This window comes from Lycium barbarum, chromosome 12, assembly GCF_019175385.1.
Source record: "Lycium barbarum isolate Lr01 chromosome 12, ASM1917538v2, whole genome shotgun sequence".
NCBI classification, from domain to species: domain Eukaryota; kingdom Viridiplantae; phylum Streptophyta; class Magnoliopsida; order Solanales; family Solanaceae; genus Lycium; species Lycium barbarum.
In genome coordinates, this window is record NC_083348.1 from 94,059,697 (window position 1) to 94,120,644 (window position 60,948).

At 34.5% G+C, this 60,948-nt stretch overlaps 4 protein-coding genes and 1 non-coding gene across 12 annotated transcripts; 1 reads left to right on the forward strand and 4 right to left on the reverse strand.

Annotated features, from left to right (window-relative positions):
- The first annotated feature begins 2,847 nt into the window (after positions 1-2,847).
- On the forward strand, positions 2,848-6,695 carry LOC132623969 (cytokinin hydroxylase). Its single transcript, XM_060338782.1, has 5 exons — positions 2,848-3,223; positions 3,611-3,837; positions 3,921-4,162; positions 4,941-5,322; positions 6,035-6,695. The coding sequence occupies exons 1-5, from the start codon at positions 2,947-2,949 to the stop codon at positions 6,455-6,457; spliced, it is 1,551 nt and encodes a 516-aa protein (XP_060194765.1). The 5' UTR covers positions 2,848-2,946; the 3' UTR covers positions 6,458-6,695.
- Positions 6,696-19,496: 12,801 nt separating this feature from the next.
- TRNAM-CAU (transfer RNA methionine (anticodon CAU)) lies at positions 19,497-19,570 on the reverse strand. The gene has a single exon. It is a non-coding gene; the product is annotated as a tRNA-Met (tRNA).
- A 4,374-nt stretch (positions 19,571-23,944) lies between these two features.
- On the reverse strand, positions 23,945-29,384 carry LOC132623159 (uncharacterized). 7 transcript variants are annotated; one of them, XM_060337875.1, is made up of 5 exons: positions 28,977-29,384; positions 28,565-28,622; positions 26,175-26,544; positions 25,771-25,860; positions 23,945-24,594 (listed from the first exon to the last, which is right to left on the reverse strand). In XM_060337875.1, exons 3-5 carry the CDS (start codon positions 26,196-26,198, stop codon positions 24,256-24,258), a joined length of 453 nt encoding a protein of 150 aa, XP_060193858.1. In that variant the 5' UTR covers positions 26,199-26,544; positions 28,565-28,622; positions 28,977-29,384; the 3' UTR covers positions 23,945-24,255. The 7 variants fall into 7 exon arrangements, with proteins under 7 accessions (XP_060193858.1, XP_060193857.1, XP_060193851.1 ...); XM_060337874.1 differs by having other exon boundaries at positions 26,175-26,934; XM_060337868.1 differs by having other exon boundaries at positions 26,175-27,469.
- An 11,211-nt stretch (positions 29,385-40,595) lies between these two features.
- On the reverse strand, positions 40,596-42,106 carry LOC132623479 (LOB domain-containing protein 41-like). Its single transcript, XM_060338233.1, has 2 exons — positions 41,848-42,106; positions 40,596-41,415 (listed from the first exon to the last, which is right to left on the reverse strand). Exons 1-2 carry the CDS (start codon positions 42,035-42,037, stop codon positions 40,769-40,771), a joined length of 837 nt encoding a protein of 278 aa, XP_060194216.1. The 5' UTR covers positions 42,038-42,106; the 3' UTR covers positions 40,596-40,768.
- Positions 42,107-55,262: 13,156 nt separating this feature from the next.
- LOC132622394 (uncharacterized) lies at positions 55,263-60,545 on the reverse strand. 2 transcript variants are annotated; one of them, XM_060337003.1, is made up of 4 exons: positions 60,336-60,545; positions 59,248-59,377; positions 57,409-57,524; positions 55,263-55,758 (listed from the first exon to the last, which is right to left on the reverse strand). In XM_060337003.1, exons 2-4 carry the CDS (start codon positions 59,365-59,367, stop codon positions 55,413-55,415), a joined length of 582 nt encoding a protein of 193 aa, XP_060192986.1. In that variant the 5' UTR covers positions 59,368-59,377; positions 60,336-60,545; the 3' UTR covers positions 55,263-55,412. The 2 variants fall into 2 exon arrangements, with proteins under 2 accessions (XP_060192986.1, XP_060192987.1); XM_060337004.1 differs by lacking the exon at positions 60,336-60,545 and adding an exon at positions 60,199-60,239.
- Between the last annotated feature and the right edge of the window lie 403 nt (positions 60,546-60,948).

A 60,948-nucleotide genomic window follows, 5' to 3' on the forward strand; every position in this document is an offset into this window, starting at 1 on the left:
TAGTGGGCTGAACGTATAGTAGGCTTGACTGTTTGGGCCATTAATTGGCTGAAAGTATTGATCCTTCCTCCTTTATTTTAATTATTCTTGGGCTTCTAATTTAATAACTAGTACAATATATACTATGTGAAGACAATTAGTAATTAATATGTAGAAAGTAAAGGACTTACTAAAGTATTGACTTATAATTAATTTAGCGAATACAAATCCTAAAATGAAATGATGACGAACCATTAAAATTTGTGATAAAGTAATGCTAGTAAGGTTGATAGTAAAATAGTGAAGATGTAAGTAATAAGAAGGATAACGATATTAATAGTAGTAGCAATAAAAAAAAAATAGTGTTAATAAATTTAAAAACCCGAGGAAATAAATTGAAATAAAGGAGGGACAAAATTCGGTGTCAACACCATCATATAAGAAACTGACAATAAACTTGATGTTGTTGCATGACTGCATATAGAAGAAGCGGGAAAAGTTAACATAAAAAGGTTAAACTGCACCACCAAAAGCAACAATAAGGTAATTAACATAAAGTAACAGTAACTAAGAACATGAATAATAAGGAAAGAAAATTGTAACACGGTAGACAAAAAAGAATTCCAAATTATGCCACATGTAAAGAGAATATCACAAACAAACAAAAAAAATGATGAGAAGCATAACCAAATAGCTTCGTAAATACTGAAAACAATAAATAAATAAGAACTAAAATTCCCATTCTCATTTCAATGAATAACGTAGTGAGCTTTGTAAATGTCGGCTTCTACTTCAAATTTTAGGGGATTAAATAGGTGAAGGAAAGAGAGATATTATTATAGATACAGATAAAAATATAAATAAATTAACATGTAAATCAAAAGATTATCACAATACTATGATGCAAGCAAAATGGTGCGCAAAGTGCAACTTTATCTTCTTGTTTTTTCCTCCTTTCTCTTTCTTTCTCTTCTAACGAAAAAAAGAAGCAAAGCTTATCCATATTCAATTTTACTTTTCAAGCCCAATTGAGATTTATATCTTTTGTAAATTTAAATACTGGTATACTTCAAATCAAATCAAATATCTAAATTGATCTCAAAATAAAATTATTTAAAATATTAAATAAACATCTATCATTTATATGACAGTATCTAGTTTATTATTGTTATTACCTGTTTTAAAATAATTGTCTTCAAATTGAAAATTTTAAAAAATAATATCATAAATTAACTATTTCAAATTCAAAAATTTCAATTGTGCTAATTTGGATAACTACAATGTTAAAAAACAAAAGAAAAAGGAGATACAACCTTGTGATTTAATTGCTATAAAAAGGAGCCAAAAACGTGGGTTTTATTGGCTATAGTCTAAGTATTTCAATTTATATTTTCTAATTAAAATTGAAGTTTAATTTCATTCGTATAGAATTTTGTAAAATTGGAGAAGGTTTGAGGTGATTTATAATTTTTGAATTTGACTTTAATGTTGTTAGTGCTTATCTTTCAATTCAAATTTAATAACTTTATTTTTCAATTTTTGTTTAAAAAAAAATATCTTTTAAATTTACTTTGTCCTGATTCTCATTAACTTTGTCTTAAAATTGTCAAGTGGCTTGTTATTAGCTTGCCACTTGGCTTAACCATATTGCAAGCATATATATATATATATATATATATATATATATATATATATATATATATATATATAATGTGATTTTTATCAAATGTTTAAACAATCCTACTTGGTACTTTTTCACCCCTAGATGTCCTCTTATCATGTAGTTATATTTCTAAGTTTCTGTTTATCTCCCATTGTTTACATTTTTTTTTTTAATAATCTGGACTCTGTCCAGTCATGAATCTTGTTACACTGTTCATCTCTTTCTCTTAACCTTCGTTCTTAATAACCTTCTTCTTTAACCACATCCCGGCCATGGCCAACATCGTCCTTTATCATTTTGGACATTAAAACGGCCTCTTTATCACCTAGGAATTTACAGGTTAATCCAGCAAATTTATTAAGAAGTTAAGAGAATAATCATATACTAAGAGTAACAGATTCATAATAACAAGCGATTACTTATATATATATATATATATATATATATATATATATATATATATATATATATATATATATATATAGATGTTCACTGGCCACGTTTTAATCATGTAATTGAAAAATAGTTACTATCATGAAATTTCAAATTCTACATAAAATTACATGGCAATCCTAAAGTTTTACCAGTGAAATTTATAACTTCATAACGATAGTTATTTTTCAATTACAATGAGTTGTGAATTTTACCCCTTTACAACAACTCATGACTAGAAAAAGAGAAAAATAATTTACTCACATTAGATGAATGACCATATATATAACACTAGCTATATACATATTTATAACTTAATCAATTTTATTCTTAGCTCAATACATTACTTACCAAGATTAATAATGTGGTTTGGTGTGAACACCGAGTCTTAGATTACTCACATCCGATGTTTACATTAGATGAATGACCATATATATAACACTAGCAATATACATATTTATAACTTAATCAATTTTATTCTTAGCTCAATACATTACTTACCAAGATTAATAATGTGGTTTGGTGTGAACAGAGTCTTGATAAGCATTAGGCTTAGTGTGAATAAGCTTTTCACGTGAAAGAGTCACAGTTTTTACTTATAGTCCATAATAGTGCAGTCTAGTGTAATTAAGGGAGTAATTTGAGAGCTAGATTTCGTAGTAAAAGAAGTTTATCCCATCTACTTTCATTTCTTTCCAAAATAACCCGTAGGAAGTAATGATTGGCCCATCTTTTTTTCATTCTAATTCTATATATAGCCCTCAAAATCTCCCAAATACATCAAGCCCACAAATCTTTTTTTTTTCCCTCCCTCTCGTTAGAGTTTGAGCCTTTGGAGCAATACTAAAGTAATACTATACCTATAACCCACCATGGCTATGGTGGTATTGATACTTGTCATATGCATCATTTTGATGTCACTGAAAATTGCCTATGAAACTCTCTCATGTTACTGTTTAACTCCCAGACGGATCACGAAAATCATGGCAAAACAAGGTGTGCGTGGTCCGAAACCTCGGTTTCTTGTTGGAAACATCTTGGATATGGCTTCTCTTGTGTCCAAATCAACCAAAAATGACATGGATTTTATTCACCATGACATCGTTGGTCGCCTTTTGCCTCATTATGTCGCCTGGTCTAAGATTTATGGTAAGTAATATTAGCCTCATTTTATTACTCCTTTCGTCCCAATTCATGTGATGGTATTTGACAGAATACAGAATTTAAGAATGAAAGAAATTTTTTTGAAACTTATGATTTAGAGCAAATTAGTGATATTCCTACCCCTATAAATCATTAAGGGTAAAATGAAAGTTTGAAGTTAATTTTTTTTTTTCCAACTTTTAAAATTAAATTATTACTAAATATAGAAAAATATCATTCGTTTGGAAATGAATAAAAAGGAAGAAATGTATATAAATTGAAACAAGTGAAGTACATGTGTGTGCTAACTAGCTAGTAATGAATATTTTAGTACTACTTACTAGATATGGAGTATTAAATTCATGGTTTGTTGTTGAACTGATTAATTAACAGGAAAAAGATTCATTTACTGGAACGGGACAGAGCCAAGAATGTGCTTAACGGAAGCAGAATTAATCAAAGAGCTTTTCTCCAAATACAATACTGTTTCTGGGAAATCATGGATGCAACAACAAGGTTCCAAACATTTTATCGGCCGTGGCCTTTTGATGGCCAACGGCGATGCCTGGTACCACCAACGCCACATTGTTGCTCCCGCTTTCATGGGAGATAAACTGAAGGTACGACCTCTTTTTCTTAGACTATCAGTATTTAAAAGTTAGTATAAATTTATCAGATAGGGTAATTTATATTATATGGACAGAGTTATGCAGGGTACATGGTGGAATGCACTAATGGGATGCTCCAATCACTAGGGAATGCGGTTAAATCAGGCCAGACAGAGTTCGAAATTGGAGAGTACATGACTCGGCTCACAGCAGAAATAATTTCCAGAACAGAGTTTGACAGTAGCTATGAGAAGGGAAAACAGATATTTGATTTATTAACACTTCTGCAGCACCGGTGCGCGCAAGCTAGCCGGCACTTGTGTTTTCCTGGAAGCAGGTAAATTTATTCAGTGGTCAACAATCTTCTCTAGCAAGAGTAGATTTTAGATTCTTTATTTGATAGAAAATGCCTATTTCCTGTTTCTTTTTTCCCTTTTCAGACTCTATTGGAGTTATTTTTTTTTTCTAGTTCATAAATGTTTGGTTAAAGGTTAAAATTAATTCCAGAACATTTGAATATGTTGAAAAGATTAAGAAAAAGCAAAAAATTCAGTTTCGATTCTCGGAATTGACTGGTGTGACTCTACCTCCGAGTAATCGCATCAATGTGATATGCATTGGCTGATGGACTGTTTAATTCAGTTCCATCAACATTTTCGACACTCAACATAGATATACTCTCTCCGTTCCCTTTTACCTGTCTATTTTTGACTCTGCACAATCCTTAAGAAATAATAAATGAAGTGCATAATTTACCAATGTACCCATATTAATTAGTGCATATTTTTATTGGATTTGAAAAATCATTTAAACCGAGTATTTAATAGTATGGATAAAACAGGAAAAAAGAAATCATCTTGTCTTAACATACTAAAAGTGACAAGTAAAAATGAAACTCTATTTTTGAAATACTGGACAAGTGAAAGTGAACGGAGAGAGTATATATGTAAGATATCACTAAAGTTTCAAGGAAAAAAAAAAACAAGAATTTCAAAAGTGGAACGAGTTCAGACTCAAAGAATTTAAATTTTTAATTCACCTCTATCTATATGTTTAATAATTTATGAAGCGGGAAAGACGTTAATTAACTGATTTTTGTTATTGTCCTTGTACAGGTTTTTCCCAAGTAAATATAACAGAGACATAAAAGCATTAAAAATGGAAGTGGAGAGGCTACTGATGGAGATAATACAAAACAGAAAAGATTGTGTAGAAATTGGGCGAACCAGTTCATATGGGAATGATTTGTTAGGAATGTTACTAAATGAGATGCAAAAGAAAAGATCAAGCAATGGATTCAGCTTGAATTTGCAGCTGATTATGGATGAATGCAAGACTTTTTTCTTTGCAGGACATGAGACCACTGCCCTTTTGCTAACTTGGACTGTCATGTTGTTAGCAAGTAATCCTTCTTGGCAAGATAAAGTTCGTGAAGAGGTCAACCAAGTTTGCAAAGGAGATTCACCCACTGTTGAACACCTTCCAAAGCTTACTTTGGTAAGTGAAGTATATAGTACAAAATTTATTATGCATTTTCAAGACAAGAAACGAGAGTTTTTTTAGCAACCAAAAAGAATTATAGAAAGCTAAAAAGTCGTCACAGAATGATGAATGATGTAGTCGTTGAAACTTATTCGTGATGATCTCTAAAAGTCGACACGAAAAGTTACTTTCCCTGGTGATTTTAGATTTTTATAATAAAAAAAAAATGGTCATAAATCTACTCACAAAAATGTTCAAATAAGGCCGTCAAACACCACTTATTGCAAGCATTCCACATTTTGACAATTCTTTTTCTTTTTTTGGGTTTGTCATTTAGTTATAGAATTACGAAAAATAAAGCTTATCACTCTTGATGTCCATCTGTCAATAAAAATTTGATTTGTCAATAAATTCCACTCTTTAGATCCTACTGCCAGCTTTGCTGGCATTGGGGCAATATCTTGGCAATTTTTAAAGCACGAAATGCCAGTGAAACATTTAACTATTATTTTACATTCATCATGTAAGAAAATGGTGGGAGTAAAGTTCATTCACTGAAAATTAGAATGATTTTTAATAATACCTTAGGTCCATTTGGCTCCTCATGCTTCATTGGCTATTTATGTCACTACTTGTTATAGTCCTCACTAGCACATACATTACATTTTAGAAAATTCACCGTATATACACTAACAGTATAAATAATATTTTCTTTTACCGTATGCAGTTAAACATGGTAATCAACGAGTCGTTACGACTTTATCCACCAGCTTCTGTACTACCAAGAATGGCATTTGAGGATTTCAAGTTAGGTGACCTTAATATTCCTAAAGGTTTATCAATATGGATTCCAGTACTTGCCATACATCATAGTGAAGAAATATGGGGTATAGATGTCGATGAATTTAGGCCTGATCGTTTTGCATCAAAGTCATTTGCCGCAGGCCGGAATTTTCTGCCGTTCGCTGCCGGTCCCCGGAATTGTGTTGGCCAATCTTTTGCATTAATGGAAGCTAAGATCATATTAGCCATGTTAATATCAAAATTTCGTTTCACAATTTCGGATAATTATCGCCATGCACCTGTGATTGTCCTCACAATTAAGCCTAAATATGGGGTACAAGTCAAGTTGACACCTTTGAGTCCTTGAAGAAATTTTGGCCTTTAGAGGATTACTTTCCTCTTTTTCCAAAATATTGTTTTCGTTTCTGCTTAAGAAGAGATTTTGCGGAGGATGCAATCTTGGACAATAGTACTAATGATATGAGTAGCTTTATTTTATTTCTTATTTTGTAATAGCAGATTAAGATGAGTTTAAATGAAATGACAGACCGAGTCACTCTTTAATGATTCGTATATATAATCTATCTCGGATTACTTAAAATTGACGTGTAACTGTTACTGTATCTTTTATTTTGTTTTTTTGGAAATTTTAGGCTATTTGTTGTTATATAAAGAGATGGAGTGATCATGTTGCGCTTGTAAGATTTTTAACAAAAGATAAGTGAATAAAAAGAGGGGAAAAGATTGTGCTCTGGCTTTTGAGGTCGATCAATTATCAATTCATTCAGTGGGCTCAGAAAAAGATGGTTCGGAGATTCATGATTAGAATAAGTCAGACAAAAGAAGATATGATTAAGTTGATGATGGTCTTTTTTTGGATAAGCACCCACAAATATATTTAATTAAGTGATCACAGCACAAAAGTCGATTATTGTTAAAAAGGTTTTCCATAACATTTTGTTTGTTTTAATCTGATACGGTACGGAGTTTAAGATATTAAATGGAGTAAGATTTTTTTAATTTTATGAGCTTAAATTAAAAATATGTGTAATAGATCAAAATGTATATTGAATGATTTTAAATATGCCATATAGGATATCGAATAAAGAGTTACTGCTACTAAATATAAAAAGTTAAAAAGAAAAGTAAGACTAATAAATTAAAATAATGTAATAATATTTTGATTCTTCAATATGTAGCTTTTTCCCTAACTCAACTGGTTCAGCATAGTGCTCACTTTTCAAGTTGAAAAATTATAGATCAAATTGGATTAATTTTTAAGACACAAAGGGTAGGATCGAAAAAACAAAAAAACTTTGGAGGACACCCCATCATCCGCCTACACAATCGATTCTGCTCCTGCCGGCTATATAATGTACACTATACACTATAATCGAGATTATAATGATGAAATTATAATAACTAAATTATAGTACGAAAATTAAATAATAAATTATTTAATAGATATATTTTTATTAATATATTTCGTTTATTAAATTAAAAATAGGATATACCAAATATAATAATTATTATGCTTGATTTTATACTAGATCCGTGCAGCTAAACTTTTACTTCTAATATTAATAACATTATATTTTTAAAATTCTGGAATAAGAGCCATGGAAAAGGATAATTTTATCATTCATATTTTTTCGTGGGATAAGTAATCTTAGAATTATTATCCTGCATTAGAGATGATATAAAAATAATGTCATAATTGTGATACAACTAATTCTGAAATAAAAATCTAACCAAGTGCAAAATTAAATAATCTGACATTTTATTTAGAAATTATTATCTATCATCACACGAACCAAACAGAACCTTAACAATACTTTTTAAAATTGTTTTCTTCACTAATTTAGATTAGCCCAAAATGTTCTATAAACAAGAGGACACGCTATTTTTTATGCTGCTCAACTTATATATAGACACGTGTTGTTCATTTTAAAATCACGTTGACGTATATTTCCTCATCTCAAATATTGGTCATTTTAACAAAATAGATTTATTCCAGTTTTTATTTTTATTTTTTATATATATTTCACAAAATAAAGAAATTATTTACTACTCTTTTTCTGAAATTATTACTTCTTTTAATTAGTGAAGTGTTATTAAGTGATGTTTCAAGAGAAATACAAATTCGTCTAGAAGAATACCTCTTATGTCTAAATCAGTCTAATACCATTAAATATATTTTTTAAAGGGCGTAAAGATATTTTAAAAGCATAAAATATAAACAGGGTATTATTATTATTATTATTATTATTATTATTATTATTATTATAAATTTATAATATTCTTTAAGGATGTCGGCCTTCTTTATTCTACCATACAAAGAACTTCTTTGGATGTAAAAAATTACCGCCCTTGGCAAAAGATTTATAGCCTATTTGGCCAAGCTTATTTTCCCCACAAAACTACTTATTATTTTAATAAGTGTTTATTTGAAAAAAAAATGAGGTGTTTGGCCAAGCTTTTGGGAGAAAATAAGTGTTTTTGGGGAGTAGCAGAAGCAGTTTTTCAGAAGCTAAAAAAAACAGCTTTTGCCCGAAAGCACTTTTTTGAAAAGTACTTTTGAAAAAAATACAAATAGAAGCACTTTTTAAAAGCTTGGCCAAACACTAATGAATGCTCAAAAGTATTTTTTTAATTAATTGGCCAAACACAAACTTCTTTTCGCTAAAAGTGTTTTTTTGAAAAGTACTTTAAAAATAAATACTTTTTAAAATAAGCAAATTTTAAAAATTTGGCCAAACAGGCTATTATTCGACCAGTGAGCAATGACAAAGGATCGAGTAATTAATTCCCATAATCTTTTTCAGCTGCCGAATAATTAACTTTAAAAATGATTAATCTTTTCTCGAGATTATTCCAATGCCTTTAGTCATCCCTAGGTGCATATTTAGGACTTCTTTGGGTCCGTTGACCTACAGTAAATATTGAACACTGCTTTTTCATAAACATAAATATTTCTAAAGTTTTATGTAACAGCTTGGAGCTGACTTAATGCTTCGTGAGATTCACTAATTTGTAGAAATTTTATCTTCGTATTTGAACATTTTATATCCAATAAATTCAGAAGTTTCAAATTAAGACCGACATTATTTTTTTATAAGAGAAATGCAAGTTGAATTTTAAATCAATTAAGCAAAATGAAGTTAATTGCAGCAAATTAGATGAAGTTGTCTTTGTCTACGTCCGTTGTACTGACGGACAAGGAGAATCTCTATTAGACAATTACTAATGCTTCAGAGGATCCACTCTATTAAATTTAATTTTATGAGTTCTCGAATTTTAGAAAAGACAGTTTATTATATTATGAATTAATTTTTTTTTTATATATATATATATATATATATATTAAGTGGATTTCTTCACGCAACTATAAAAATTTGATCAAACTATTAAATTCTATCGAATTCTTAACTAAAACTTTAGCTCAGGCCCAACAACATTCAAGAAAAAAGAACTTAATTGGAGGAATACTAGCACTCTAGCAGTATTCTTCTTGTCCAATCACCAGCAAAGGGAAGGTTATAAATTTCTAGAGTTGCCCCATTATGGCATTTGGACTAAGATGTAAGATTTTTGGTAAGGAATGTCAATTTATTATCCTAATTCAATTGATACGTTTAATTCTGAGATTATGATCATTTACGGATTTATTTTTGGTACTAAATTAATACTTTGTATTATTTTTAGGCAATATCAAATTATCTTATGTTTGTCGGTGTCCGTACAAAAAATTAAACATATATATAAAGAATGTTCTTTGTGAAATGGTTTCTGATGAAACTTTGCCCCCGTTTGGCCATAAGAATTATTCACTTTATTCCGGAATTTTTTTTTCACTTTGTTCTGAAATCAGCGTTTGGCCATGGGAATTCCGTATACAACTTGAAGTTGTATTCCGGAATACCAAAAACTCAAAGAACTTGTTTTTCAAAAAAAATTAATTTTTTCACCTTTTTACAACTACATTTCACCAAAAACTACAATTTCAAAAACTATGGTCAAACACAACTCCAACTCCAAAATTCCAAAAAAAGTGAATTTTTTTGGTATCTATGGACAAACGGGGCCTTAGTATTACTAAAAAGTATCTCAGCCAGAGTCTCTGATCCCACCTTGCCTTCCAATTCTCCCCTTCTCCAAATTTTTTAAAACGGAAAAGGGCCAAAATTACCCCTGAACTTTGGAAAATAGTTTATCCATACCCTTACCGTTATACTATGAGGTCAAATATACCCTTTTGTTTAACAGCTGCCACGTGGCATCATCTCAGCCCTTCAAAATTATTTTCCCCTTAAATAATTTTTTACTCACTAAAATAACCCAACCCGACTCGATTTTTTTTCCAGCCAAACTGATACGGACCCAACCCATTACCCTTGGCTGGAAAAAAAAAAATCGGGTCGGGTTGGGTTATTTTAGTGAGTAAAAAATTATTTAAGGGGAAAATAATTTTGAAGGGCTGGGATGATGCCACGTGGCAGCTGTTAAACATAAGGGTATAATTGACCTCATAGTATAACGGTAAGGGTATAATTGGCCCGAAAGTATAACGAAAGGTATGTATGAACTATTTCCCAAAGTTCAGGGGTAATTTTGGCCCTTTTCCGTTTTTAAAAAATACTCCGCAAATATTTGAATTTTGAGATTAATAAAGAACACCATTTTGAATATTAGGAATTTCGTTTGAAGTAGTTTAAGCTAAAATAAGCAAAACAGAAATAAAAATTTGAGATGGCAAGTCAATATAATGCATCGGAAAGGATGTTTAGACCAGAAAAATACTATGGGTCTTGAGGTCGAGTGATAACACACTTCTAAATAGTCTATGAAATAAAATAAACAAAGCCGTCAGAAAATAAAAGACCCTTTTCATTTTATAATAATGAAATAACGCACTCATACTCATAAAAGAATTTTATCCTATGATAATGATTAGATGATAACACTTCACCACTTATTTTAAACATTTCCTTGCACGAGTGAATCAAAAGTGCCTTTAAGTTGATGGCTACAATAACCACTTCCTTTTTTTCTCTTTTTTTCTCTTTTTATTTTTTATTTTTTATTTTCTTTATTGTTTTCTTTTGATTTTGTGACAAATAGCTTGATGCAAAGCTCTCCTCTACTAAGAATTACAATGTTAAATACCATTCTTTTATCACATTTTCACTGCTTTTAACCATGACAAATGAAATGTTGTTTGTTAGATATATTCTCCTTTGAGTCTTAACAATTAATTGTGATATACAGTTGACAAAACTAACTACGAGGCACTAAACAACAAAGAGCTTATTATAGTTAGCTAGAGTAAAATTGCTTTTAAATTTTTTTACTTTCATCTTCATGTTATATGAGTAGATGAAAATTTAAGGATTTTTTTTATTATCTAACGAAATAAATATATCAGGATATACACATGTATTCAATAACGTGTGCGCTAAGAGATTCATGTGCTACAGTTATGCACACATTCAACCACATGAAGCAGGGCTACTTCACTAGTGTTAAATATGACGGAAATCATTTTCGCCGAAAGATATTTCTAGTAAATATAATATTTATCAACATTTAATTGTTTAGATGAAAAGATTTTAAAAAATATTAGCATATTAGATAATAAAAATAAATACTTATAATTTGTTTTAAAGTGTTAATTGAAGCAGTAAATATAAAGTTAAAAAATAAAATTTTTGTAAGGAACACTACTTTCGCGTATAGATGAGGAACGTCATTTCCCAAACCCCCCCCCCCCCCCCCCCGGGATGGAAAACGTTTTTCAGTGAAACATTTTCTGATAACTTAACATTAGAAAATGACTTTTTTATTAAAAAAATTAAAATATTTTTTGACTTCTAGTACTTGAAGATCACAAGGGACAATTATATACCTAATGAGCCACAAAGACTCAGTTGTTTTGACTCTTAAAATTAAATTAGTTGTTAAACTTAAATCTAATTCTGATCCCAAATCCCATGATTAGACAGCTTCTTTTGGAGTCAAACTAGGGCCCTTAATCATAATCCCCTTGATTAAATATGTTTTCAACTCATGCTTGATTTTTAAGATTTGTGATCCACTATCAACTTCACTTTAACCACCTTGATCCACCATCAACTTCACTTTAACCACCTTCCCCCGCCACCAAGCCTTGCTCCCATAACTTTACTTTTTTTTTCCTTTTTTTTATTAGCAAATTCCTCACCGGTATGAGAAGATAACTTATATTTTTATTTTTAAAAGTACTTAATTAAATCTTTTTTTTTTGGGGGGGGGGGGGGGTTAATAATGATGGTGATTTTTTCCATTATAATATGCTTCCTGCTAAAGACAATCTTTCCTTTTTAACAAGTAATCGTGGCTTGAAATTTTCCAACGCCATTTTCCAGTTTTCTGCATAATGCAAACTCAAGTGGCTGGATATACTACTTATTACGTGATTTATGGCATGTGTATTAGTGTAGATATGCATAGTTCGAACTGAAATAATGGATTTAATTGAACCCGTCCTAAATTGGCCTCTGACTGCATTTACATAAATTCGACCTCCTGATTCTTTTATTTGTCTTTCATCCTCTAAATAAGTGAAATGCCCTTTTGAAATGGCGAAGGCCTATGCTACGGCAAGAACAAAAGAAAGACACTAGACAAACTAGAAAATTATAAGGGAGAGTTTGAACCGAAGATGAACCCCTTATAAAGTTTAAGATTCTACAAATTTCTTTACCTTTATTTTAGACCCCAATTATCCCTCTAAACATAGTCAAATTTTAAACTTTTATACAATATGTTAATAGTTGCATCCAAATCTATATCTATATATAATAATAAAGCTAGGAATGGGCATGATGATGTGGCATGTCTCATTGGCCAGCTTTACTATTTATCTTTTTTCTCATAATTTTGAATTTTTACCCTCATTTTTTGTCATAAAAACCTCCAAAAATAATTAATATATCTCCTCTCATTATTTGACAGTTATAACATTTATTGAAATCCCTCTCTGTCTTTAATATTTCGTAAAAAAGTAACCGAAAGTGATTAATTTTTAACCTTCTGTTTGTACCAGCACCACGATAAAAAAGTCCATAAATGGGTACTTTAAAAGTTTCAGTTTTTTCAGCTTTGATTACATATAATTATTATATCTTAACAAAAAATCATTATCAACCATATGGTATAAATTTAATCACTGCTTCCTTAACCCAACCAATTTTGTCATTCTCTTTCACGGTGAGTTCTTTTGGCTCTCTTATTTTTACAAGTTTTTAGAACATTATATTATTTTATACTTTATACATGGCTGTGATTTTTTTTACAGATGGAAAATAGGTGCGTAATGTGTTTATATGTGGATGCGATACTCCCTCCTCTATACTTTATACATGGCTGTGATTTTTTATTTTTTTTATGATTTGATGATACTGTTATTTTTAGCAGCTTATTATGATTTCAATTTCTGGTTTCTTCTTCTTTCTCTTTTGATGTCCAATAAATATTAACTTTCTTGGACTGCAAGCGGGGTTTTCAGGTACTAAAGTTTTACCCAATTATTGTCTATTTATTTTTTTAAATGATTTATACTTTTCATTCTCTATCCTGTATTTTATAGATAGTGTAAAAATGCTTTTGTTGCTTAAATATTAACGGCTAAGGTTGAAAAATATATGAATGATAATAAGTAAAGATGTTATTTTACAATTAGATTTACTAAATAGTTTTACATCTTTTCAATGAAAAGAATTAGTAAACGATAAAGTTCTCAATTGTCAAAAGGATTCTCAATGAACTTGAAGCTTGAAAATTTTGTTTTATTTTGAATTCTCTCTCCTTTTTCGATGATGTCATGTGTTGAATTCGTAGAACATGCAATTTTTTAGATTTTATGACATTTTTGTATGGTTTCGATGATTTCGAGGATGGAAAATAGTAGTTTTAGAGTGAAGTTGCTGGTTATAAAGAATGTAATGTTCCGATGAAAGAAGAAAAGGAAAAAGGTAAATATTGATTGGGTGGGGAAGCAAGAAAGAAAGAAGATGAGAAAAGAAAATAAAAAGAAAAAAGGGCAAAAGGAGAGGAAAAAAGACAAGGAAAAAATTAATCCAAGAGATTTTATATGTATGCTTTTCTTTCCTTTCCTTATTATTTTTGTAGTAGACATTGTTGATGCATTTTCCTTTTTAAAGATTTTTGAAAAGAAGAAAGCGTTAAAATGTAACTCTTGAAAGGTAGAGATGAGAAGTTAGCTAGATACTTCATATATTAAATGAACAAGGAAAATTATAGTTAAAATTTATAAGCATAGCAACATAAAGAGATTAAAATACGTAAAATAAAAACAAAGTAAAATTACGTTTAAACGACGTCTCACCTATATAGATTATATTATTATATAAATTTCAAGTATTTCTGGAATAATGAAAATCCTAATTGTTAAAAAAAAATAAACAAAAAGAATAAAACTAAGTGACTAAAATCTAATCCATTTCAATTTGAAGACTTAAAAAGATCTAACTATATTAAATATTCGGATATTAAAAAATATATTTCATAAATTAAATAAGAGTTTTATAATCGCCCGAAGCGCGAACCAATTCACTAGTTAAAACATCATCTAGCATTACATTCCTGCCCTTGTTGGCTTTGTTCAACTATTCTGAAACTATAGTCCCTAAATTACCAAAACGAAAGCCCGTAAAGAAGTTCAATTTACCCGCTCCTATTCAGTTGTTTTCTTAAATTATTCTCGTTAGGTATTATATTGTGGTTTAACAGTTACGAAGAGCATTGACACTGACCAACATACTTAGAAAGTGTTGAGATAATGAGTGGAAAATCTTACCAAAATCCGCTCAATGCAGACTAATGTGTTGACTCTGCTGGGCTCACATGGCAGCAATAAGTGCGAGGAGAAATTTGATCTTATTATTAGTGGCAATGGCCATTGGTCAATGAAGATTTACCTTCTTTAATGTGCTCAGATTTAATTGTCCTGGATAATATATTTGAATACTACATCAAATCAGAGCCTGCAAATAGAGCTTGCCTACGTGTGATATGGTCTGTTTTGAGGTAAGTTGGCACGAGTATCACTACACCTCATATATTGTTGTTGAATTTCCTTAGAATTTGCTGGAGTTCTCTTCTCTTCAAAAGGATGATTACTAGGAGAGTCTGACTATCTAATTGAACCTTAATTTGAATGCTGGTTCCTTAATATTTTTGAATTAAACTTACACAATTAGAAAGTACACAAAAGAACTATAACTCTACAAGTCACAATATCATCGACCACTTGAAGAAATTTGAAACAAGATTCAAACTAGAAAAATAGTTGTACGTTGATAATTAATAATACTCCACTAGAAATTGCAGAGATGGCTACTGAATCAAGGCATTGGAACTTTATTTTATATATCGGAAAATCTGTTTTCTTATTAATAAATTAGAATAACTGAAAGAAAGTTAATCCTTGGTAACCGACGATAGGCGATCGCAGACCCAAATATCGGCAAATGAACGTTCCCCGGTGCTTCCAGACGATCACTAATTACTTAAAAAATGTCTAGAAAAGTTCTATTGCAATATTAAAAAATGAATGGAAAAGATACTTAAAAAAGACTCTTCGACTTCTGGTCACATATTAATGACATCATGTTAAATGATACAGAACGACCAGTACTATATCTTGAAATGGTATTGTCAAATTTTAAAACTATGTTATTACACAGTTTTAGTACTGTTGACTGGAAAATCTTTACAATGTCAATAGCAACAATTTTAAAAAATTACATGAAATTAGAAAACACTTTAAAATGGAAATCGTGGCAAGTATAGATAGTATGTACGACAACATGATGTCAACTACTAAGTTTCTGTAACTTCTAAATGCACTAATACAACTAGTTTTGGAGGCAGGTTTTCATTAACTTTCCATTTCATTGTGATGATAAGTCCCAAGACAAAACTAGACATAAATAAATCGCACTGAAAGTGGTTTAGCCCGACATAGAAGTCAATGATAAATTAGTGTGCGACATCCTTCCGTGGTTTAGTGATATAGTCTCCCCATTTTTGGCTTAATTCTAAAATTAAAAAATTGATAAAGTTAATTAACTAGGTGTACAATAATAATAATTTCACCTCACTCCTAAATAAATTGGAATCGACTATATCAATCAGCGCTTCATTTAAACTCAACTCCTATCATCGTGTATATAGCATGTTTGATGTTTAGGCGACGAACAAACCATGCCAATGACTACGAAGAAGTCAAACTGCTAATTGATTTATAAAAAATAAAAACAAAAAATCCCCATGCAATACGTGAGGAAAATCCTTTGAAAGGACTTGGCAGAGATTAAGGCACTCATAAACCAGTTGACTAACACAAATTGTATGATATTTCTCTATGGAATTCGTGTCATACCCTGGAAATATAAAGCCTCTAAGATAGGTACAACACTACAATCTAACCTATTAATTAGCATCTATCGATAAAAGACAGAAATTTAAAGAGTAAGATAAAACTCTAGAGAATAGATGCCTATCATCTAATTCCACTAAAGGAAGAAGTAAAAGCCAAATTGTGATTTACTTATCCCCCTTTTTTCCTTTTATTTTTCCTTTCTAGAGTCAATTACCACAAACGAAAATGGCAAAATATTCTGACACCAGGATTAACTGAAATTTAGTGGTTTTTTCATGGTGTCTGTCTAATTCACTTGAAACATTACCCCATATTTGAACCATTATTTCCCAGGTATCCTTTCAGATTGCCGGCCATAAAACCATTATCTAAACACAAGATGTTATAATGTGATTGTTCTATAATGTCATCTCTTTCTTGTGCCAAGACGTGATTTTCTGATGCAGATGTCAAGCACCAAATAGTGGATAGACTCTGATTGGAATAGTAAGTCATTCTGGCCTAACGAATATAAGTGACAAACTAAGAGGGTGTTTGGATTGACTTTTCAAAGATAGCTTATAAGTAGGGGTAGAAAATGGGCCGCAAAAGTTGGGCGGGTCAAGATAGGTTGAACCTATAGATGGGTCAAACCCCAATCCTACCCGAAAAGCTTGTTTGTGCTAAGATGAGTTGGGTCAAGATGGGGCTAAATGAAAGGTCATAACCCAACCCGCCCAACTTAACCCACCATTTAAACATTTTGAGGAATTAAAAATATCGATATTCTTTGATTGCAAATATTCTCTCGCTCATGCTTTTCTAAATAAACGATATTTTGATTTAAATACTTTTTGGATATAAAAAACTCAAACATATGCTTTTGCTCAAAATAATAAAGATATTCACTGTAAATATTTCCTCATAAGTTTCAGTACATAAATTATATTCGAAATTATTCCAAAAAGTAAATCCAAGAAAATTAAATGTTAATTAATGTAATGAGTAGTAATTTTGTCAGATTCCTCTGTTTTACCTCTTTGCCTTATTTGTATATTTTTATGATTGTCTTGTACATAACGAGGAGTGGCAAACGTGTGTCGGATATAGGTGGGTCAAAAATAGGTTAAACAAAAATGGAAAGCATAGACCCTCAGAAAAAAGAAAAAAAAAACTGAAAAATAAAAAAATTACTAGTAAAAATTTTAAAATAAGGAAATAAAAAAAATCTAAAAATAATTACAAAAATAAATTTAAATAATAATCAAAAAATACTTATGAATGGATGACAATTGATGGGTCAGTTTGGGCTAGCTTGGGCTAATGATTTGTGATGGGTCAACTTGGGCTAGTCCAAATCAGCCCATCTTCAAAATCACTTTAGCCCAAACCCATTAAAGCTTAGGCGGGTTTGGCGGGTAAAATGGGTTTGGGCAAGTTTTGCCACCCCTACTTACAAGTTAAAATCCAAAAGCCATAAGTTGGGAATACCCAACTTTTGGCTTATTTTTATACTTTTTTGGCCTAAAAGTAAGTACTTAAAAACACTTTTTATCTTTCTCAAGCACAACAAAAAGTAGAAAAGAGCTTAAAAGCCAATAAACACTTAAAATAAGGCAATCCAAACACCCTCTAAGAACTACTATTTTTTTGGATAAATGAATTGTAAGTATTATATGCATCCAAGATTAGTGATAGTATGTGCAGAGATACAAAGAAACTAATGCCATTAAATGACAAGAAGATCGTACATGCGGGATTTGCAATAATATAGACTAGTTTTTTTGGGGTTAGATGCTAATTCAACCTTTTCCTAAATAGAGCTACCCACCCAATTCCCTCTGGAGACTGGGTAGAGTGGACAAGCGGGTCAGAGCACTAATATATGGGTGGAGCCATATGACAAATTGAGAACAGCAAACATTTAATTATGGCCATATATCGTGAATTTTATCGAAATAATACAGGCATAATAATAGCGAGCCTATATAGGCCATTGTTTTGGTTTGGCCTATACTCTATGATACGACAAAACAGGAGACGAGGCGAAAGAAAGAAGCTCTTTTACGTACCATGAGAGCATTAGCGTCATGTGTAAAATGCAATAACAAGTCCTTGCTATGTCACTGTACTTATTCTGTAGTCTGTACAGTTTGGGAAAACCACTCAAAAAAGTATGTCAAACACCCAAGAATAGTCCATCATTTGCTTCACCAAAGTAAGTCATGACTCTCAAAAAGATGGCAGAAATCACGCACTGGTGGACAAAGCTAAGACAACTTGTGCACCCACTTCCGTTTTCAACGAGGTCCCAATCCATTTAGGTACGTCCGGAAACCTATGGGGAACCTAGAAAAACAAGGGTTGACTTATACACATAATAATACACTGGCAGTTTTGAAAAATATTTACACGCATCATGTCACCAGTTCACTATCTATAATAGGTGGGATTAGTGATCAGGAAAACAAAGCAGGTAACTGACTATCACAAGTTTAAAAAAACTGAATTTAACATTAAGTGTAAAGTTAAATCCGAAAAACAAGTGCATGCCCGAGCTCATAATTTTTTTTTTATATAATTTCAAAGGTGTTGAAAGTTACTGCTTAACATGGATACCACTAACTTGGACACAATTTATGGATGTAAAGTTTCTTCTCTAATAAATTCATCTGTAATACTCTCTTCAGGTCAAAAAGAGTGTCAACTTAGCATTTATTTTTGGTTAAAAAAGAGTGTTCACTTACCAAATCAAGAAAAAATTAACCTTATTTTTCCAAATTTATCCTTATTAAGTGTGTTAAGTGACCAAATCTCAATACTTATTTAATTAGAGTTAATTTAATCAAATTACTTATTTTTGCTTTGAAGATAGTATTTTCTTAAGGGCACTCTTTTTGAACCGGCGAAAGGCGGGAATTAATTACTAAATTAATTACTAGTTAACAGAGTCAACCCTAAAATAGTTTGGCAAAACAAGATGTTGCGGAGACAGGATTTGAACCCATGACCTCAAGGTTATGAGCCTTGCGAGCTACCAAACTGCTCTACCCCGCGCCGAGGGAGTATATATCATGTTAGCATCCATAATCCATTTCCAGTCTATAAGTCATTCGGTCAAAATTTAACTTTGCTAAAGGTACTATACTGCAGTGGAGAGTATTAGAATCCTCTATCATAGTAGCAAGATGACACAAAGAAATGAAAGAAAGGGAATGCAGGAACCTCTGGATAAACCCAGATATTCAAAACAAATAACAAGAGGACTCCGACATAATACATGCAGTCAGGAAACAATTTTATTGTACCACAAGATAATCGTTCCAAGTGACAGCCCCACTAAAGTTACACATTGGTTTGACCGTGTCCAACTGCCCAAGCGTTACAATCTTTTTAGCCCATGGGACCAACCAGTACACAGCCCATGGGCTGGGCCCAGCTGGTTAGAGACAATTGAGGGAGCAACTGCGATCGACAGTTAGTTCAATGTTTTAAATCATAAATGGGATTAGGACACAAATGGCCATTCGGGTGAAACAATTGACACCTTGCGGCTCAAGAATCTTAAACGTTATTTTTTAGCCTTTTCAAAATAATTTCATTTGCTAGCCATTTTTCAAGTAATTTCAGTATATGCGGATAAACTGTATCATTCTTGTATAGAATATGTATCACTATTGTATATGTATACAACAACAACAACAACAACAACCCAGTGGAATCCCACAACGTGGGGTCTGGGGAGGATAGAGTGTACGCAGACCTTACTCCTACCAAGGTAGGACGGCTATTTCCGAAAGACCCTTGTATATGTATATGTATAGAAAATGTGTCATACGTATAGAAACTGTATCATTTTTGTATAGAATATGTATCACTACTGTATATGTATAGAAAAGATGTATCACACGCATAGAAACTGTATAATTATCGTATAGAATATGTATAGAAATTGTATAATTTGTGTATAATAAATGTATAATCGACGTATAATTCTGTTTAAAAAATATATAATTAATGTATACTTACTAATTATACACATATTATACATTTTTATATACATATACAGTAATGATACATATTCTATACAACAATGATACAGTTTTTGAAGGCTCAATATGAATTTTTTTTCGTTAATCATTAGTGGCGCCACAAATAGTCCTGTTCTTTTGGAAACGAACCTTTTAGTGACGTCTTTTCAATATATATATATATATATATAGCAGTGAATGGGCTAGGCTGCTAGCATCTGAGATTAGTTTGGGCAGAAGGGCCACATTGCTGTATTAAGCCCAAAAGGGGCCTTTTTTTAGGCTTTATTTTTTGCTGGTGGCCTCTCAAAGTCTTTTTCCCATCATAGAAAGGCATTTTCACTTTCCCTGGCTTAAAGCACATTAATTTCATGAGGATTTGAATTTAAATTATATTACTTAAAAAATTAATCTAATAAATTATATTTACTTAAAAAAATTAATCTAATCCAATTTAGTAATGAAAATTGTAAAATTGACTCGAAAACAAAGAGTTAAATGCATACGAACCTCTAGTATTCAAGTATGCTTGCTACTGTCAGTTGGGCAATTCGCGCGAATGCCCTTCAAATGCGTTGGTCTTTAATTTTTGCCCCCGTAATGCGTGGTCTTTAATATTGGCCCTTCTAAACTAAAAAATAATAAGAAAATACGTTACTACCCCTATCCATCACATATAAAAACCTGAAAGTCTGTAACGAATTCCAAACATCCAATTAAATCCATCCATCATTCCAACAACAAACCTTTCAATCGTTCCATCGTTCCAACATTTCACCGGAGAAATCTCCATTGATTTTGCTGCTACAACATCGGAAAAGATAAATACATAATATATAGCGTTTCAATTGAACGTAATTCAACTCAATTTGATGCTTTATTAAGTTTAGATTTGTTAATATTTGAAAATAACAACAAATCATCTTCTATGAACTAAACAACTGATATTAAGTTGAGATTCAACATTGCGAATCATAATTTTACTCAACAACATAGAATTGATCAAATTTATTGCTTTGTTCTGATTTTGATTAGTTTATACGTTCCATTTGATTAGTATACAATGCTCAATGACTTAGACTTGAAATTATAGTAACTTCAGTTGATAAAAAATAATCAGGCAAAGTTCTGAACAAGTATGCCGGAGGAGGCAGAAGTTCATCTTGCAAAAGAACAAAGTATGCCGCTAGAGTCAAACTTTCATTTTCATAAGCAAAACATCAAGTATACAAGTGTTAAGAACTAGAAAAATATGCCGGAGGAGGCAAAAGTTTACTTTACAAAAGAACAAAGTATGCTGTTAGAGGCAACTTTTATTTTCATGAGCAAAACAAAAATTTACGCAAGTGTTAAGAACTAGAAAAGTATGCCGGAGGAGACAGAAGTTTACTTTACAAAAGAACAAAGTATGCTGTTAAAGGCAACTTTCATTTTCATAAGCAAAATAAAAAAATACACAAGTGTTAAGAATTAGACAAGTCTGCCGGAGGGGGCAGAAGTTCACGTTACAAAAGAACAAAGTATGTTGTTGGTGGCAAACTTTTATTTTCATGAGCAAAACATCAAGTATACAAGTGTTAAGAACTAGAAAAGTATGCCGGATGAGGCAGAAATTTACTTTACAAAAGAACAAAGTATGCTGTTAGAGACAACTTTCATTTTCATAAGCAAAATAAAAAAGTACACAAGTGTTAAGAATTAGACAAGTCTGCCGGAGGGGGCAGAAGTTCACGTTACAAAAGAACAAAGTATGTTGTTGGTGGCAAACTTTTATTTTCATGAGCAAAACAAAAATTTACGCAAGTGTTAAGAACTAGAAAAGTATGCCGGAGGAGGCAGAAGTTCACTTTACAAAAGAATAAAGTATGCTGTTAGAGGCAACTTTCATTTTCATAAGCAAAACAAAAACATTATTAACAAAACAACACCAAAAACACATAAGATTGCATAAAAACCAAAATTATTAACAAGACAACACGAAAAAACCAAGCACACATAAATTAGCTTAATTCATGAAGTTATGCCAGAACAAGCATAACTTTATGCCGGAACCGGCATAACTTCAGTTTACAAAATTACAAAGTATGCCGTGAGAGGCAAACTTTCATTTTTCATAACCAAAACAAAACATTATTAACAAAACACCAAAAACACATAAGATTGCATAAAAACCAAAATTATTAACAAGACAACACAAAAAAACCAAGCACACATAAATTAACTTAATTCATGAAGTTATGCCGGAACAAGCATAAATTTATGCCGGAACCGGCATAACTTCAGTTTCAAAAACCAAGAACTCTGCCGGACCCGACATATGTTGCCTCAGACAAACACATTCTTCACAAAAATCAGATTATTAAATAAAAACAGCAGCAACAACATAAAACAGCTGTTCACAGGTAAAACTTCAACGATTCAACAAAGAGAAAACCAAAACACATATCAAAATCAACTAAAACATATTACGACATTCAAAAAATCAAAATATATACATGGGGAATGAAACTTAAGTTCAAAAAATCATACAGACACTATAACAAAACACTATAATTTTAAATAAAAAAATGATCAATTAAATATAAAAAACGATGAAGACAAGGATATCAATTCAACAAATAACAATTTAACATAAAAACAAATATTGAAACGAGCAAAAGATCCAAATTCGTACCTAAGTTTTAGAACAGATGAGACAAACACAAAACAGAGGAGGAAAGAAGAAGCAAAAAAAGAAAAGAAAAGGGCAAATGACGAAATAAAAAGGATTTTAATGGGGTAAGGGTAATTTTGTCAAAAAACTTCCATTAAACATGCGACAAGGGCAAAATTTAAAGAAGACATAAATGAGGGGCAAAATATAAAGACCAGCCCAAAAGAAGGGTACTCCGCGCAAAAAATTGTTGTCAGTTACCGACGGCCCAAGGCCCAAGCCATTAAGGCAATGGCTTTAGGTCCCCAAATTCTTGGGGCCCCTTTTTTAATTAAATTTTGTGCTAATGTGTTTTAAAAATTATTGTGACTTATAGTACTTTTATCTACTTTCTAAATATGTAAATTGTTTTTCAAAAAATTTAAAAATTGTATGTCTAAATTTATTCACGATAAAAACAAAAAACAAAATTGACACTCGAAATCCAAATTGTCTCACATAAATTGAGACAGAGGGAGTACACAATATTTATAAATTAATAAAAAAAAAAATATTCACGTGATTGATTAGCTATATTGTCAATTGAATTTTTTTTTTAGAATAAATTGATTTCAAAAAATTGTTAACAACTTTGAATTATTCCTGACGATTATAAAATAGTAATTAATGACTTCGCACCTAAACACACTAGTAATAAAAATATATAGTAATAAAAATATATATAACGATCTTTCTTTTTTCTTAAAAAGAAAATTAAGACCTCTCTCTGAAATTTGACTTTAGGCGCCCAATCTTATTGAGACGGCCCTACTGTCAGTTGATACAGGTTGCCAACAAATATGAACCTTCAGTCCTGCCGGGAATGCAGGAAATACCACAATCCAGCAATGCCTGGTCACACGAGCAATATCTACATTCGATAAAAGCCAGTACTATGTTGTAAATACAAACAAAATGCAACTGGCTTTCTGAATACTAGGAACTTCTCAAATTCCAAATAATAATAATAATAATCCTAAAATTTTCCATCAGTTGGCAATGGAACCTAGCATCTAACGTCAATAGTAGTAGGATCCTTGTGCCCTCATATGTTGGTAAGGCTGTTGTTCCACATTGATGCTTCTGTATGGAGCTTGATGAGGATTAACGTTTTGGTAAGGCAATTGGGAAGGACTAACGCTAGAGTATCTACCTTGAAGCACTATAATTTTGGTACACTTTGTTGAGCTATGACGGTAAGCACTTTGCTGATCATCGGTGCTCCATCCAGCAGAAGAACCAAATCCCTGAAAAGCATTCTGCTCTGCATTTAAATTGCCTGAGGACCCACAAATATCATCAACAAATCCAGACCCATTAGAATGAGGATCCTGGAACCTTGGCCTATTTCCAGCAACCTGAATTTATAATTTATATTTAAGATAATTAGAAATAACTTACCATAGCAAATAAACTAAAATAATTCTGGTTAACACCAGACTCAATGTAAATGTAACAACACGACTAAACCTTAATCTCAACTATGTGGTATCACCTATATGAATCTTTTACTTCTATTTAGCGGAAGGGAGAAAGTCAACTTGAATAATGCAAACATTGGTAAGAATCTAATGCGCCGAAAACCTAAGGGTTCCTCTGTAAGGTTAGTCCACGGAGGGTGAGTCGGGTTGCCACATACGGATCGGTACATCTAGAGGTAATGTAGGACATGACCAAACCATCTCAAGTGAAATCCTCCGATTTTATCCTCTATGAGTGTTGCTTGCATATTTTGTCGAATGTTGTCATTTTAAATCTTGTCTAATCTTGTATAACCGCATCAAAAACATTATTAGTTTGTCTATAAAAAAGAAACATCACATGCCGCTCCTCATTTGAGAAATGGAGCATATTTGCTCCATACTAATAAAACTAGTCGTTGTTGTTTCTATTTACACATAAAGAACCATAAAAAGAAGAACAACAATACTAAATGCTATACTTGGTTGGAGCGGGAAGACAATGGGTTGCATAAGGTACAAAAGATGGGCAAAGAACATTTCCCTTGTTTAGTCAGGAAAACAATAGGAAAGGGAGTGGTACTAGAAGAGGGTATACTACCCCCTCCACATCAATTTTTGCAATATCTCCATAGCTGGACAGAAAGGGGATTGTCCAACTTTAAAATACTACAAATTGTTCTTTTCCCCTTTTTGAAGATTGAATAACACGATCAACTGCAATTTACTTCCCTTTATGGAAATAAACAAGTTGCATCCCCCTCATACCTTTCATATTCTCCTCTCCTACCTTGAACCAGACATTGTGTAAAGATTTAGCACTTCTAATATTTGTAGTGTCACATAACTTGGCAGGGGAAAACCAATTATGTAAGGCTTCTTTTTTCCTTGTTTCGTGCATGTCATCCTTGCGCAGGGGTTTGCTAATGAATAGTTCCAATTTTATTGGATGTCAGGGACACAGAATTCTATAAGGCTTCTACTGGAAGACGGGAAATAATAGGAGAGAACAAGAAATACGAAAGAATTATCATTAAACTTGTCCAATGTCTAGTCTTGGAAAAGAAGCATTACCTTGATGACATTATACCCTCCTGTTCCTAATGCGAACCATAGGAGTTGGTTGGAATCTTCATCTCCTGGGGACTTCTGACTGTTAGGTATCTGGAGTTCATGAAAATGATCACTTTAATGGCAAAACAAAGTTTATTACACAGAAGATGCAAAATCATGAATAGATAATACTTACCTAGTGGAACCTGGAATATCCGGATAACTAGAAGGGCTCGTTTTGGTAGGATATTTAAGAATAGTACTGAATAGTGTGTATTAGTAAAATTTGATTATTAAAATGAACACTTAATTTTGCATCTTTCATTTCCTTTCACCCTCAGAACTATCACTACTCTCCAGTAAGAAAAAAACTTATGAGCTAGAAATTTCTATTGGCTGCATCAAAAGATCAATAAGATACTTACTTGAACTAATTCATCAGTGGCCATTGCGCAACCAGGGAGATGATCGGCAGGAAGAACACGAACGCTAGGCCCAGTCTCACTCAGCAATCTCAGAATAACATCGCCTTTTCTTCACAAAAGGCATCCCACCAAATTGTTTGCAACAATGAGGCGTGTAGTGACTACAATTTCCTCGCAATTCTCATCCGCTGCTCCACCCAAGTCTTCCTCAACAATCCTGTCATGGACCTTCAAAAGAGTATCTTGGGCAGCACAATGTGGCTCCATGCCCTCATTTTCTTCCCTTGTCACTTGATTCTCATTGCATAGTCACTGTTGGTTCTTCCAGCCAGCTTTTTAGAAGAACTAGAGATTATTATCACTCTCTCATCTGAACCACGAACAGAGTCAGCAACTGTGATTTTTGCCTGTGTTTCCATTCTTAGGGATTGACTATGTTACCACCTTTTCCAATTACACTACCAATTTTTTTGATTGAAAAAGTATATGATAGACAATATCTGAAGCTTGAGCATTTTCAGAAGATGGTTCATGGTTAGGGCGATTCCAATTAGCTTTTTTAGTGCCACCCTTTTTCTTGAATTGGGGGTTTGAGAGTTTCTTAACAAAACTTCTTTATTCCGATCCATGACTAGATGGATCGATAAATGGTACAACTAAATGAACCTTCTGTTCCCCTCTTCTAAAAGAACTTTTTATTTCCCTCTTTTAATTTTTCCTAATAATTAGAGAGAAGCACTCACTCTTACTAGGTCTGGACCTGAAAATGGAATCAAAGAGTAAGTGCATCACATACAAACATAAACTAGAATAATCACGTATTAGGTGTCACACCCCAACTTTGAGGTGTGGCCGGCACCCGGCACTCGAAGGGGCCGAGCGAACCAACTATAATATCTAAACTCTGTAACGTGAATCATAGGCCGATGAGGTCGCTGAATAACAATAGTAAGAAGTATATCATAACAACCTGCAAGCAGAAAAGGCCCAATAACACATATATGCATTGCAAGGGCCAACAAGGCCACAACCAAGAAAGACAACTAGTCAGAAGGCCGGCAAGGCCAAACACAATACCTGTACACTGACTGATAGTCTGTAAGCCTCTAAGAGCACTAATATGCATCAACTAGTCAAGACAGTGGCCCCGACGTACCCATAGTCATACTCTCTCTATATATATACATGCATCCTATTTAATGACTCTGACCAGCAACTCCGGAGAATGGAGTGCGAACATCCCTGCTGAATTTTGGTATCCTACTGAGAAAGGTACAACAATCAGTCTACCTTACCTGTGGGCATGATCACAGCACATAAAATGCGTCAGTACGAAAGATGTACCGAGTATGTAAGGCAGTAAGCATAAACATAACATAAGCATAAGAGATATAAATAACTTGGGAAAAGATGTAGAGACAACCTGAAACTCTGAACAAGGCCACTGAGGGCGACCATAATCATGACATAAATGTAAATGCATGCCCGCAAAATCATTCCTCGCTGCGGAGGCATATATCATATCATATAACCATAATAAATCCCTCTATAGGGTGAGCTCATTATCATAACATCATCTCTGCCCAACTGATCAGTGGCAATGCACAGCTACGTGCCTACCCGGCCGCCTACAACACGGCTCGGTAAAGAACGAAATACATCTAGGTGCACATATAAGTGCCTACCCGGCCAACTATAGCGCGGCTCGGTAATGAAAATAAATACATATATATAAGTGCAATGCAAGACTGACCTTAGAAGAGATATCATAAAAAAAGTCGGAGTGACCTATCGTCGTTACCCTCTGATTATCGTTATTGTCGCTACGTTCTTTACCTTTCAATTCAAGAGACAACAACATGGAGAACATGTAAGATACTTGGTATGAGTTACACATGAAATAGAGTCCAACTCGTTCGGATGGTATATGATCAATCCAATTTTAGCGGAAACATTCCAATTCGGTGGCCAAAAGAGATAAGGAAGCATGAAAGGCATTTGATGCAATCATATATGAAATAAAGATTAGTCCATCACAAGGAAGCGTATTCATCTCATGTTTAGTGGAAACTTATATCTATGGAAGGTCCGTCATCTTTAAGTGATGGACAAGAAAGATAAGGATGTGGGAATACACTTTAATACAAGCTATTTCGGAGAAAAGGTAAGCTTAACCATTTTGGGACATAATCGACACAAGTTGAACGGAAAGTCTTTTAATCGATAGCCAAAAGGAGATGTGGACCATAATTTGGTACAAGCCATAGATGAAGTATGTGTCAGCTCAATTATCATAGAACGCGATCGATCCAAGTTAACGGAACAACTTTTCAATGAAAGGTCATTTGAAATCTAGTCATGCCACAAAGAGAATAAAAAGCCCTACATACCTCGTCGATGGAGTTATATACATTTCCCCGAGTCCTCAAACGTCTTACGAATGATATCCTACATAATACAAACTATTCAAGATCAAAACCAAGGTCATAGCTTATAGAAATCTTCATTTAGATATTTAATCGAGCAACTCATGGGCGTGAATTTATAGCACTGTTGTAGCGTAATTTTCTCGTAAAACGCTACCAAATTCTACTTTTCTACTCCTCCTCGTCAATAAGATCCAATCCATATCAACATAGCTCCAAACAACACGTTAAAACCACATAAAACAGCCCAACTATCAAGCCAAGTCCATAAGAGTTTACAAGAATTGTCAAAGCTTATTCTATGGGGGTTTCACCAAATTTCTAGGTTTAATTACTTGTAGAAGTTCAAAGAGATCAAAAGGAAGTTAAAATATACCTTAGATGATCAAAATCACTCCAAATTCCAAGTTACTTCAAGGTGAAGTTTTTATCCAGGAAGCAAATTAGTGAAGAAATCACAATTCCGTAATTGCCATGGTTTTCTCCATGTTGAAGTTGTTTGATTTGCTTTTAGGAGTGTTCGTGATTAATGGGAGAAGGTTTGAGAATATTGCTTAGGGTTTTCTGGTCTTTTATGGTGAAAAAAATGAAGGAAATTTCGTCCAAGGTATGTATATATACAGGGGCAAGATAAAACCACCGACTATGTTCACTGTTCACGCAGCAGTTTGCGTCCTTGGACGAAAACGCGAATATCTCTCTACTCCGATGTCGTATTGACGAACGATAAAATGCGCTGGAAACTAGACTCGTAGACCTTCGATTTGGTAGGTGGATCACCCCGTAAATCCAAGTAGATTGAGGGAAATGCTCCGAGACATCTGACCCAAATTTTAGTGAAATTTACAAACTTAACTTGCGACGCCCTTTGTCGACTTTCGTATTACAACTCGTTTGACTTCCAAACTTAATAAGAGACCATTATACAATTCAAATACTTCATATCATTACTTGCTTAGCATGTGGAGCACTCCTAATCTCACCCAATAGTACAAGTTATCGTATTCCCAACTTGCCGGCTTTTGACGAAACTCATGCTTCTTTGATTCATTCACCTTCCAAATCTTCCGTCACTTACTAATATTATTTATAGACTCTTGTAATTTTATCCTCAACATAATTTCTTTTTGAACTTACGTCGAATAACTCATGATGCGACTTTAACGTGCGAAAATCCGAGGTGTAACATTAGGTATGCCCTTATATCCTCCCAAAAGAAAGGAATGTTAAGTTATGAAATTATCCCCTGTTCATACAGAGCAACCCCCCCCCCCCCCCCCCCCCACCCAAAAAAAAAAAAAGACGGCAAAGCAGAGGAAAAGAGGGGGGAGGGGGTCTAAGTTTCAATGCCAGGCACTTTGGGAAGGCAACAGTTCAGAATAGTAGATTACGAAAAGTAATATACATACTCTTCTTTATTGCAGGCCGGTTTCAGAGAAGTTGTAATTCAGAACCAGTTTGCTGCATTCTTGGCATAATAGAATGCATGAAGTATCACTGAATAATGCACCTCAGAACATGTATATATTGCGGTTCATGCCCTAAGGAAAGAATAAGCAATTAAGCATGCCTTCTCAAAGAACACAATACTGGCTTTTCTTTTTCCTTTTCTTTCAAGCAAGGTAGGGAGGACAATAATACGCTTCTTCAAAACGTAAATCAGTCTCATCACTCCCCACGAATAGAGAATCAAAGCAACCTAGGCTACAGATCACTATCAATCAGATCATACTTCAGGAACAAGGGAAGAATGTAAAAACATATGGCAATACTCCTTTATCCCGAAAAAACAGGGTGCGGAGTATGATTGTCAACATCATTTACTTTTTGTGAATCCAGACATTGATTTGTCAATCATTTTAAAATAAAATTTACATACTTACAAATTACTAAATAGAATTTTGTATTTAAACATAGTTTATAAAATAGGAGAGCTTGACTCACCGAATTCCAAGAGATGCATTTTTGAAGGACGGAGGAAGTGTAGGACAATACTGTAGACCAATTTAAAATCTAAACCAGACTTCATTATTGCAGAGAGCTTTGAGGAAAGTCTGCCTCATAAATTCTGTGAATCCCCGGTGTTTGTGTCACGATCCAAACCCATGGACCGTGACGAGTGCCCGATTACTGCTGACCAAGCACCCCTCAAATCGTCCTAGTTCTGTAGCTGTAATACGTCTTCTCTCTCTTTGCCAAGCTGGTCCGCCTTATCTCTCACAATCATCTGGAGTTTCCAACCGTGAGTTTCACACGCTTCTAATTTCCCTCAAGCTATTCTAGTCCCTCATCCTTCTCTTATGTCCGAATTTGTAGGACTCTTAGTACACTTCCCAGAGGGTCACCATCCTAGCATTACTCTCACCCCAGCATGCTTAACTTTGGAGTCCTGATGGGATCCGGTGCGTTAGTGATGGTACGATCGCATCCACCCTGCTGCGTGACCTTTATCGCATGACCTAGAACAAGTTAAAGTTCTAACGGATCCCAATAAAATTCCTGTAATGCATCTCCCTCCGGGTTGGAAAGATCCCTTACTTTCCTGACCGAGCAAATGCTAGTTTAGCCTTCAGAACTCTCAATAATAACCATCGATCAACACACGACTGTCTTCCATTCCTAAATTTAAGATTCCTAGTAGGGGCCAAAACATCTTAGTCGCAGTTATCCATAAGTACTTTGGCCCTACCGGTGTCTTATGGATAACTGCGACTAGGACGAGTTTAGGGGTGCTTGGTCAGCAGTGATCGGGAACTCGTCACGGTCCATGGGTTTGGGTCGTGACAGTTTGTCTATGGGAAGTTTCCACTATGTTCCTACAAATTCCACCACCAGAAACAGAAAAAACAAAAAAAAAAAAAAAAAAAAAAAAAAAAACCGTTCACTTCTATAGCAGTTAGAAATTCATATATTTTTACAAGGCAATATCTTATAGATGTTTTTCTGTAATGAAACTCCGTGTACAAGTAGTATATCAAAAGATAGAGAACCTACACAAAATATAGTAGTACTCTACAAAAAAGATGTCCTAATCTGTGCAAAATCATATTCAATTCCTTTGAATGCACTTATGTTCCTTTCCCTCCAAAGCACCCATATAAGTACCGTTAGAGCAGGCATTGTCCATCGTACTCAAAACAAATTCAGGGACATTCAATTTTTATCAGTAAAATTAAGTTCAACCCCAAGGCAAAAAATGAAAGATGCCAATACTAGGATCCTAGCAGCTCAGATGCCATTCAAAATACTATATTTCAGCCTAATGAGTACTTCACGCCCATTACTCTGACATGTTGCCATGCACATTTACAATATATCGACAAACTATATTTACTGAATAAACAATGATAATGATGCTAACCAAAATTACTTGTTTGATGTTTGATCAGTTGATTGAGCTCCTACGATTTTGTATAAATAGACTCAGGAATAATGGGTTTTTGAGGGAGCCAAGAGGATGAAGTGTCAGATGCTTACCATTTCGGATAGAACAGCGGCGAGAGACCCATCCGAAAGAGAGCGAGTTAAAGCGAAAACGATTATTACTTGAAGCTAAAGGAACAGGAGTAGGGATTTGGGCTGGGCATGATGGAAGTGGGGCAATTCGCTTGTGCTAAAATGCATGTGTTCCAGGTTCGAACCTCACTCAATCAAAAATTTCAAAAAAATTAACAAGGCAGAGATTAAATTTCGCTATACCCCACCGGCATACACTTGTTAAGGAATTAACAAAGTTATGCCGGACCCGGCATACTTATGCCTTATGGGCAGACTTGGCATAAGTATGTCGGGTCCGGCATAACTTGGTAATTCCTTCATAAGTTTATGCCGGGTCCGGCATACTTATAGGCAAACTTTTAGTTAAGCCTTAACTAAAAGTCTTTTCCTAGTTATGCCCCATAAGGCATAACTTTTCCTTAAGACATAGACTTTGTCTTATAAGACAAATTTTTAGTTATGCCTTAAAGAAAAGTTCCGTCTTATGGGGCATACTTTTAGTTGTGCCTTAACTAAAAGTCTGCCCTATAAGGCATAACTAGGAAAAGACTTTTAGTTAAGACTTAACTAAAAGTTTGCTCATAAGTATGTCAGATCCGGCATAAACTTGTTAAGGATTTGCCAAAGTTATGTTGGACCCGACATACTTATGCCCAGTCTGCCCATAAGGCATGAGTATGTCGGGTCCGGCATAACTTTGGTAATTCCTTAATAAGTGTATGCCGGGTCCGGCATACACGCGACCCAAACCTTGCCTTGCAATTTTTTTTTTAATTTATGCTCGAGCAGGGGTTCGAACCCAGAACCTCATGATTTCTGAGTGAACGCGAAGGGTTGCAACGCGAAGGGTAAAAATTAAAGACCAGCAATATGAGGGGCATAATTTAAAGATCTCAAATATGAGGGGCAAAATTTAAAGACCACCCCAAAAGAAGGGCAATCCGCGCAAAACAATGATGGAAGGGGATCATCCATATTTCTTTCAGCGGGCTTTCAGTAAACCAATTTTGGGCCTAGACTCCGCTAGTTATTGGGCCACTGAGAACCAATCCTATTTCTTTCTTGTTTTTTTTTGCGCGAACTGTCCTTCATTTGGAGTGGTCTTATAATTTTTTTGTCCTTCAAATTAGTGGCCTTTAAGTTTTGTCCCTCAAATTGGTGGTCTTTAACTTTTGTCTTCTGTCTTTGCAAATTCTGTCTTAAGGCAGGCAGAATTTTGCAAATTTGTCCATGCAAGGCAGAATTTTCATGGGCAGCCTTAAAGCAGAATTTGCAAAGGCAGAGCACAAAAATTAAAGACCATCAATTCGAGGGCCAAAAATTAAAGACCACGTCCAGCAAAGGCCAATCCGGCAAATTGCCCATCCTATTTCACAAGGTAAAAAGTCATTTTTTTGGTGCGGATTACCCTTCAAAGGCCCCGGTCTCTAATTTTTTCATTTTTTTTTTTTTGCACGGATTGCCCTTCTTTTGGGGTTGTCTTTAAATTTTGCCCCTCATATTTGTGGTCTTTAAATTTTGCCCTTCGCTTGGATACCTGAGGTTCTGGGTTCGAACTCCCACTCAGGCATAAAATAAAAAAATAATTTCGCAAGACAGGGCTGGGGGGAGTGTATGCCGAATCCGGCATAAAGTCCTTAAGGAAAAACTAAAGTTATGCCGGAGGGGGCATAACTTTTCCTCAAGGCATAGTTTAGTTATGCCTTATGGGGCAAAAATTTTCCTTAAGGAACTATGCCTTATGGGGCAGACTTTTAATTAAGGCATAACAAAAAATATGGCCCATAAGGCAGAACTTTTTCTTAAGGTATAGACTTTGCCTTATAAGGCAAACTTTTAGTTATGCCTTAAGGAAAAATTCCGCCTTATGTGGCATACTATAAAAGTTTTCCCATTAAAAGTATGCCCCCACCAGCATAAACTTGTGAAGGAATTACCAAAGTTATGCCGGACCCGGCATACTTATGCCAAGTCTGCCTATAAGGCATAAGTATGCCGGGTTCGGCATAAGTTTGGTAATTCCTTAACAAGTTTATGCCGGTGGGGGCATACTTTTAATGGGCAAACTTTTATGCCGGACCCAGCATAAACTTGTGAAGGAATTACCAAAGTTATGTCGGACTCGGCATACTTATGTCAAGTCTGCCCATAAGGCATAAGTATGCCGGGTCCGACTTAACTTAGGTAATTCCTTCACAAGTGTATGCCGATGGGGGCATAGCGAAATTTAAACTCTGCCTTGCGAATTTTTTTTTTAAAATTTTGACTGTGTGGGGGTTTGAACCTGGAACCCATGGGGTTTAGCCGAAGGGCAAAATTTAAAGATTTCAAATATGAGGGGCAAAATTTAAAGACCACCCCGAAAGAAGGGCAATTCTACGCGAATTGCCCTAATTTTTTCTCCTCAAATTACTGGTCTTTAATTTTTGCCCTTCGCCTAATACCATGAGGGTTGGGGTTCGAATCCTGACTCAGTAAAAAAAAAAATCTCAAGGCAAAGTTTGTAGCAAATTAGGCCTATTCGGACAAAAGTTAGGGCTTAAGGCAGTGTTTGCCTTATGCTTAAATATTTTTCACTTTATTTTGGTATTTTGGAATTGGAATTGAAGTTGGAGTTAAAGATGGAGTTGTGTTTGGTTATAGTTTTTACAAAAAATATTTAGTTGTTTGAATGTATTAAAAGTGAAAATAAATTTTTTGGTGTTTTTCAAATTCCAAATATAACTTCAAGTTGTATTTGGAATTTTCATGGTCAAACACTGATTTCAGAAAAAAGTGAGAAAAAAAAATTCGGATAAAAGTGAATAATTCTCATGGCCAAATGGGTCCTTATACTTTTGAAATTTATAACATTTTCATAAATTTCACGAATGGAAAACTAATTTTAACATAGTTTTGACTTATTTTCAGAGCATAAAAGATAACCTACTACTGCGATTGACGTAATGATATATTCTTATAACCATTGGCTTCCAACATTACGTCAATGGTTTTAAAAAAAAAAAAAGTTCTTCTGTGTTATGAAATATAGAATAGATGTCCACTACACAAATATAATTCTTCTTCCATTATCTTCCACCATATTAATGGTTCTTCCATTATCTCATATATTGAATGCATATGTAGCACTATAAATAGAGACATAAGTTGTCATATGTAATGTACTTGAAACACATTTTGGAAGAATAATAAAATCTCTCCTCTTTGTCACTCTATGTTTATAGTTTTCATCCTTTAATATTATTACTCTTTTAGCTTCATTTTATAACACGTTATCAGCACGAGACTCTGCCGTTCCGAGCAAATACTTTAAAAGCCTCGAAGGTATTGACTTTCTATTTCCCTTTACTAATGGCAAATCTTACTAAACGTGAATTTGTAGCCTTAGATATATCCGGCAATAGCTATATGTCTTGGATTCTTGATGCCGAAATTCACCTTAATGCGATGGGTCTGGCAGACACCATCAAAGATAAAAATGAGGCATCAAACCAAGACCGTCCCAAGGCAATGATATTCCTTCGCCGTCACCTTGATGAAGACTTGAAAATGGAATATCTCACTGTTAAAGATCCTCTTACTCTGTGGAATAATTTAAAAGATAGATATGACCACCTGAAGATGGTCATACTTCGCAAGCACGTTTTGATTGGCTCCATTTAAGGCTACAAGATTTTAAATCTATTAAAGCATATAATTCTGCCATGTTTAAAATTATTTCTCAGTTGAAATTATGTGGTGAAAATATCACTGATCATGATATGCTGGAGAAAACATTCTCCACTTTTCTTGCCTCGAGTATGCTCCTGTAGCAGTAATACCGAGAAATGAAGTTCAAGAAATATTCTGATCTAATCGCACATCTTCTAGTGGCTGAACAACATAATGAATTATTAATGAAAAATCATGAAAGCCGACCCACTGGTACTGCCCCATTCCCTGAAGTGAATGAGGCAAATTTTCGCCATTCTAGGCGTGGAAAAGGTTGTGGCCCCAGTCGTGGTCATGGCCGTGGTCAAGGAAGAAATTTAATCATGATTCTCGTCTTGCACCAAATAATACCCTTCCCCACCAGCAGTGTAAAAGGAAGGATGAAAAGTATGAAACTGGGCAAAAGAAAAATTCAGAAAATAAATGCTTCCGATGTGGAGGAAAGGGGCACTGGTCACGTACCTGTCGTACGCCAAAACACCTAATTATGTTGTATCAAGCCTCTCTCAAAAGGGCAGAAAAGGATGCCGAAGCAAATTTTATTTCTGAAGATAATGTTGAGCCCGTGCATCTAGATATGACAGATTTCTTTGAACTCCCTGAAGGAAAAATAGATCATTTGATCGGTGATGGATCTGTAAAAACTTAGATATTTCATACGTGTCGTTTGTATGTGGTTATGTTTTCATGTTTATGTAAATGAAGTGTGTGTAATGCTTTGTTTAAATAGTAATATATGTAATAAAATGTGTGTAATGCTTTGCCTAATCATAATATCTACTTCGATATTCACTTTATCTATTATTTCATTTTGAAGAATCTATGGAAATTCCTCAAATTTTATTTGGATCAATGACCAATCATGAAGATATTTGTGTGATTGATAGTGGAACAACACATGCCATATTCAAAGATGAGAAATATTTTTCTCACTTGCGTAGAAAAAGGGAAAATATTAATACAATTTCTGGCAATTCGAAATTGATTGAAGACTCCGGAAGAGCTACTATATTTCTGACTAAGGGGACGAAACTTGTTATAGAAGATGCATTATTCTCTTCTAAATCCCCAAGAAACTTGTTAAGTTTCAAAGATATCCGCCGTAATGGATATCACGCTGAGACATTAAACGAAATAAATGATGAATATCTTGCCATTACAGAGAATGTCTCCGGCCAGAAATATGTTTTGGAGAAATTGCCAACTTTGTCTTCTGGTCTGTATTATGCAAAAATTAGTACAATTGAAGCACACTCGATCGTAAACCAGAAGTTTAATGATTCAAGTACTTTTGTGCTTTGGCATGACCGAATAGGTCACCCTGGATCAATAATGATGAGACGAATTATTGAAAATTCAAATGGGCATCCACTTAAGAACCTGAAGATTCTTGAAAGTGGTGAATTTTCATGTGCTGCTTGTTATCAGGGTAAGTTGATAGCTAAGCCATCACCAATGAAAGTTGACATTGAATCCCCTGCTTTTCTAGAACGTATACATGGGGATATATGTGGACCTATTCATCCACCTTGCGGGTCATTCAAATATTTTATGGTCCTAATAGACGCATCTTCAAGATGGTCTCATGTGTGCCTCCTATCGTCTCGAAACCTGGCGTTTGCGAAATTATTGGCACAAATAATACGCTTAAGGGCACAGTGTCCGGATTATCCCATTAAGGCTATACGCCTCGATAATGCCGGAGAATTTACGTCTCAATCTTTTGATGATTATTGTTTATCAGTTGGGATAAAAGTTGAACATCCTGTAGCACATGTTCATACCCAAAATGGCCTTGCTGAGTCATTTATTAAACGACTACAATTGATAGCAAGACCACTACTTATGAAAACACGGTTACCCACTACCGTCTGGGGACATGCTATCTTACATGCAGCATCTCTTATTCGTCTCAGACCGACTCATTATAATAAATACTCCCTGTCACAATTAGTATTTGGTCATGAACCAAATATTGCTCATCTCCGAATCTTTGGTTGTGCTGTATATGTGCATGTAGCACCACCACAGCGTACTAAGATGGGCCCCCAAAGAAGGTTAGGTATATATGTTGGGTTTGAATCACCCTCTATTATTCGCTATCTTGAGCCATTGACGGGAGATTTATTCACTGCTCGATTTGCAGATTGTCCATTTGATGAAACAAATTTTCCACAATTAGGGGGAGAGAGAAAAGAAATCAAAAGAGAAATTGTGTGGAAAGTTCCATCACTATCTCATTTTGATCCACGTGCCCCCATATGTGAATAGGAGATCCAGAAGATCATTCACTTGCAAAAAATAGCAAATCAAATGCCAGACGCCTTTACTGATTTGAAAAGATAACTAAGTCACATATCCCTGCAGAGAATGTGCCTATCCGAATTGATGTCCCAAAGGGAAAATCTACTAGTGTCATAGCCTCTGAATCTCATGCACGTCTGAAGTGTGGCAGACCATTGGGTTCTAAGGATAAAAATCCTAGAAAAAGAAACACGAAAAATGATCAAAATGACACTATGAAAGAATATCATGAAGATATTCAAGATCTGACTAATCCTGATACTCCTGAAGATATTAGGGAACCCGAGACTCAAGTAAATAAAGAACTATCATTGAGTTCTTCTGGTGATGGGATAAATTTGAATCGATCGAAGATTATGGTGGATAATGTTTTTGCATATAATGTTGCACTAAATATTATGAAAGACATTGACGATCAGGAACCCCAATCTGTCGAAGAATGTCGACGAAGATATGATTGGCCAAAATGGCAAGAGGCAGTTCAATCAGAATTGAATTCACTTGCCAAACGTGAGGTTTTTGGACCTGTAGTCCAAACGCCTAATGGTGTAAAACCAATTGGCCATAAATGGGTTTTTGTGCGAAAAAGGAATGAGAGAAATGAAATTGTGAGATACAAGGCATGCCTTGTTGCACAAGGATTCTCTCAACGACCCGGTATCGACTATGAAGAAACATATTCACCCGTTATGGATGGCATAACATTTCGATATCTCATCAGTTTAGCTGTACATGAAAACCTTGAAATACATCTGATGGATGTGGTTATAGCTTACCTTTATGGCTCACTTGATAATGAAGTCTATATGAAAATTCCTGAAGGATTTAAAATGCCTGAAGCAATTAACTCAAAGTCTCGGGAGATGTATTCAATAAGATTACAAAGATCGTTGTATGGTCTAAAACAATCAGAGCGCATGTGGTACAATCGCCTCAGTGAATACTTGGTAAAAGAAGGTTATATAAATGATGTCATTTGTCCATGTGTTTTTATTAAGAAAATAAAATCAGAGTTCGTTATAATCGCTGTTTATGTTGATGACATAAACCTAATTGGAACTCCAGAAGAGCTCCAAAAGGCGATTGAATATTTAAAGAAAGAATTTGAGATGAAAGATCTGGGAAAAGCAAAACTTTGTCTTGGTTTGCAGATTGAACATTTGACAGATGGGATCTTTATCCATCAATCTGCTTATATCGAAAAGGTTTTAAAACGATTTTACATGGACAATGCGCATCCTTTAAGTACTCCAATGATTGTTCGGTCACTTCAAATGAGTAAAGATCCGTTCCGACCTCAAGAAGAAAATGAAGAGCTTCTTGGTCCTGAAGTACCATATCTTAGTGCAATTGGTGCACTTATGTATCTTGCTAACGCTACAAGACCTGACATAGCGTTCTCTGTTAATTTGCTAGCAAGATATAACTCTTCTCCTACACGAAGACATTGGAACGGAGTTAAGCATATATTGCGACATCTAAAGGGAACTAGCGATATGGGTCTGTTTTATACTAACAAAGGTAGTACAGATCTTGTTGGTTATGCAGATGCAGGTTATTTATCTGATCCACATAAAGCTCGATCTCAAACAGGCTATCTGTTTACATGCGGAGGTACTGCTATATCATGGTGATCCACAAAGCAGTCCATTGTTGCTACTTCTTCGAATCATGCTGAGATAATAGCTATTCATGAAGCAAGTAGAGAATGTGTATGGTTGAGATCAGTGATACATTTCATCAGAGAAAGATGTGGCTTGAAGTGTGATACAAAATTACCCACAGTATTATATGAAGATAATGCTGCATGCATAGCTCAATTAAAAGGAGGATTTATAAAAGGAGATAGAACGAAGCACATTTCACCAAAGTTATTTTTCACACATGATCTCCAGAAGAAAGATGATATTGATGTGCAACAAATTCGTTCAAGTGACAATCCTGCAGATTTGTTCACCAAATCTTTGCCAACTTCAACTCTTGAGAAGATGATATTCAAGATTGGAATGCGAAGACTCCGACATCTGAGTATTGGTCTTCGTCAGAGGGAGTGAAATACGCGTTATACTCTTTTTTCCTTAACCAAGTTTTGTCCCATTGGGTTTTCTTGGTAAGGTTTTTAATGAGGCAGCTCTCAAAGCGTATTACTAGATATGTGTACTCTTTTTCTTTCATTGAGGTTTTTTCCCACAGGATTTTTCCTAATAAGGTTTTTAACGATACACATCATCTATGGACATCCAAGGGGGAGTGTTATGAAATATAGAATGGATGTCCACTACACAAATATAATGCCTCTTCCATTATCTTCCACCATATTAATGATTCTTTCATTATCTTCCACCATATTAATGGTTCTTCCATTATCTCATATATTGAATGCATATGTAGCACTATAAATAGAGGCATAAGTTTTCATACATAATGTACTTGAAACACATTTTGGAAGAATAATAAAATTTCTCATCTTTGTCACTCTATGTTTATAATTTTCATCCTTTAATATTATTACTCTTTTAGCTTCATTTTATAACATTCTGATATATATGTATAGTCGTAATTGTACATATACTCTCTCATAGATGGCAAAAAGGTGATCCAAAGGGAAAAATAAGAAACAAAGTAAAAAAAATAACCTAGTGATCAACAAATTGATCACGCCTGACAATGAAGCCGTAATTCCATTTTACATTCACCAACGGTGTCTATCAAATGATGAAAAGCTTCGCTCCGTTTGGTTTCCTTGGTAATAGCATGATCAGTTGCAAACGGAGCAAAGCCTAAAGTAAGCTCCAATTCAATTTCGCCTGAATCTTCAGCTTCAGCCATTTCTACTGTGTGCAAACTCTCAATCTCCCTGCTATCACATTCCACAGTATTCTGATGACTCAACGAAGACTCATGACTCATTGATCCATTAACTTTCTCATGAATATGGGCGGATTCATCAGTACCCGACCCGGAACAAACCAGGTTAGCTTTCGTCATCGCTTTTTTTGTTTCCTTTGTCTTGGCAGCTGAACGCTTGAATCGACATCGGGTCCTGACCCGGTGAAGATCGCTAGACTTGGTAGAGTCATCATCTTTGTTGATGTGTCTAATGTCGTAAGGCAATTTTAAAGGAGGACCGTTGTTGTTTACTGCAACTTCAGATGCTATGGGAGTAATTGGTGCTCCTTTTAGTACTGCCTCCACTGCATTTTGACAAAGCTGCCAATTCCCTGACCATAACATTCCTACAGATCCATATATCGGGTTCACTATCCTGCCACAGGCCTCATATAACAGTGACCTAAATATTCCTGCATACAGATAAAAACGAAAACATTAGTAAAGATTAAACTATACACGTGCATGGACTTGAACATAATTACTTCCTCTTTCCCAATGCGATATCTTTTGCTTTTTAAAATTCGAACTTTAACTGACATTTTAAGATAGTATTTTTTCTTCAAATTAATATGAGAAAAATTTCAACTTATAATACTGATGAGATAGTTTTCAATAAATTTTAATTTAAAAAGAGTAAGTTAATCTAATTTAGTTTAGATTCAAAATTTAGTCAAATCATGTGATCGGAAAGCCACATGTTCAAGCCATAAAAACAGCATTGGCATATAATAGACCGGGTCAGCGGTCTATGCATACAAGCCTGCATACATTGACTCTCGGAAAATAAAAAGTATTTAAATTAAAACAGAGGAGTGATAATTTAATTAGAGTCGAATATTTACCGGGACGGAGGTGATCAGGACCAGCGTTGATAAGATTCATAAGGCCAGCACGGCCGTAAAACTTTGCAAGGAAAACAGTGGCGTTGGACTGAGACTCAGGGGTTTTAATCCATTGAAGACAAGGTCTGATACTACAACTTTCGCTGCAGCCTTTTCGAAGAACTCTGCAACCATTGCAACTCATACGCATTTTCACTAGTTTGGCTAATATTGAGAAGGATAGAGAAAAAGGGAAATCATTTATGAGTTAAAATGAGAAGATGCATGACACTTTTATATATGAGTCGCTGGGTTTGTGGGATTATTACTGGAGGCGCAGTGGTTTGTCTCAAAAGGGAAGTATAGCAGTATGTTTTCATTGAAAACCAAGGTTTTCCACATTCTTGGAATAGGGGGATGCACCACCACTTTATTGTATTAAAATATCATCTACTAAGTCATAAAATAATACAGTTGCAATGTCATAACACACTCTCGTTCCAGCTGCGTGCTTTTCACACCCCAATCACTACATCCGACCTGACAATCTTATTGGTAGGTCATTAACATGGTCTAAGTTAAAAAAATGTAAAGTACTACCTTACAATCTTTGTTTCTACAAATGGACCAAAAGCAGCTGCTTTTACTTAAGACGAACAACAAATGGAGAAGGGCATCAGATTCTGAAAAGAATAGACAGGTGGGGATGAAATAGGAAGCATTGGGGGTTGGTTCCATGCAAGTAAGAACAAAAATATTGGAGGATGAAGCGGGTGGATAGCACGTGAAAGTGTCAGAGTTTGGTCGAATCGCCACATATCCTGGAGAAATATGGGCCCACACGAGCACCATTTTAGTGGCCCCACGTTAAAGCGCTCCCGGTTTACGGGAAAGGTCGTATCCCACGATGAAAACCGCTATGGGGTACCAAAACCGGTAATTAAATTGCGGTTTTGGGTTTTGGTCTGTGGGCGCAACCCGTGGGCCACCGGTTTACTAGGAATCGAGTTTCTCATGTTTATCCCGTAAGATAGGAGTAAGTGTACATTTCAAAGAGATCCATTTTCTGCATCTATTGTAAAGGTGTCAACTGGTTTGATCGGAACCGGATCGGTAACCAGTTATAAAATTATAAAACTGACCAGTTTTCAATCTAAAAATCGGAACCGGTCATCGGTTCCGATTTACCGGTTAAAAACTTGAAATCAAAACCGATCCGGTTCAAACACGTCCAAATTTTTTATAGTATATATATTATAGTATTTATTAGTATATTGTAGGTATATTTACATAAGTTATATAGGTTTATAAGTAAAGTTTATATATTTACTGACTAACAGGCTAACAGCAAGTCAGCAATACAGCATATACGTGTATATATATATATATATATGCTTAAGTTATACTACGTATACCTAAAATATAGTAAGAATATACTTATATATATATCAATATACTTAGGTTATATAACTAAGTATATTGATATATATATATATATATATATATATATATGTTTAAGTTATATGTATACTATATATTATAAGTATATTCTTAGTATATTTTAGTTATTTTTCAAGTATATAACTTTCTAGTTTTTAATTTAAGTAGATGTATATTATAAGTATATTCTTAGTATATTTCAGGTATATTCCTAACTTAATATAAGTAAAAATATGAACACAAGTAAAAAGAAGAAATCTCAATGAGCCATATATTTTATTCATTCTTGGATAACATTTATTTGCAAGTTGTAATTTTTTTTAACTTGCAAATAATACATGAGTTGCAAAGAAATAGTAGACTAATAAAATCACCAATTCTCAATCATTTGGTTAATTTCCCCCATATCATATTCGGCCATGGAAATATCTTCAAAGTCTTTCATTTGGTCTGGTCCACTTGCTATCAAATCTTCAATCTCTTCCTCTTCGCCTTCCTCCGCTTTTAAGTTTTGGTTGCGTCGCTCCGATCTAATCCAATAGCGAATGCACACTAGTACTTGCAAGCTAAAGCCGGATAATGAGTGTCTATGGTCTCCAATTTGTTGTCTTCCTTGGCTAAATGCACTCTCCGAAGCCACGGTTGATACTTGAACCGTAAGGATATCTCGAGTCATTCTTGAGAGTATCGGATGACTTGCCTTGTATTTCTTCCACCATGTTAAGACGTCCAGCTCATCTAGTTCCTTGATATCCACATTTGGCTGCATCAAATAAAAGTGATATTCATCAAAGTTTGCACTACAAGAAGGAGTTGGACGTGAATGTAAAACTTTTAAACCCGACAAGCCCTTTTTGCTACTTTGAGAAGTAGTAGGGCGTGGAGCAACGGGTGTAGCATGTTCTTCCAAATTAGAATAATGAGTAAAAACTTTTCTAAACTTGTCATCAATAGCGGTTTCGGCTTCAACTAAAAATGTTGAACTCCCTCTTCAATTTCTAAAAATGTATAAATTTGACCAACCAATGATTTAGTATAAGACACTTTTAAATAATGATTTAAAAGAGAACCCAATATAAATAAAGTTGGAATGGGAAAAAAATACTTCTTAAATTTTGTTGTCATATCAAAAATAGCCGCTTGATAACCGGGTTTATATTTATACTCTTGTAAAACTCTAGCTATTTCCGCTAAGTAGGTTAAAATTCTGATTACCGTGGGATAGAATTGTTTAGAAAAAGCAAGAGTTGCATTATAAAAAATTTCTAAGAGTTCAACACATTCCTTAATATCTTCCCAATCCGCAAAATTTAACCAATCATCACTATTAATATTATATTTGTTGTGAACTTGTTGTATGGGAATCCTATACTCATATGCTTGTTGTAGCATAATGTAAGTGTAGTTCCACCTAGTCTCAATTTTTACTTGAATTTTCCTAGGTCTAAGGTTATTTTCCACACAAGCATTCTTAAAATTCTAATTCTTCCCCTATTAGCATTACAAAAAAGAAACGCAACCGCATCTCTAACTTTTTGAATAGAATCGTCAAAACGCACAAGACCATCTTTAAGAATTAAGTTTAAAATGTGACAACTACATCTTACATGAAAAATATTTCTTAGCGGAGGGTTTAGTTCTCTTTTTAAAAGACCAATCGCCTTTGTATCATTAGAAGCATTATCTAAAGTAATACAAAGTGTTTTTCTATAAATGTTAAAAAATCTCATAATAATAGACATTGAATCCGCTAAATTTTTTCCATCGTGACGACCTTTTCCTTCATCATATAAAAAAGCTATAATTTTTTTTTGCATAACCCAATGATATGTAATAGCAAAAAAATCTAACTTATTGAGACTAAGACCCAAATCAGTGGTAAGACAAACATTACAATTTAAAGAATTAAATACATGGCACAAATAAAATATATATTTTTTATACAAATCTATAACATCCGCTCTACAAGTACTTCTAGGAATACCCTCAAATAACGGATTATAACAACGTTGAATGTAAGTAACAAACCCCAAACCTGAAGGAAAGGAAAATGGTAAACAATCATAAGCTACCATTTTAGCAATTTCTATACGTTCTTTTTTCTTGTCATACTTAAATTTTTTACCGGTTCGTGGGTCTATCGTCATTTGAATACCCCCACATTTGAACCCGTTTGCTCTCCCTAAACATCCATATGTTTCTTTCTCATATGAGCATTTAGTGTACCCGTTCCACCATCCTTATTAGTTTTTTGCTTAAAAGTATATACTTGTCCACATATGGTACATTTAGCTGTTTGACTTTCCCTATCCTTAGTCATAAATTTCCAAATTTTAGCGGTTGGCTTACGAGTTCTAGGCGATTTGTCTTGTGTATGTGATTGTGCAGGACATGTATCTCTTATGGGATTTTCGGGGGGTTGTATTTCATCATCATCATCAATTTCATTAAAAGTGTCGGTATAATGTTGTTGCATTGCCTTATGACCTAAAAGTGGATTATTTCCACCAATATCAATACCTAAATTAGGTGTTTCTTCCACAAATGTTTCCTCATTAATCCCACGCCTAACAATACCACTAATACCGGCACCACGTCTAAATCTCTTCGCCATTATTAAATAGAATTAATTTAAATCACACTCAAATAAATCACAAGAAAATGAATTGCAACAAATTAAATTGCTAGAATTAAATTATGTAAACTAAATTGCAAAAAATAAAGATAGAGTTGGAACGAAGGTACCAAATTGCCGGACTAAATTTCCAACAAAGTGAAGGCGGCTAGAATTGCAAATCCACCAAAGCTACTTCGGATTGTTGCAAAATCACCAACTCCACCAACAATATTATAATTGCAAAATTAATAATTGAAAATATAATAAGACTTTATAATATTTATTTGAGAGAAATTTAAAGTGACTAATTGTTGCAAAGTAACTATAATTGAGAGATTGAGATTTGAGAGAAAGAGAAGAGTGAATTGGTGTGGATTAAAATGGAAATGGAGAGGGGTTTAATATAGGGGTGGGGGATGGGTTAAAGTGTTAAAAAAAAAGTTTGGGGGGTTTGTGGGGGGGGGGGGGGGCAAAAAATGAGTTGGGGACCGTTTGGCAACGGACATTTTTGCAAATGGACCATTGCCTAACGGTCCAGTAGGCTGCCAACGGCTACTACAATAAAAAAAAAAATCCACCGGTTTAACCGGTCCGATTCTGGTTTTACGGGTTTAACCGGTTTCAATTTCAAAAAAATTGAAATCGGACCGGTATAAAATAAACGGTTAACCGGTTCCGGTTTTTCCGGTCCGGTTACCGGTTTGAACCGGTAAAATCGGACCGGTTGACGGGTTTAATCTATTGGCAGAGAACTTCTCATACTGATCTACTATATACTAAAATACACTCGGAAAAAATCTACTCCCTACGTCCCAATTTACTGTACACTTTTAGCTTTTAGAAAATCAAATGAATTGTTTTTTAATCGTTATATTTTCACTTTTAAATATTTTAAATTATTAATTACGATTATATATATTAATTTTTACGTAATTCTTACGTATGTAATTTATTTTAAAAAATTTAAAAATTTATATTTAAACATACGTTCAAAATTAAAAAAATTTAAATCTAAACAATTGAAAGGCGTCGCAATTGGGACATTGGTAGTACTAAAAGCGCATATTATAATTCTAGCAGGAAGTACAATTATGCATGCCATTCACGCGCCTCTTTTTAATAGCAGGTAGAATTAGGAGAAATATCACTTTGTGGTTCAATGAAACCATAAGTTCGATACATGCATATTTGCAAGTTAAACATAGATTAAAAGTCCGTATAATTATGATTTTTGGTAAATATACAGGTTGAAGTCACTGCCTAAACTCCTCCATCATATAGATGGAACCTTGGAAAAAAAAAAGCATAGATTAAAAGAGAAAAATGTATTATAATATTAATAATTGAAAAAGTAAAATACTCTGTTACACCTCGGAAAAATTTTCCGTTCATGCACAGTGGATAGACTAATGAAGGGCACGAGGTATACGATGTTTCAATAAGTAAGAAATAGCATTGGATGATCCTAATTGAGATTTCGAAGGCATTAGAGGTAATAGAAGAAAGTTTGTCAAGAAAGACAAGGTATAGGTTGTGTGTCGGGCAAGATTTACGAGTATCGAATTAATGATGTTTTGGAGAAGAGTTATAATGTCCCTTAGATTGTTAACGAGGTGTTAAACAAGTGTCAAGAAGGTTCCACAAGGATTGGAGATCAAACAAACGACGGAGATCATCTCAGGGAAATGGGGTTATACGATAGACTTATACGGTCCGTATAACATTATACGGTCCGTATAAGGGTCCGTAGAACACCCAGCAGAGATGATGTTTGCCTGGTGGTGAACCATGACCACTTATACGGGCCGTGCAATGTTATACAGACCGTATAAGTGTTCGTGAAAGTCCCGACGGGCTGAGTTAAGTTCAATTATATAAATGTGATCCCACTTCACTAAATTCATTTCCCACACTTCTTCATCTCTCTCAAGGATTCTAGCGGGTTCCACACACTTCTTCCATAAAAACTCAAGAGAGATTCAAGACCAACTTCATCAAACCAAGGAAATCAAGTGTAAGAAACTCATTAGAGTTCATTCAAGTCAAGAAATTCCATTGGAAAGGAACTAGGGTTTTGGCTCAAGTGAAGTCATTCCACTCAAGGCTCATTCCCACACTATCTAAGGTAAGTTTTATGATCATTCCATGTTGTTTAAGATATTGATAGGTTGAAAGACTTAGATTATGAAAGGAGATAGAAAATGGATTATAAAGATGAGAATAATGAGATTTTGTGTAGTAGCTTGGGATTAGTCATGATTCTTGATATATTGTGATTATGATTATGCTATAAATGATATTAAGGACATGGGATAAGCATTATATGTGAGAAAACGTACTAGTATACTACGACCATGATTATGGATGAATTGAAGTGAAATTGTGGAATGTGGGTAATGTAGATGAATGAAGATTGTTGGTTATAATGTTGTGAATGTTAGTACAGACGTTTGGGAATTGATATATGATATGAGGAAAGTTGTATAAACTAAGGGAATGCTGCCCAATTTTCTCTAGCTTTAGTAAGCACGTTCATATAATCGATTAGCTAATGTTAATGTGAATTCTCTTGAAGGTAGAAACGTGAGCATTGAAGGAGAACAAGCAAGCGATAGAATAGCTAAACGAAAAGGTATGTAAGGCTAGTCCCTTCTTTCTAAGGCATGACTCCTATGGCATGAATCCTCCTATCTTTCCATGATTTTCCTACATATCGGAAATTATGAGTCTACAATTATAAAGAGCTTCATACAAGATAAAGAAAAGAGATACGATACGAGCATGACAATACTGATGATGAATCTAAGTCTAGAAGTCCTCGAGCTCATGATATGACACTCCTACGAAGCTAATGATCCTTATATGATTCCTATGATATTATTTTTCCTACTTCTCCATGACTTTCTTACATTCCGGGAACTATGAGTTAAAGTTGATAAAGAGCTTCTTATGAGATAAAGATGAGAAACATATCATGAATACGATAATAATGATGATAAGTTAAGCCTAGAGATTCTAAAGCAAGATATGATGTCTATGAAGTTAATGATCCTATTTACGATCCCTTGATGTTGTTCATGGTGTACACCCACCTTAAAATGTTAGTCCCTTCACGGTGAGATATGATGAAGATGATCACTCCATAAGGTAATCGGGGGTTCTCGACCTTAGTGTCACCCCGATATTGTCATAGATTGTCTATAAACTCTAATGCATATCCTATGGCCAATGTTCCGAAAAATTACGAGTCTATGTTCATAGGGAGTTTCATATGAGATAAAGGTAACAGATATGTTACGAGCACGACGACAATAATGGTGATGATGATAATGATGACGATGATAATAGTGATGACGCTAAAGATGTTTATGGGCTTTTATGTATATGTGCCTATGTATGTGTTATACCTCGCATTTCCAGTGCATGAGTATGGCATGTACCTCATCGTAGTAATGGGGTATCGGAGACATCCCAGGATGCTTTGAAAGGCACAAGTCATGGAAAGTACGTAACAACGAAGAAAACGGGTGAATTACGATCTCGTAAGTCGTAATCGGGAAAAAGTACTTTGAAACACGAGAACATGGCCATTATTAGTGTCATAAGTGATAAATACCATGTATGGATAATTTCAGAATATTTCGAGATCGAGCAAATTGAAGAAAATAAGTTCGACGAAAATTTGAGAACGCGAGACGGGTTTTAGTCAACTTTGGAGGCGCATACCTCATAGTATATGTGGAGTTTTAAGGTATTTCAAAATCCTAAAATGAAGTTCGTTGAGTCTAGTTTGTATTGCAACAAACCGTTCATTGATAGGACATCGGAATAGGGAATTATAGACGTTACAAACTGAACTGTCGATGCAGAAACAGCATTCCCGCGGTACTGCTACAGTACTACTATAGTACTGTAGCTACAGTGAAACCGACTTCGGGATTCCTTTTTAAGGGACAAAAATCTCATTTTTTCAGCACAAAAGTTCCCAATATTTCCAGAAAAAAAATTCAGCAACAAAAGATCATTTTTTTATCTTGTGGATAGAGAATTGAGAGTGAGGTTCGGGCACTGTTCACGGCGAACTGTTCACGACGGCAACTGTTCACGGGCTACTATTCACGGCGGGTACTGTTCACGGCGTCACTATTCACGGCGCTACTATTAAGGTAAGGTTTAATATTTTCCTACATATTTTAGAAGATGATTAGTCTTTGTATGAATTGGTGGGTGTGAAAGAAATTGCAAGAGTTGTGTATGTTGATATGAAAGTGGAGTTTGAGCCGTATGGGGCCAATTTAAACTAGCTATGGTAAATGAAGTTTAATTAGTAGTGTGGTTGTTATTATCATGGATTATATGGCGAAAAGATTAGAAAGTTAAAGTTGGAATTTTGTTGATGTGAATATGATGTTGTTTTCGTTGAATTGAAGGAATTGAAGATATGATTGTATCCATATGTTGTTGTTGGTATTTCTGTGTCAGCAGGAGGGCGATTGAAAATTTGGGATAGGCGAATGTATAGGGGAAGTGCTGCCGGATTTTCGCTAGATTTTTAGATAATAATAAAAAAAAAATCCTAAATGGGGATATATAAACTAAAATATAGGTTCAATAAGAAATGAGTTATAGAATTGTGGACTAGAAAATATAATTACTAACGATAATGTTACTTTTATATAAATAGGCTAAAAGGGCGACGAGGCGAAAAGGATCCACGACTAAGTCACTGACAGGTATGTAGAGCCTACCTTTCTTTCTTTTGGCATGACCTTTATGAAATGAACAAATAACGTATATGTATGATTCTAAGGAAAATTCTATTCTTAGCGCCACTAGGATGGCCGATGTCTTTGATTTCCATAAGTACTCCATATGGTTTGATATGTATATACATGACGTTCAAAGATTTTAGTGGGTATATTTCCGAATGTTGTTCGAAAGAAAATCGATATGACTAAAGTCTTTGATGAATATTTTGATACTTAAATATGATCTTAAGGTCCCTATTTGATTTGGTCCAAAACATTATTCAGAAGTTTCCTAATATGAATAATACTTGAATTTCGAAATATGGCTTATGAAATGTTTTTAGAAGGTTCCGTACTTCAAAAGCTCGTAACTTTCGTAGACTAACTCGGATTTACTTGAAACGTGTTTGTGGTTTACTAATGATTTCAAGAAAACTAGTTTTGTACTAAAGGAAACATAAAGTCGATTTTCAAAACCACTCCGAAGGGAGTGCGAGATTTTATTATTTAGACTTTCTAAAAACCACTCCGAAGGGGGTGCGAGATTTTCAAGCCTAAGTCACTAGATGACTTCATGACGTAGCTAAGTGTGCTATATGATATATGGCCTCAGCTCGTGCCTGAGTGAGCTATGGCCTCGGCTTACGCCTGGGTGCGCTATGGCCTCAGTTTATGTCTGAGTGTGCTATGTGACACGTGACCTTAGTTTATGTTATGGATTTTCTTTAAAAGAGATTTCCATACATTTGCATATTTGCATTCATGCCCGAAGGGGCCATTATTGATATAGAGCCGGAAGCGGCTGCCCGAAGGGGCCATCATTAATTTGCCGGAAGCGGCTGCCCGAAGGGGACATCATTAATTTGCCGGAAGCGGCACGTGTGTTGCATTGCATTATTCACTTAAAGGAGGTGTGTTAGATTACATTACTTATTTTGAAAATGTTAGTTAGATTGCAATTATTTACTTGAAGCCTGCTTGAGATTTGCGTACATATTTACGTTTCTTCCAGCGAAGGCTGCAGGTATTGGGTTGGTTATGATTTCTTCTTTCCTAAATTATGCGATGGTTATCATTTATTCCCGCTTTACATATTCAGTACATATTCCGTACTGACCCCCTTTCTTCGGGGGCTGCGTTTCATGCCACGCAGGTACACCCAGGTGAGTAGAAGATTTTGCTAGAAAGTATTCCAGCGGGATTGGCGAGCTCCATCTCAGTTCGGAGTATTGCCGAGTCGAGTACCTTTGTTATGGTGTTTTGTATGTGTTAGAGACTTTGCAGACAGTGTCCTGTGGATAAGGCGTCGAGAAGTGCGAATCATTTATAGATGTTAAAAGAGTATGTATTTTTAGATGATTCCAGCTGGTAAAAAGTACGTAATTGATTGAAAGTTTTTTTTTATAATTTGTATAAAGATAATGACCTCTATTTGGAAAAGTTTCATGTGTTTAAAAGTTTTTGAAATGACAGGTTTTCGTAAAGCGAATGTTTAAGGGTTCGCTCGACTCTGAAGGGAGTTGGGTGCCCATCATGCCCTATCAAGATGAGGGTGTGACAGTATGGCTATTATGAAACCCCGAGCTTATACGACCGGGTAGAATATACATACATACATACATACACACACACACACACACACACACACACACACACACACACACACATATATATATATATATATATATATATATATATATATATAATGCGCGTGCACCACTGCAGTTAGGTACGGATACCACTGAGCCTTGGTAGGGCCAGGTACGGATAACACTAAGCCTTGATAGGGCCAGGTACGGACAACACTGAGCCCTGGTAGGACCAGGTATGCATAACACCAAGCTTTATTATAGCTGGGTACGTAAGACACCGAACCTATATGGTCGGGTATAATACTACTATGTATTCAATTGTATGAAAAGCCCGGAGGACATGTATGTGATATTGTCGAGCCACTACGTGGCCGAATACGGATAATGTTTAATGTGTATGAGCAGATACGGTACTATGATATATGTATGATACGATGATGTATGCGCTATGATGATACATGTACTATGATATAGGCATGAAAGGTATCCACCCTTAAAAGTTACGCAGGTTATATCTTCATCTTATGTCTTATGATTTCTCTATTATGTTCATTTCATTCATGCGTTACATACTCAATACAATATTCGTACTGACGTCCGTTTTCTTTGGACGCTGTGTTCATGCCCACAGGTAGACAGGGGGCGACCCAGATTTACAGAAGCCGATAAGCAGACTTTTGAGAGCACTCCATTATTCCGGAGGTGCCATTGATTTACTGTTTTGTGTACATATATGTTTTGGGCACGACGGGTCCTGTCCCGTCCATATGTCTAGTACTCTAGTAGAGGCTCGTAGATGCGTATGTGTGGGTAGCATGGTCTCACGATGTCCTTATTGTATGTATATTATTTTGATAGCCGAAGGGCTTACGTATATAAAGGTGATTATGTTTAAAGTGAAAAATGGTTTTACTATGATTTGAGTATAAGATTAATAAATGAACGCTTGATGTGTACGATGGGTAATGGTACGAGCGGTGCTCGGTGGTTAGCCCCGGGTACCCGTCATGGCCCCTAATCGGGTCGTGACATACTCATTTGAAGAATTTAATCAGGATAGAAGGGAAATAATGTCAATTACTACTAATTCTTGAGAGGGAATTTGATGTTTTAAACAAAGTTAGAGAAGAAAATAATTTTCACCTTGTCTTTCAACAATTCACCATTTTGCTATTAAGAAAAGATAGCCGTCTCAACTCATGATTTGTGCGTCTTCAAGGAAATAAGCATGATCGAGAAATCACATTTAATTTACAGGGGCCAGCATTGCCTACTGTACCGTCTCATTTTTTCTGTTTTTTTTTTTCTTTTACAGTTATGTTAAGAAATGAGGAAAATAATAATTTGGGCGTGAAATCCACGAGGAAAGAAGCAAGTGATGAAACCTTAATTAGCAATGTGATTAAACATATAGCAGTAATAATAGTAGTGGTAATATTTTAAAGAGTGGGCGGTCGCTTAGAATTTGGATCCATCACATGCAATTCTCTATTTCCCTTCTCGACTTGGATTGACTGAAATATTTGGCTTTAACTTTGAAAACATGATGCTGCAACAAGTTTTTGACCAGCGCGGCCTACCAAAGGTCCGACTAGTTCTGCCTATTTTTTCCTTCTTTTTCATATTAACATAATATAATCATGCTTCAGTCCAAAATACTAAATTTTTACTCATATTGCTAGATACATGATTAAGCAACCTCAACTTCTTGCTCAGAATAGTAATAGTCCCGTAAGGGGTCGTTTGGTACACGGTATTAGCTGGGATATCCCAGCACTAACTATGGAATTAATTTTGTACCATGTTTGATAGAAGGTATAAATTTATCCTACTTGTACCAAACAAAGTATAAAGCGCATCTCAAACTTAAAGATGGGATATCCCATCTTATCCCATTAATCCCGGGATTATTTTATCCCATCTCCTAGATGGGATAAATAGGTCCCAAGAGATGGGATAAATTAGGCCCAGGATTATAATCCTGGAATAATTTTGTCTACGTACCAAACGACCCCTAAATATTTAGTCGCAATTGATATTTATGTTAAATTATACTAAACTATCATAGTTAAATAGTTTACTATATCATACTAATTTAATATAACTAAATGTTAATGAGATAGAAATCTGTACTAATTAGTCATAATTAAGGCATATAGATTTATGTACAAATACTATACTATAATGCATCTATTAGTTTGAATATAAATAAAGGAGGTGGCCGTATGATAGGTTTGTACCCAATAGTTCTGCCTAATTGGCAATTTCTTGGTTGCATACCCTCTCTTTAAGCCACTTGCAATATATGATATGGTCAAAAAGCTCATCTTTCCTTGTGGTTTTTGTGGACTTCTAATTAGAGTCAATTTAATGAAGGTGCCAACTAGATTTAGTGGTCCACGTTGCTTGTTTAGGAAATTGATGACTATAATTAGTTTATGCGTACACCAATCACCAACTTGGTCGGTTCCACTTGTAATGCACCTGTACAACATGGGTGGCAAAGTTTTTTTTCCCCCTCAAAATAACATATTTGTGCTAATGTTATTTAGCCACACTATTATATAATCTGAAAAGACATCAAGTGAAATGGAAAACTTTCTTTCTATCCTTAATTAGTTGTTAAGAATTCTTGTACATGTACCTTTTCCTACTTATAGCACAATTAGTTTATGCATATGCCAATCACCAACTTGGTCGGCTGTCTCATCACTTGTAATTTGCAATGCACCTGTACAACATGGGTGGCAAAGTTTTTTTTTTTTTTTTTCCTTTTCCAAAATCACATATCTGTGCTAATGTAATTTAGCCTCACTATCTTATATAATCTGAAAAGACATCAAGTGAAATGGTAAATTTTCTTCTATCCTTAATTAGTTGTTAAGAATTCTTGTGCACGTACCTTTTCTAGAAATCGATGTGAATTTAGTGTGAATACACACACATTCTAAATTGCTTATTGCTCAGATATGTTTAATAGTTCTAGTCAAAATTAACTGATACAGCTACCTAGATTTCAAAGAAGCTAACACCTAGAGATGAGTTAATACCGTTTTAGAATTGAACAAACCCGTTACAAGTTAAATATGTTGAGCCAGTATAGGTGAAAACGATTCTCCTGGTATCTGCGAACAAAAAAGAGGGCAGGGAGAACTCACTAAAAGCTGGATAAAACACAATGGAGTTGATTCAGGAACTTCTCACACTTGGTGGAGGCATTTTACTAGAATCGTCTGATGAGGTTGATTTGTCACTAGATTTGCAGACAGCTTCATCAAACTCCTCTTCTGTGTTCATCTTTCTCTTCTTTGTTGCAGAAGATTCAGAATTATCTTTCCCAGTTTCCCCGATTTCACTCTTTTTCTCTTTCCCTTTCTCTGGTTGAGGTCCAAAATCCGACACAAATAATGGTGCTTCTCTTCCACTCAACCGACAGAATACTTGTTCAACAGTTTCACTTATTTCCTTCCCTATCCCATTGTTATCCAAAATTAGATCCCAAACTGATTTAGAGGCTTTCTCAAGCACTGAAGACCTACAGGAAAAATTGGGCAAGCAGAGGTTAAAAACCAAATGATGGCAACCAAAAAAACCAAAGACGATTTCATAAGGCGGGCACTTATTCTTGGCCTCCTAGTCTTAGCATTGACTCAAACCAAATGAGAACAGTGATCATCTATCTAATTGTTCAGTCAGCAAGGTCTGAGGCGTTTAAAATAGGAAAAGGCATTGACACACTGATTTCCTGCAGCTGAAAACTTGTCAATTCTCAAATGCGATGATGTAGGCGAGATTTCGTGGGAATAATTCTAGAATAAATTAAGAACAGTGGCAAGCACGTGGAGTTTTCAGCATCAGCGCATCCTAAGCAGGGTGTGCATGAGCAATGAGCATCTCCAAGTCCTGGTAAAAATATAGGAGCAGAATAAATCTGACAAACTTGGATATTGGACAAGATTCAGTTTTCTACCAAATACTCTATAAATGAACAACGTTGATTAAGATCACAGAATTTTCAAGCTCTAATTATAAAGCATCGGCATCTCCAACAACAAGCGTCTAATATCAAGATCCTAAATACCTTTGTTTAAAAACTTCCGTACCAATCAAATGCTTGCTGAGATGTAACACAAGGTCAAGGGACTTCCTTCTACTTGAAATGCCTCTTCCTATATATTAATGCACCATAAACCCAATTACATGCACCGTCAGAGATATGTCTGACCTTCAACCAAAATAGTTTATTATAACAACAACTTGACTCAATCTCAAGCTAGTTGAGGTCGGCTGAATGAATCCTCAATATCATAAATGCTCTATTTGGGTCGATAATATTTTAATACTCCGCACTTGAGGATTATCTCCGTAAAGAATAGACCTTGGGCCTAACTCAATCCCAAAAGCTAGCTCATGAGGGGAGGATTGCCCAAGACCATATAAGGAGACCACGGACCACTTATCCCACCGATGTGGGACTCCAACAATCTCAACCAAAATAGGGTAAGCAAAACAAAGTACTAAAATTAATATATGGACCACATTTACGAGTATAATAAGATTAAAAATTCCCCTAATGTATTTCAATTAAAAGAGAGGTGACTCACCCCTCTTTCACCTTTTTTCCTTAGGTGAGCTCCACATTGCATCGTGCGCTTTGATTATTTTGCTTATTTGTATTTTGTAAAGATTGATTCTAGAGTTATTCTCATGTACTCTAAAGTTCTAGTCTTGGTTTTAGTCAGTTCAACTGTTTTGACGTAAGGTTATGGAAGATGTCCTTTGTGGAATTACAACGTTATAATGTTAGTTGATATTTTGGCTTCAATATTATATTTCTAATTGTTGTGTTGGGAAATCGAATCCTTAGCTGATACAGGTGTACCAGATAGCACTAGAAATAGGAAAGACTCTGCATTTTACGGGTTGAATGGGTATTCAGGCTTGCTGGGGGAGATAACTCGCTAAGTGCTGGTCATGTCCTGGATTTGGGTCGTGACAAGTATATTCAGGAATTTTTTTTATGGTATAACAAATATATTTAGGATTTACAGTGATGAATCATAATATATTCAGGATTTACCAAGTTCAAGTTTCAAAAAATGATTCTTTCAATTTTATTTCATGCTGTCAAAGTGAACTTCTTGAGATAATGCAGAAGCCAAACCAGAACAAATAACAAACATACTCAAGTTCTTGCCGCAATGCGTCAAAGAGCTCCCTTTTGGTCTGCTTTTCCGCACCAGGGGTGTTCAGAACCCTGCTTTGCTCAACCATCTTTATGGTGGTATTTTTGAGTTCTTCCTACATGACCCAAAAAAAAAAAAATGGATCATCATATTTCATATTATACTAAAAGTGGGAAGCCCCATAGTTAAAAGTTGGATTACGATAATACCCTTCAAATGTTAATAGACTTTTTTTACCCTTTAAACACAAATTTATTCCTACAGCAATTACTATACATGCGAGTAATAAAAAGACAAAATAGTAGTTACCCCTTTGAACACAAAAAGTTATACACTTATTAATTAGGATCAACTTAAAGTTTGATAATAATGTAAATCCATTTATATCAGGCAATGTGAATATAAAATTAGTGAATGTTTTATTACTGCCAATTAAAGGGAAAATAAATAGAAAAAACAACAAAGACTTTTAATGTGTTAAATTCAACAAATAAATAAATACAGATAGTTAAACTTGAAAAAAAAAAAAAACAGTCACATTCTAAACAAGGATGGTATGCTGTTTTGTGTTCTATGTTTTCTCCTTTTGTTTTTATTTTTGCCTTTTTTCCGCCTTTTTTCCTTTAGTTTACAAGTATGTTAAAATACAATTTCAAATATTTGAACTCTTTTCCCCTTCCCCTATCTAATAATTATGTCTTTAATTTGGAAGAGATGTTGAACAAACAAGCCTAGACTTAAGACTTACTCTCTGTTAATCTGTTACTTAATTATGGACATACGTTATACTAGTTGGGAAGATGAGGTGATCCTCCCATGCATGAACCAATAATTACATTTTAACCCCATTTAAATGTCTTGTGATAATTATTCTTTAATTAGGAGATTCCCGTAACCGTTTAATTCCTAAACAACGAAACAGCTCTCATTTTCGTTTCACATGTTGTTATATAAGGAGCATATTCCAATCTTTTTCTCCCATAAGTAAGATTTTATCATCTCTTTTGGTATTTTCTATATATATGTGCTTTCTTTGTTTCATTCTAGATAAATCAGACTTTGACGTTCTCTCTGTCTCTTTTTCTGTTTTCAGTAAAAAGCATTTCTCCTTTCTTAATCTTCTTCCGCGCCATTGCTTGCTCTAATGGGGCGTACAAGGTCGTCTCTAATGAAATGTGAGAGGCATTATGTTATGAAACATGAACTATAGTTCGATATGGCTTGATTTGACACACATATGTCCGCATAAATTGGGAACACAAAGATTTGTTCATTCCACATATGTGTTAGATGAGCTTTCTTCTCATATACTACATCACAAATCTTTAATTTGTATCTAATAACATCGCACTAGATCTCATATTCTTGTACCTAATAGCATCGAAATATATCTCATTACACGTCTTACATATTTAAATTTCGCTCTTTGCAGGTTCAAACAATATCTTACTGCGTGCATATTTTACAAATATTTGTGTCATTCTAAAAATCTGTACTTATTGAACTAGGATAGTTTCTACCCATTGACATGGGATGCACGTGTGAAAAAACTAGTCAGTGTAGTGACAACAAGGGGCTGATGAATGTTCAGGCAATGCGTATACCCCGACATACAGTGTCTGAGTGATTAAAGAGAGAGAGAGAAAAACCTTTTTCGATATACATATTTTTACTAATTCTGCAATCATATTACAAAAGAGTTACGGGACCCATAGTACTCAGCACTCACTGACTTAAAATTAGATAAGCATTTGTAGCAAAACCCATGTTTGAATAAAAAGTAATTTGGTGTGTGTGTGTGTGTGTGTTGGGGGGGGGGAGGAGAAAGCAAAACATACATTAGCTTTGAGCTGAGTAATGATTTTCAACCTCATGGAATCAATTGTTCCATCGTTCATCAGTGTCCCCATTACATCTTCTGGCGTTATGACAGACGAAGAAGATGTTGATGATTCCATCGTCAATCTCCTGTTCAGTTATCTAGAATCAGCTAAGTACACACAATGACACTAACAGAAAAAAATTAAACTAAATAAGAAAATCACTTTGTTCGAACAAATAGCATGTGACTGAGATTAGAATGATAAACAGAGAGATGAGAGAAGAATTTGTCTTTGTGCCTTCTTTATTGCAACACCAGGATTATTAATTAGCTGCTTGTTCACTAAATCCATGGAGAAAGATGAGAAGTTTCCCCCTCAGATGTCTTTTATTTTTCTGTTACCTCACCTAGCAGTTGAGCCCGGCTTCTACTCCCCTGTCTGTCGCAGTCAGTCCTCCTGCTTTCACGCTTATAGGCAGGCAGCTTGCCGTTGGGACCAGAATTATTAATATAAATACATAAATGTTTTAATTTACTTAGCAATTTAGAAGGATTATCTAGTTCAATTTGAAATAGGATATTTGAAGTTGAATAATTAACCTTAACCAGAATTTTATTGAAATTGTGATCATCGGAAACTTTTAATTTTTGCAATAGTAGCCCCCAAAAACCCCAATGTTTAAACTTTCCTAGAGACTAAAGCCAAACATAAAAACTCAACTAACACCTATCTTTCACTAGATGAAATGAAGAACTTAACATGGATATGTCCTTGACAGTTTTTGGATTCTTAAATAAGCTCCTAATCAATCTAAAGTGGATTTTCAGCAAAGAGAAGTCCAAAACAGTAAGCAGAAACCAGCCTTTATTGAATCACTTTTGGACAGATGTTTATTACTACACCCAAATTAAGGACTTTTATGAATGTAAAAACAAAACCAAACAGCCCCCCATAAGTCAAGTTCACCTTTGAATTTTATAGAAGAGAGGAGTAGCTTCTTAGGCATCCACTTCAAACATACAAGACTATAAAAACAAGTAATCACAAAATACATCAGGTCAGTAGTTCATATTCGGAATGAAATAAAGAAAGACGAAACTGACCTTCTCCTGAGGGCGAATCGTAGTAGCCTAAATTCGTAGGGAAATCAATCTGAATGAAGAACCTATTGCCAATAGTGAGCAAGGTCGATTTTCTCACACTTCAAAAACTTCTTTGTAGATTAAGCGGTTTGGATCTTTAGGCGGGTTTTGGGCTTTTTGGAGCCAAATTGGGCCTCTACTGAGCCGTCTCAAATGGCAAAAAATTGCGCGGATTCACTTCGTATGGATTCGTCTTTAATTTGAGAAAATCACGTGGCTTGTCACCGTTTGAACATAATTAGCACAACTCTTAAAGCTCCACAAACATAGAAGGTTTTATTACTTTTTAAAAAATATTAGAAAAAAAAACGTATGGTTAATTGAAGATGTAAAAATTGTATCCCACTGGCACTAAACTAGGGATTTGGTTATATTTCTTCATGTTTATCATCTTTTCTCTCTTCTCTTTAACTGGTACACTCTCTTAACTCGTGAAACTAAAACAAATACTTAATTAACCATATACATATATATATATTCTATGCATATAATGTATTTATATACGTGGTATAATTCAATTATAAGATAATTTTATTCAGGTATAATATAATATATGGTATAATCCATTTTTAGA

Bases quoted from the DNA above. Each gene is read 5' to 3' on its own strand.
- LOC132623969 (XM_060338782.1), top strand. From the start codon at position 2,947: ATGGCTATGGTGGTATTGATACTTGTCATATGCATCATTTTGATGTCA. The intron at 3,224-3,610 runs GTAAGTAATATT...ATTAATTAACAG, and splicing joins CGCCTGGTCTAAGATTTATG to GAAAAAGATTCATTTACTGG. The intron at 4,163-4,940 runs GTAAATTTATTC...GTCCTTGTACAG, and splicing joins TTGTGTTTTCCTGGAAGCAG to GTTTTTCCCAAGTAAATATA.
- LOC132623159 (XM_060337875.1), bottom strand. From the start codon at position 26,198: ATGGCCACTGATGAATTAGTTCAA. The intron at 25,861-26,174 runs GTAAGTATCTTA...CATGAACTCCAG, and splicing joins CCACTGATGAATTAGTTCAA to ATACCTAACAGTCAGAAGTC. The intron at 24,595-25,770 runs GTAATGCTTCTT...TTATAAATTCAG, and splicing joins GAGGGTATAATGTCATCAAG to GTTGCTGGAAATAGGCCAAG.
- LOC132623479 (XM_060338233.1), bottom strand. From the start codon at position 42,037: ATGCGTATGAGTTGCAATGGTTGCAGAGTTCTTCGAAAAGGCTGCAGC. The intron at 41,416-41,847 runs GTAAATATTCGA...ATCTGTATGCAG, and splicing joins TCCTGATCACCTCCGTCCCG to GAATATTTAGGTCACTGTTA.
- LOC132622394 (XM_060337003.1), bottom strand. From the start codon at position 59,367: ATGGAATCATCAACATCTTCTTCGTCTGTCATAACGCCAGAAGATGTA. The intron at 57,525-59,247 runs GTATGTTTTGCT...TGGGTCATGTAG, and splicing joins TTACTCAGCTCAAAGCTAAT to GAAGAACTCAAAAATACCAC. The intron at 55,759-57,408 runs GTATGTTTGTTA...TTTTTCCTGTAG, and splicing joins GCATTGCGGCAAGAACTTGA to GTCTTCAGTGCTTGAGAAAG.